The following is a 70,061-nucleotide window of genomic DNA, read 5'->3' as shown; positions in this document are numbered from 1 at the left end:
AGCAGTGAATGAGGGTCCTTTCTCTCTACACCTTCTCCTACACTTCTTATTACCTGTCTTGTTGATGATAGCCATTCTAAAAGGTGTGAGGTGGTATCTCATTGTGGTTTTGATTTGCATTTCCCTAATAACCAGTAAAGCTGAATATCTGTTCATGTATCTGTTGGGCCATTTGTTTGTCTTCTTGGAAAAAGGGTCAATTCAGCCAAAACCGGTTTGGCTCAGTGGATAGAGCGTCAGCCTGCGGACTGAAAGGTCCCAGGTTCGATTCCGGTCAAGGGCACATAACTTGGTTGCGGGCACATCCCCAGTAGGAGGTGTGCAAGAGGCAGCTGATCGATGTTTCTCTCTCATCGATGTTTCTAACTCTCTATCCCTCTTCCTTCCTCTCTGTAAAAAATCAATAAAATATATTTAAAAAAAAAAAAGAAAAAGAGTCAATTCAGGTCCTTTGCTCATTTTTTAATTGAGTTGTTTGTTTTTTGCTGTTGTTGAGTTAAATGAGTACTTTATATATTTCGGATAATAGTCCCTTATTATAGGTAAAAAGTTAATAATAGAGCTACCATATGACCCAGTAATCCCTCTTCTGAGTATCTACTCAAAAAATGTCAAAACAGCCTGGCCAGTGTGGCTCAGTGGTTGAGCATCGACCTATGAAATAGGAGGTCACGGTTCGATTCCTCGTCAGGTCACATGCCCCGGTTTCGTGCTTGATCCCCAGTGTGGGGCGTGCAGGAGGCAGCCAATCAATGACTCTCTGTCATCGTTGATGTTTCTCTCTTTCTCTCCCTCTCCCTTCCTCTCTGAAATCAATAAAAATATGTTTAAAAAATGTGAAAACACTTTTGTAAAGATACATGAACCCCTATATTCATTGCAGCATTATTCACAGTGGCCAAGACATGGAAATAACCTAAATGTCCATTGACCAATGATAGATAAAGAAGATGTGGTGCATCAAAATACTACTCAGCCATTTGAGACAACATGGATGGATCTTAAACGTATCATGCTAAGTGAAATAAGTCAGATAGGAAAGGACAAAAAATATATATAGTTTCACTCATATGTGGGATATCAGAAAGCAACCAATGAACCAAACTAAACCAACTCATTGACTCAGACAGCAGTATGGTGTTCACCAGAGGTGGCGGGGGGGGGTGATGAAGAGGTCCCCATCTGCCGGCAGCCCCGCTCCCACAGCTGCTGCTCCCACACGCTGATGGTGCCAGCTCCACTTGCACCCGCTGATGGCGCAGAGCGATTGGGACCGGTACCAGCAGCAGGTGGGAGCAGTGGCTGCTGCCCCAATCGCCCCTCAGGAGCAGGGGGAGGTGGAAAAGCCCTCAGTGCTTGGGAGCAAAGAATTTTCAGTAACCACCAGAGATTCGCCCTGATGACAGCGACCAGTGCCCTGCCTTGGTCTGGCACCCCCACTCACCTGCTCCACCATCCTGCCGCAGCTGATGCCCACCATGTTCTGTGCGTGCCCCCTGGTGTTCAGCACATGTCATAGTGACCAGTTGTTCGGTTTTTCCGCTGTTCCATCTATTTGCATATTATGGTTTTATATATATATATAGATGTTACTGTAATACATTTAATTTTTTTTAAAAAAGAGCAATAAATCAATAGGTGCAGGAAAATGTGCAGGTCTTCTTTTTTTGTTGTTTTTTTGTTAATCCTCCCCCAAAGATATATTTTTTCCATTGATTTTTTTTTTTTTTTTTGAGAGTGTGGAAGGGTGAGAGGGAGGGGAGGAGAGAGAGAGAGAAAGAGAGAGAGAGAGAGAGAGAGAGAACATCAATGTGGGAAAAACACATCAACCGGCTGCCTCCTGCACGCCCCCCAACTGGGGCTGGGTATCGAACCTGCAACCCAGGCACATGCCCTTGACCGGGAATTAAACCTGAGACCCTTTGGTGCATGGGCCAACCCTCTAACCACTGGGAAACACCTAATCACTAACCACTGGGGCTATTCAGCTCTTCTTGAGGGGCTGGATGGGGGAGTGTGTATGTGTATTGTGTGTGTGTATATGTGTGTGCATGCATGTGTATGGGTGTGTATATCTGTGTTTCTGTGTGTGTGTGTGTGTGTGTGTGTGTGTGTGTGTGTGTGTGTGAGTGTGTATGCACAGGAACACGCCAGGCTAGGCCACTAGGGGGCAGGCTGACTCCCTGCAGCAGAAACTTCCAGTGAGGACCCTTCCTCTTCCTGCCACAGGAGCCCTGCTCTGGAAGATTCCATCGTCTGAGGACACAGGTAGGTAATTAGTGTGTGGTCCTCCTCTCATCCTCAAGGGCCCATCCAGGTGCTAGTCTCCATCAGTGTGGCTGCTAGGAGTTCGTCTTCCCTGCAAAAAAGGAAGAAACGGCCCCCTGCATTGTCTTGAATGTATAGGTAACATCTCCCCTGTTTTTGAGGCTGAGGCCCTGCTGATTAGAGGGCACTGGAGGATCTGTGATACAGAGAGAGGGCAGGAAAGGCAGCAGTCCAGGACCAGAGACCATGCGTGCAGACATGCTCCTGCCAGTCCCTGTGCCCAGAGCCGGGAGACAGCAGGTATAGGGCAGGGGCCTACGGAGGAACCGGATCAGCGGCTTCTCAGAAACCAATCTCAGCATGGGCAGAGAGCAAGTGGGCCATAAGCCTGGGACTGGTGTGGTCTGTGCCCACCCCACAGTCCTGACATGCAGGCCCTGCTGCCTCAGCCACAGGTTCCCCTGGGCCTGCTGCCAGGCGGGTGAGGGCCGTCTTCTTCCCGCAGGCTCCTGGTTCCAATGCCACCCTCTTCGGGACGCACCCTCACAGACACACCCCGAAACAGTCTTTTGCCAGCCCAGTCAGGTTGACAGATAAGTTAGCCCAGCCTGTGGCAGGAGAAGACTTGCCGATGCCTCGCTGAGAGCTGAGCCCTCCACTTCAAACGATCTTCTGAGTTAACTTCTGGCTGTGTGCGTGTCAAGCCTTGCCTTCCTCGTCCACCCACACATAGTTCAGGTGCCAGCGCTGGAGGGCACCTTTGTGATGTGGTGTGGCCTCTGTCCCCACCCCTTTCCCAGGAGCACAGCATGGGGCTGGCAGGCCCACTGCTTCAAGCTCATCCTTGTCCCAGGGCTGCTGATGACAACTGACCTCCTCCCAGAAGTGACTATTGACCTCATAAATTTGTCCCAAGAGACCACAGGTGCCCATGGCACTGGACACGGGCAGCAGAGCAAAGACAAGGGGCTCAGCTGGTTGCCAGTAAAATAGCAGGGTTCAGTTTTTGTTTTTTGCAGATACTGCAAAACTCTGTGACTGTAGGAACACAGCCTTGGGTTTTCCGCGGCTTTAAGCAGGTTCTCACACGTGCCAGATGTATGTTGCTTGCCTTTTGGGGATCCGATCCAATGGTGACAGACCACGAGCATAGAAGACAGTTCAGAATGTGAGCTGTGAGAAACCAAGATGGTGGCATAGGTAAACACCTAAACTGCTGCCTCACACAACAATTTCAAAACTACAACTAAAAGACAAAACTGACATCATCCAGTACCACAGGAAGGCTGGCTGAGTGGAAATTCTACAACTAGAAGGAAAGACAAAAGCACACTGAGACTCACAGGAGCTGCGGAAGGCAGAGGTATGGAGGCGCGCGTGCAGAGAAGGCTGGCAACTGAGTACACAGCTGGCTTTCTCAATCTGGAGGGAGACAAAAGCTCCCGACTGCTCTGAACTCCAGTTCTGGGCAAGACTCTGGGGACCCTGACTCATTCGGGGAGAAACTGGACTGTCTGGCAGTGGGCGAAACTCGAGGGCGGCTTTCTCTCAGAGGTGCTTGCAGCGATTACCGCAGGACACTGAGACCCAGGGGCCTCTTAGGGCAGGGCTGACCGGAAGCCATCGCTGTTTGCTCCACCCTGAGACTCCGCCCCATCCAAGCTGAGCACAGAGGCTTTTGCAAGTCTTGTCTCATAAGGGTGTCTCCAGCACAGAAGTTCTCCCAGCGTAGACACAGCTGATCCTCACAGCCAATTGGCCTGGAGGTCAATTCCTCCCAGAGATACCAACAACAATCAAGGCTTAACTACAATAAGACTGTGCACACAGCCCACAAAGGGGTGCACCAAGAGTGTCCACCTCAACTGGGGAGGCTGAGCCACTGGACCCTATAGGACACCTAGCACACAAAGCCACTCTATCAACTCAGGGAAGCAGCCAAAATGTGAGACAAAGAAACAGGTCACAAATGACAGAAATGGAGGAAAGCAAAAGACTGGATATAGAGTTCAAAACCACGGTTATAAGGTTTTTCAAGAATTTTCTAGAAAAGGCTGATAAATTTAGCAAGACCCTCAAGGATATGAAAAAGGACCAACTAGAAATTAAGCATACACTGACTGAAATAAAAAATAATATACAGAGATCCAACAGCAGACTAGAAGATCACAAGAATCAAGTCAAAGATTTGAAATGCAAAGAAGCAAAAGAACAGCCAACCGGAAAAGCAAAAAGAAAAAAGAATCCAAAAATATGAAGATAGTATAAGGAGCCTCTGGGACAACTTCAAGCGTACCAACATCAGAATTATGGGGGTGCCAGAAGAAGAGAGAGAGCAAGATACTGAAAACCTATTTGAAGAAATAATGACCAAAAACTTCCCCCACCTGGTGAAAGAAATAGACTTACAAGTCCAGGAAGCGCAGAGAACCCCAAACAAAAGGAATCCAAAGAGGACCACACCAAGACACATCATAATTAAAATGCCAAGAGCAAAAGACAAAGAGAGAATATTAAAAGCAGCAAGAGAAAAACAGTTACCTACAAGGGAGCACCCATACGATTGTCAGCTGATTTCTCAACAGAAACTATGCAGGCCAGATGGGAGTGGCAAGAAATATTCAAAGTGATGAATAGCAAGAACCTACAACCAAGATTACTCTACCCAGCAAAGCTATCACTCAGAGTTGAAGGGCAGATAAAGAGCTTCACAGATAAGAAAAGCTAAAGGAGTCCATCACCACCAAACTAGTATTATATGAAATGCTGAAAGGTATTCTTTAAAAAGAGGAAGAAGAAAAAGGTAAAGATAAAAATTATGAACAACAAATACATATCTATCAACAAGTGAATTTAAAAATCAAGTGAATAAAAATCTGATGAACAGAATAAACTGGTGAATATAATAGAATCAGGGGCTTAGAAAGGGAGTGGACTGACAATTCTCGGGAGGAAAGGGGTGTGGGAGGTGCAGGAAGAGACTGGACAAAAATCGTACACCTATGGATGAGGACAGTGGGGGGCGGGTAAGGGAAGAGGGTGGGGTGGGAACCAGGTGGAGGGGAGCTATGGGAGGGGGGGAAAGAGGAACAATTGTAATAATCTGAACAATGAAGATTTATATTAAAAAATCAATTAAAAATTAAAAAAAAAAAGAATGCAAGCTGCACCGCTGCTCAGAAAGACAAGGTCCTAGAAACAACCAGTGCTCACCAGCTGCGAGTGCCGAGCAGGTGTGGCCTCATGCACACAAATGAACATGTCCCCAGGGGCATGTGATATTGGAGTCATTTGGGGTTGTCTTAACTTGGGGTGCTACTGGCATCTAGAGGGTGGAGGCCAGGACTGCTGCTGACCTTCCCACCATGCCTGGGCAGCCCCACCCGGAGCTCCTCACCCTATGTCCGCAGTGCCAAGGTTGAAACACACCCAGCTGCAGTCTTGCCAGCTGTTGGAAAGAACAGTGACTCTAACATAAGACCTGGCAGATGTCTGAAATGTAGCATCTGACGAGAAGGTGCAGTTGTGGGTGAATGTGTGGGGTCTGGGTCTGTCTCTGTAGCACGTGTAACAGTCACCGCACCCCACCTCCCCCCCTCCCCCCCTCCACCCTCACCCCTCACCCTTCTGTGCTGGCACGGCAGGAACCTGCGAGGGCTGTCCACACAGGCACTGACATTGAGGACTCGCTCCAAGAAGGAGACAGAGCGGCCGGCAGGGGTGTCATCTTCTTTCTTCTTTTTGCTTTAAAAGTATTTCTTTACTTGCAACGTGTGCCCATTATTTGGCCTCCTCATGGGGAGAGCGGCTGGCGTCTCCCTGGGAGGAGCCAGAGCTGAGCTTCTGCTCTGAAGGCGGCGGCTGCCTCTAGACATCCAAGGAGACAGATTTAGCGTGTGTTTCAAAAGGCATTTCCAGCCTTTAATTCCAAGATGCCATTCTCGGCCGCCTGGCCCCTGCTGGGTGCCAGCCTCCCGGCTCCCCAGTTCCTTTCTAGTCTCACAATACCTGCTCTTGGATGAACCATGAATCTAGGACAACCAGCTGGAAGTGGGACAGGCAACCTGCTCTTTATCAACATCAGGGAAGGAAGAACCAGAAAGTCAGAGGGAGGAGGCGAGTGACCACCGGAGAAGCAGGTGGTTGGTGCCTGACGCCCAGCAGGGACCCTCAGGCAGGAGAGCACAGGAGCCCCCAGGGTGGCGGGACAGGCCCTGTAGCCTGGCTGCTCGGCCAGGCTGAGAAACACGCTGAGTCCCAGTTCCCATAAATCCGGCTTTTATGCGGCAATGAATGAGCTGAACAATGGATCTGTCTCAGGCCGCAGAGAATAGGCCCCGCCTGGGTCTCCCTCCCGCCACTAGGAGCCTCAACAGGGTGGGTCCTGTGATCTCAGGGCCTGTAAGCCTCATGAAGACAGACGCCTCCTTGGGTGCCAGCGAGGACAGTCCTGGTCACCTGGGGTCTGTGGCTGGCCCGGCCTCTTCCCCAACCACAGGAGGAAGTGCTTTGGCGGGCCCAGCTGCCTGCTGGCCCCTTCATCCCATTGTGGTGGGCACGGAGTTGGCCCTTGGCCTTGGGTGGTATCTCCCAACTTTCCCCAGGATGGGAACCCCTCCACTGACCCCTCCCACACGGCGCCAGCCTCTTCACAAACTCTCCACCCTGCTGGAGCCCACCCTGCAGATGTCTCACAAGCTGCATCTGCTCCACCAGCCACCACCACTGCCTCACTCTGCTGTGGCCCTCAGCCCTCCCACACCCCTGAGTGGACGCAGTGTGCTGGGGGCGTGTGGAGCTAGTCGGCCTCTTCTCCTGGGCAGCACCCCTTGCAACACACACCATGGTCCAAAGGGCACAGATTCCCTCCCCCAGATAAGTGTCCCTGTAAAGCTCACGTTCTCCAGACTGTCATCACCATGGCCCCAGCCCTCCCCCAGATGAGGGCGGCAGAGGGACCTTAGCACCCACTGCCCTCACTCAGCTCAGGGCCTCTGGTTTATTTGCACCAAGCACCCATGGAGAGAAATGCTGCCAGCCTAATCCCCAGCTCCCGGCCTCACCTCCCAAGCAGCCACTCTCACTGCTACAGCTGGTCTGCTCCTACATATTTCCAAAGAATAGGTTTACACTCTGTGATGGTCAATTGTATGTGTCACCTTGGCCAGGCCATGATAACCAGCTGTTTGGTGAAACACCAGTCTAGATGTCCCTGTGAAGGTATCTTTTAGATGAATGTAGATGGCCTAGCATTATGTGGGTGGGCCTTGTCTAATCAGTTGAAATCTTTAAGAGAAAAGACAGGTTTCCCAAAGAAGAAAGAATTCTGCCTCCAGGCTGTCTTTGGACTCAAGACGGTACCATCAGCTCTACCCTAGGTTGACATCAACCTGCTCTGTAGATTTTGGGCTTCCCAGCCTCCCCAATCCCATGAACCAATTCCTTAAAGTCTCTCTCTCTCTCTCTCTCTCTCTCTCTCTCTCTCTCTCTCTCTCTCTCTCTCTCTCTCTCTCTCTCTCTCTGTACACACACATCCTGTTGGTTCTGTTTCTCTGGAGAACCTTGACTAATACACACTTTGTGATGAGCAGCCTCTGAAGTGGCCCCTGGGGCCATCCTGCCGTATCCCCCCCGCTTTCCCCAGCTTCACACACCGTCTCCCAAGCCTGCCTCAGACCACCCTCTTCTCCACCCACCCTGCCAACCCCCCTCTCCTAGCCACCGTTCAGTGTATCTGCTCCAAGCCAGCCCCGAGACTGAATTCCCAGGAAAGATCTTTTCCCTCCAGCCTTGCAGAGACCAGACCCCATGCCCCAGCCACTGCTGCAGAAGAGAGGGGTCCAACAGGGACGCTCAGAGACCAGGCAGGTCACCCACACTGGGAGCCTGGGAGCGCAGGATGGCAGCACAGAGGGGCCTGTGGGGAAGCTTGCCCACACAGAGCTTCCAAATGCAATGAAAACACACACTTTTGAGGACTAAACATCCCACGTGGACCCACCCTGAGGGCTGCCACTGAGCCTCTGCCCTGGCTTTGCTGCCTGGGAGAGAGAGACCGGGAGCTGGGCAGGGGCATCAGAGCTGGGCAGGAGGAGAGCACTTAGCCCATCTGACCCAGGACCTCGCTAGCCCCCCTCCTCCAGGGTGGGGAGGGCCTGACGCAGGCTGCCTCCTCTGTGGCCTAGAACCCATGGTTGGACAAATTAAACTTGAGTAACTGTCCAGTAAGCTGCTGTCCTTTTCTGGCTGCAGTCCATCTCAGCTGAACTGGGACCTGATCAGAAATTCTCACAAGTCAGATGAAGAAAGGGAAGATTTTTAAGAAGCATCATGAGGACTTCAGACATGTTGGCTTTGCAAACTGTATTGTACCTTCACTGTCTGGGCTTTGACCATCTAGTCTTCCCAAACTCCACCTTTGGAGCCCAGCTTCAGGGATTCTGGGGGAATGGCGCCCCCTGGAGCCCACTCCTGGGATGCACAGTCCCTGCTTTCAGGTTTGGGTTTCAAAGCCTGGATCTGAAAGATCTGAGGTCCAGATTCCTATGGCTTGGGTTGCAGCCCTTCAGAGTTGTCATACCTGCATCAAATGCGGCAGTAGTTCCTAGAAATGTTCACCTTGAGTGGGCCTCTCCAAGGCAATGTGGTTTTCATCCAAAAACTCTTCAAGTTCATCAGATTTCATGACATTTAATTAAATCCTTTCCTTAAAATGACAAGTACTGTTGGAAGTTGTGGCTTTGGGAACAAAATAGGTGACTGTGAGAGGTGTCCCCTCACCTGGTGGGAGCAAAGGGGCAGACCTGGGTGGGTCACAGGCTTTGTGGAGGGAGCAGAGGGTCCTGCCCGGATGCCCAGGGACAGCTGTGTGGGCAGCCCGAGGACTCGGCTCTCACACTAACTCGGTGAACCCGGTGAAACCCTGACCTGACCCCTGGGTTCAGTCCATCTGGTTCTCAGTGACCTCAGGTCCTCAGTGAACTCAACAAGAGGCGGTGCTGGGTGCTCCTGAACCAGGCAGCAGGGGGCGCCCCAGACCACCTAATTGGGAGCATTGCAATGCAGGCTGAGGACAGGCCCCAGGCCTCACCTGGTGTAGGTGAAGCAGCAGAGAAGGTAAGGGTCCCCAGGCAGTTGCCCTGGCTGGATCCCTTCCTGCACTGCTGCCGAGCTCTGCAGCCTGCCCTTCTGTCGGCCCAGTTAGCTTGGGAGGGAAGCAGACAGGGTGGCCTTTGTCCTCTCCATCCACCAAGACCAGAGCTTCTTCTCACCCCAGGCAGATGGGACCTTCAGAGGCCTCTGGTGCATCCTGTGCAGGTGGGGACAGGGGCTGGGGGAGCAGGGGAGCTGACCCGCCCCAGGCAGTGGTAGTCACCCAGGCTTCAGAGCAGAGTCACCTGGGAGATTTTATAAACACTAAGCTGGGCCCTGCTCAGACAGTTACAGTAAAATCCCACCTTAGGAGACTGGGGGCTGGAAATCCCCACTAGCTAAAAGATCGGCAGGTCGCCCCAAATGGGTAGCCAGGGTTAAGAACCTCTGCTTTGAAAGCCAGGCCCTGGACCTGCTCAGCGCCCTGGTAACCAGATAGAAATGCAGAGATCCAGCCCACCACTGAGCTCTTGAGTCAGGGCCCTGAGAGATGGGGGCCCAGCGCTCTCCATTCTAAGGTGTCCCCTACACGATTCTGACCCTGCCCAGGTTCAGAACCTGCCCATGCCTCGTTATCCTGGCTGCTCTGGGGCCAGCAGCAGAGGCATCTCCTGGGCTGGGATCTTGTTAGGAATGCAGAGTCCAACTTGCTGAATCAGAACCTGCATTTTAACAGGACCCCTGGGCAATCTGTGGCTCTAAGTTCCCCACTGAACAGGAACAATACAAGGCTGGTGTGCGAGCCCCTGGGGAGTGGCTGCTGAGTGAGGGGGCAAAGGAGTTGTCCTCCAGGGGGCGGAAAAGCAGGCCTCCAGGTGGGTCCTCCAGATGAGGCTCTCCAGGTGGGGCCCTCCAGGTAAGACCCTCCAGGTGCAGATCTGCAGGTGGGGCAAAGGAAGGTCTGCAGTCAGGCCAGTAAGGGAGAGTGGCTTGATGGGCTCAGGAAGAGAGAAAAAGCGTGGGGCGGGCATGGGTGGCAGTGGCTGTGGAAGACCTAGGAGGTCAACCCAGGATGGAAGGTCAGAATGCTAAGGGAGCTGTTGGTGGTGGTTTTGTGAATGTGTTTTTCCCTACATAAAAGTAATAAATTAAGGATAATATATATATACCCAGAAAGAGGAAACAACAGGTATACCCATAGCTCCACCCTCCCACACACCATCATTGCTCATCACTCATTTTTCAAGGTATAGTTTTCCACTGAATAGTTATAAAGATGCAGTACATGTAATTTTATTTTCATTTTTCACTTGAATAGGGACATGTGGGCAGACTCTGGTGAAGCTGGGGACCTGAACCTCTAAATTCTGCTGAACCTCCTTTGTCTGGAGAAGCCATCCTTCCTACCCATCTGGGACTCAGTCCCCCCTCACCTGAAGAACCTGCATAGTCTCCCCCGAAGTACTTGTCTTGCAAGGGGCTGCTGGTCCCCCTCGGCCCAGCCTACCGTGTCTCTGCTTGTAGATCTAAGACCAGATCCTGAGGTTTAGAATTGACCTAGAAGATGAGGGACCCAGAGTCACCACATGTGACCATTTATATCAACAGAAACCCAGGGAACAGATATGGGGGACCAGGGTGGAGGTGATATAATACTGCATGGACCTGAGGGTTGGCTTGGGTCCACTTGGCAGAGATTCTGGATTCCCTGGTGACAGGGAGTGGCTCGTTGACAAGGGGGCTGATGCAGAAGGAGGCTGAGAGGCCAGACTATTTGCCCCTGAAGGGGCAGGTGCCCAAAGGCTTGGGGAGCCCGGGTGTGTGCTGGACGGATCTATCACCTAGGACCTGCTTGCCACCCTTCCCCGCCTCCCCCAACGACGTGCCATGCACTGTGGCTGTGAAGAACACGTGGGTGAGGAAGCCCTCTGTGTGACTTGCACTGATGCTGGCGACTGCTGCCCTGACTTGCTCCTGGACTTAGTGGGCGATGGGACCCCCTCACGCAGGACCATGAGGCGTGGCTACCATCGTGGGTTTAATCAGAGCAGCTGGACCCACAGAGACCCTGGGACAGCTACCTTCCCAACACAGTTCAATCACTGCGCTTACATAAGCAGGAGGCGCCGGCCTGCAGATGCAAAGTTGGGCTGGACACCCCCACTTCCTGCCTGCGACTCTGCTCAGCCTGTTCTGAGGTGGGGGCCCCTGATCCAGGGCTCCCTGGGGGTCCCGTCCTGCCTCCTGGTCCCCAGGCCAGCTCTGTGATTACCCTGCTTCTGTGAGGGGGGGGGGGCGGTGTCAACCCCAATGTCAAACTCAGAACATCTTCCTCTCTTGGCACAGAGGGAGTGGATTTATGAGTGCCAGTGTTGAATTCATTCCTAAAACCCTCCAAAGGGGCCTGTCCAAGGATGTTTTTCTCCCAATTTCATCTTTGGATGAGACTGCAAAAGTGCCCCCGTGGGAGTCCACTGCCAGCAGGGTCACAGAAGCCCTCAGTCCTCTGGCAGGAGATGAAATAAATTTAGTTTGACTGTTCCCGTAGGTGACGTCTCCGTCCTTGTCCGGCCTTTTATAAAGAGGAGCCTGTGTGCTGGTGGCTGATGCCCATCGGGCTGTGGACTGAGGCTGAGGGACAGGAGCGGCCAGGTAACCTCGGACAGGCAGCTGATTGGGGGGCGGAGGGGCTGCAGTTTTTTAAGTTGTTAAAATTAAATAAGGCCAATGAAACATGGGTTAGCCTCAGAATAATGGCTGGAAGCCACTGAAATTGCTGTGAAAACACTGGGAACTTGTCTTTTCACTCGAGCTTTTTCCAGGAGCTGCCACTTTGGGGGTGGCGGGAAGAGCTGGGGGCCTGGGGGTGGGTGGCCCCACCTTTCTGGTTCCTCCTGCTGCAGGTGGACCTGACCCAGTCTGTTGGTCAGACGGTGGGGATGTGCCTGGGGAAGATGAAGACCTGCCTGCTGCCTGGGGTGGCCCTCTGCCTCTTGCTGGTGCCTCTGGTAGGTGAGTGGCTGCTTTGTCCCTCTTCGTGCCCCTCGGGGCAGCTGGTGCACGGCAGGGTCCTGCTCTGAGGCTCTCCTGGCTGACTGCTCTCCTCTTTCTTTGCAGGGGCCAAGCCTGTGCAGGATGAGGGAGGTATTGCATCTGCCTCCTGTTTCTTTTCTCCTGTTGGTGGGGGCAGGGGAGAAGAAGGGTTGGGTGGGCACTGCTTCTTATTCCGAGAAGATGAAGGGGAGCCCTGAGTCAGCTGGAGGTAAAGCCCTGTCCCCAGAGAGACTGGAGCCCCTTCCCCAGATGTGCCCTCCAGGCCTCTGGAGACACACCAGGAAGAAGGGAGCCAGACTCTGCATGGTGTTGCAACCTCCAAGCCCCTGAGGACGCAGACATTTCACCCTCAGTACAGTAGCATACAGACTCTGGGGATGGAATGGGGGTGGGGGTGGGGGGTGGTCTCCTTTGATATCCCACCAAGGGTCCCCCACGATCCCACCACAGTGACCCCTCCCTGCTCAGTATGTCCGGGACAGGGGCTAGGACCCCCCCCCCCCCCGCTTCCCCTACCCTCCTCACCAGGAGTCAGGGCAGGGCTAGCTCATCCCCCACCAGGAGGCCCCAGATGACCCAGGCTGTGCTCCCAGCTGGGAGGGTCCCTTCACTGCACTGGCCCTGCTGGGCACCTCCACCTGCCTGAGGCCCCCTGGAGGGCAACCTGGGAACAACAAGCTGTCATGTGTCTTTCAGACCCATATGCCGAGCTGCCCGCCATGCCCTACTGGCCCTTCTCCACCTCTGACTTCTGGAACTACGTGCAGTACTTCCAGACGCTGGGGGCCTACCCCCAGATCGAGGACATGGCCCGCACCTTCTTTGCTCACTTCCCCCTGGGAACCACCCTGGGCTTCCACGTCCCCTATCAGGAGGAGTGAGGGATCCCCAGCCTGGTGCCCTGGCCTCATCAATAAACTCCTGACTTAAAATGCATATCACATGCTGTGGCTTTTTTTCAAGACACAGCTGCACTCGGGACCCGTTTGCCTTCTCACCCCATCAGAAACCGATCTAACAAGCTGCAACTAGCTTTTCCACTGAAATGAAATAATAGAAAGGACTAGCTATTTAACTGTAGATACTAGTATTTGGACCAGCATCTAACTACAGAAATTATTACACCTAATCAGAAACATAGGGCTTTGTGAAACGTGTGTGTTATGTGTTATGTTGGGTGGGATGGGTGATGGAACGTGATTTCATGCTCTGAGAGGCATGGCAGGTGGTCCTTTAAGATCACTGCTGCAGCTGCTGCTCGGAGCCTCATGCAAGTTATCTCAAGAAGCAGGGAGATTATTGTGCTAGTTCTCACAGCTACAAAGGGCGGGGGTGGGAGGGGACTCTCCCAGGACCCAGGCATATGTTGTGAGGGACCTGGAAAGGGGGAGGTGGCATTGGGGCCCGGAGTGCAGGCCTGGTGCCTCCTGTGGCCACCCCACTGGCTCCATACCTCCACGAGGCTTCCTGCCCTCTCACCTTCACCTGTGGCTTCTCCCCCCACAGCCCAGGTTAAATTCTCCAGAGGAAGACTCTGTTGGCCGAGCTGATCCTGTTGGGAAAAGCTCATACATTCTTTGTCTCTCTTTCCCTCCCTTGAGCTAGTTTGAATTTGGTTTCTGTAAATTAACTGAATTTTTTTTTGAAGTCCTGATTCCTATGATAGCTGGACATGAGAATTGGTCTTAAATTCCTATTGGGGACAACTGGGCCTCAACAAAACATATCAGAAAAAAAGACACCCTGACAGGAGTGTCTCCATACCAATGACTTGCCTGTCAATTCGTGTGTGTGTGTGTGTGTGTGTGTGTGTGGACATTTATGTTCCACCCAAATTCTTGTATCCCCAGTTAGGATAAGCATTATGGAATGGAGTCCCCAGATGCCTCTCCATAGGCTGCCCTAATGACCGGGTGCCTTTCTAGGCAGACTCCACGGTGCCCTGGCCAGAACTATGTCCCCTATGGGGTGTCAGCAGCATCCCAGTTGCCCACAGCTGGGCTGCATTTATGGGTTGTGAAAAGCCTAGCAGACCCTTCTTTTCTCAGAGGAAAAAACCTCCAACCCCAGGTCACCCTCAGCAGATCCCTCCTTCCTCCCCTCCCTACCCCTGCCAATAAATAGCAGGCTGCTTACCGCACAGCCCCCTGGGATACCTCACTCTGGTGTTTAGGACTGAGATTTGGCTGTGACTCCCCCCTCACCCTATTTCTCATAACAGGTTCAGTTCCCATCTATGCAACCCACTCTTGGTTTCCCCTTTTAGTCAGATCCACCTCCTGCCCCATGTCCTCAGCCCCCTTCACCCCTCAACACTCCTCTTTGGAGTTATGCACACAAAAAGCATTAGCCACTGCCACCATCACTGGTACCTGATGGCCGTGGGGACCATAATCCATGGTGATGGTTACCTGAGCTGCTTCTATGTTTAAGCTATTGTGATTGATGCTGCTGTGGATATGGGTGTTCAAATTATCTCAAAACTCTGCTTTCAATACTTTTGAGTCTATACCCAGAAGTGGAATTGCTGGATCTCACGGTAACTCTGTGTTTAATTTCAGAGAACCTCCATACTGTTTTCCACCACTGCTGCGCCATGTAGGTTCCCACCAACAGTGCTCAGGGCTCCAGTTTCCCCACATCCTCCTGACTCTGTTATTTTCTGGGGTTTTGATAGCAGCCATCCTGATGGGTGAGGAGGTATCACTGTGGTTTGATTTGCATTCCCTGGTGATCAGTGCTGTTGAACATCTTTTCATGGGCTTTTGGCCATTCTTGTATCTTCTTTGGAGAAATGTCTATTCAGGTCCTTTACCCATTTTCAAAGGGGGTTATTTGTTGTTATTGTTGCATTTCAGTTCTCTGTACATCTGATATTAATTCTAACATCAGGTATATGATTGGCAAATCTTTTCTCCCATTCTGGGCTGCCTTTTGACTCTATTGACCATCCACATTCTTTAATGAGTATTTCCAGACCCTTTGGGCTGACATGTCTGTGCCCGTGGGCCACCTGGATGTCACTGAGCAGCTCCCCTTGTGCCCTGACAGGCAGGCAGGAAAGCCCATCCACTTCAGCGGGGACTCAGGGCCAGTCCTGTGGGTCCATAGGGAAACATAGAGTAGGTGGTCCTCCGACGTCTAGAAATACCAGATAAAGTGGAGAGAAAGGGAAGGGAGGGGGGGAAATACCATAGAGTCGGCGATCCTTCGGCGTCTAGACATGCCGCGGCACGCTGCGTACGGAAGAGGCGGTCAGATGGCCGGAAGTGGGCCAGGGACACCCGGAACGCCTTGCGGGAGATGAAGCCGGCGGTGGACGAGATGTTCCCCGAGGGCGCCGGGCCCTACGTGGACCTGGATGAGGTGAGGCGGTGGCTGCGGGGCGGAAGTAGGGCTGTGGGGCGAGAGAAGGCGACGGTCCAGGGAGAGGTGAGCGCCGAGCGTGTATGTGGGCCGGCGTCCCCGGACCCGACAGTGCCCTCCTTGCCGGGACCGCCGGTGCCTGCGGCCAGATGTCGGATCGCCCTGCATGACTACGGAGGCCGCATGCGCGGGGCCGCGGGGCACGCTAGGGGCGTCGGGGTAACGGAGGGTGGGGCTGTGCTGTCGGCAGATCTCGTCTGCAGGATGGGAAACTGGAGCGAGGCTGGTACCGCACGGGAGCTGGGGAAGGGCTGTTTGGCGTTAAGTGACTCTGCACTTTGATGGGACGGTCTGCTCCGTGACCCTCTCCTGCGATTATACGGGGTACGAAGCAGCCTTGCGCGCGTGTCACCCCATCGCGGTGATCTTGTCTGCTGCCCGGCGCAGCTCCCGGGGCCAGGCCCACCGCCGGAGGTCAGAGCCTCATTTTATGAAAGTGTAGGGGAAACACGCGCCCGCAGGTCATGGTAGCGTAGAGCGCTGATTGCAGATACTGGTGTGACCGCAGCGCCCTCTGCCCTCTGGGCCGTGCTGCGGTTGGCCAAGTGGAGGAGAGTTCAAAAAGGGGAGGCCTGGCTGGAGTGGGGTTCTGAAGGGGTCTGAGTGTAGTTTAACATCTTCAGGTGCCTGAGAGAGCTGGGAGGGAAGGGAGCTGGAGATGGTGTTTGGCTGGTCATGAGGCGCTACCAGCCCTGCTGGGGTGGGTTCCCTGCACCCACTCAAGGCACTTCCACTAACGTGGGCTGCTCAGGCCTGTGTTAAAGTCACTGCCCTGGACAGCATAGAACCACTGGGGGTATTGATAGGCTCCCATCTTGAGAGTTTAAGGGACAGGAGACTTGAAGGGCGTCTGAATGAAGATAATGCCTATGTGGTTCTCAACCTTTCTAATGCCGCGACCCTTTAATACAGTTCCTCATGTTGTGGTGACCCCCAACCATAAAATTATTTTCGTTGCTACTTCATAACTGTAGTTTTGCTACTGTTATGAACCGTAATGTAAATATCTGTGTTTTCCTAAGACCATCGGAAAACACAGATATTTACATTACGGTTCATAACAGTAACAGAACCGCTTCTGTAGACCCTAAGACCATCGGAAAACACAGATATTTACATTACGGTTCATAACAGGTTGAGAACCGCTGCTGTAGACCCTAAGACCATCGGAAAACACAGATATTTACATTACGGTTCATAACAGTAGCAAAACTACAGTTATGAAGTAGCAACAAAAATAATTTTATGGTTGGGGGTCACCACAACATGAGGAACTGTATTAAAGGGTCGCGGCATTAGAAAGGTTGAGAACCACTGCAGGGACAAGCCCCACACAGTACATAAGGGGGAGAGTCCACATGGCTTGTGATGATGGGGAAGGCAGGAGGTGGAGAATCCTGGAAATTTCTCCCTGCTACTGAGAGCAGGGTGTGGGGACACATGAGATGCCTGCCTACTGAGAGTCAGGAAAAGTGCAGTAGAAGCCCTGGGAATGTTGGGAATCCAGGCGCAGCAGGGACTGGGGGCCAAGGTACAGAATGCTGCCTTGGAGCTCTCTCCAGCCCTCACCCTGTGATGCTGAAGGAGACTGCTGATCCTACGCTTATCAGGTTGCCCAGCTCTGGTTGTGGCTTGGTTTTACTACCACCATAGAGTTCTGGCACTCGGGGGTTCTGAACCCCAGTTAGCAGGTTGGTTCCCCGGGGGAAATGGTTCAGTTCTCCGAAGGAGCAGGGAGCAGTCCAGAGCAGAGGAGTGCTCAGACTCAGCATTGTGGGTTTGTGGCCTCTGTGGCAACACCCAGTAGGATTTCAGAATCTCTGCTGGAGGTTTAGGGAGACGTGGTGCTTAGGGCAATGGCAGGACTCTGTCTGAAGGGCAAGGAGGAATTTAGGAATGTAGGCCCAGAGAAGACCAAAATCATTCACACCTCCCTCCATCCACATACACTTCCTTCACCTGGAACGGAATTTGGACTCCGACCTGGGCACTTCTCTGTTCCTCGCCTTCCTCCTGTGTGGGGTGGCACAGGCCCTGAAAGGCCGTTCTCTCCGAAAATGCTGCTGTCACACCTGATCTCTCCCTTCTGCAGGCCGGAGGCAGCACCGGGCTTCTGATGGACTTGGCAGCCAATGAAAAGGCAGTTCACTCGGACTTCTTTAATGGTAAGGTGCAGGATTGGGTGCCAGTTTTAATCAGGACATTTCTTCTGCAAGCTGTGCAGTGGAGCGACTTGGTGACACAAGTGATTTAGATCACGGAACAGTAAAACCCAGATCCTGTGCCATTCTCATAACAGCACAGTTTATATAAAATAACAGTGTGGCTGTTACCACTGGCAGCCAGCCCTGTTTTTCAGAAGAAAAAAAAAAATAGAATAAAATTGCTCCCAGTCTTACATTCCAGGCATTGAGTTTGAGCCATAGATACACTTTTGGACACACGACGGCATCCGGGTTTGGACAGTGACCTGAGTTTCAAGGCGCGAGGACCTGTCTGGCTTTCTCATCGCGCTATCTCCGGATGGCTGGTTTTCTCGCCTGTTTGCCACTGGTCCTATCCCTGCGCTGCCTTCACAGAGAAGCAGCCACTCTCCAGCCTCACCCACCCCACCCCCAACAACAGAGACCATTGGTATTTAGACCTTCGTAGCCAGGTATCACAAGCATGTGTGCAGTTTTATATGAGATCTTCATGCACGTTAGAGGAGCTGCTTTTCTTGGTCTCTTTGAGTGTTCCTAAGACCTTGTTCCTAAGGTTATGTTAACTCTTACTGAGGGTTCAAGTCATCAGGAGAAACGTAGTTACTTAGGGGGGTTGAGTGGTGTTTTCTCCCTTTGTCATGCTTTATCTCAAGGTGCCTGCTACTACAAAGAACTTTTGTCACTAGTTAGTGGCAGTTAGGGTGTTATCTTGTCTGTCACATTGGTTTTCAGGGTATCAAAGACCCTCTAAAGCCAGGCTATTTTTTCTGGCTCCTTTTGAGCCAGCCGTTGCCTAAAAGGAGAACTAGTCTGCCTAGTTAGGTACAGACTTCCCAGGGAGCCTGGCTGTTCCCCTGAAGCAACGTCCTGGCTGCCACCAACTCCCGTCAGAACTGGGGGAAGTGACACTTGAGCCAAGCCTTGAGAACAGAATAGCATTTGTCTCAATTCTCTAAGCAAGGGGAGGTGGGAAACAAATTGTGAAAGGGCGAGGCCTTTCCTGAGCAGCCTGTGCAAAAATGCCAGCTCACATAGCACGGCTTCGGAGGTCCCTAACCCTGGCCCCGCAGAAGTGTGACCTCTAACTCTTAACACCACTCATTCTGATGACCTTCAAAGCCTGATGCAACCTCCACCAGCTCATAGCTTTAAACACCATGATGTTTCAGTGTTCATGTGATTTACAAACATAGTTCTGATGAGAAAGCATCTGTGAAAGGGGCCCAAGCTGACTTGCCAAGTGAGCATTTATCAACAGCAATTTAGGGCCCTTACATCCTTGAGTCAGGTCAGAGAAGAACACAGAAGAGCTTGTGCCCATGTCAGAGGGCCCTCTGACTGTTCACAGGTGCACACTGCCTGTCAGCTTGTGAGCATCCCATGTTCAGAAGCCATCACTGTAAGAGGGCCCTGCGGGCTTTATTTGGGGCTTCTGAGTCCTTTCTGCTCGCTGACTGAGGTTCTGATGGCCGGTGTCCCACAGGCATTGGGGTTCTAACCATGGCTGAGGCTCATCCTCTTTATTCACTGTTTCACAAAACAGAGCAGCACCAGACGGGGCAGGTAGGGACAGTTTCATGACAAGAGCCCTGACAAGGGTGGACAGCATTGTTTCTAGGAGCTGACAACTGAGCAGAGGTTCGGAAGGTGTGAAGGTTAGGTAGGGTTGAGGATGCGAGTGCTCACAGCTGCAGGACTGCCCGCCAGGCCAGGCAGTGAGAGAATGCAGGCGTTGGTGAGACTGACTGTCATGGTGGCTGGAGAGGCATGAACGCAGGGTGAGGGGATGGGAGCGGGGCTGCTGTCGCCTGGCACCCCCGCCCACCCTCTCTAGCTCGTCACCACTGCATCTTTTCAGTGCATAGGCCACATGAGTGGGCTTTGTACAAATTTTTCCCGTTGCACAAGGATACATGTCTGCGGTAGAGAATTTAGAAGAAAATATATATAAAAGTAAACAAAAGGGGAAAACGATCGTGACTTTGTCCACCCATCGCAGTAAGTAATGTGCTGTGAAAGGGCGGCGTTTCTGCTGGTAGAACGGGGCTTAGACTATGTTTCTCGAGTTTGTCTATCAGTCTGACTCCTTTAAAGAGAGTCATTCTCACATGGCTCAGGCCTTCCACAACCTCCCCTCTACCCCATTTTCCTTCTCATGGAGAGCGGTGGGGGGCTTGTGCCCTTCAGCTGCCTGGCCTTACCTCCATGTCACCAGAGTGGGGCCTTGGCCGAGGTGCTCACAAATGGGTGCTGACATATCCTGGTGCTCAGTCATGGCTGGGAGATGGTCACCATGTCATCGGGAATACACCCTGATGCATTTCTTCAGCTTGTCATCTGAGTAGAAACACGACAGGTTGCGTTCTAGACAACACTGCCCTTGGGCTGCATCTGAGCCTGGTGGGTAGGATCGAGTCTGTCCTAGGAGAAGCCCTTTATGTTATTAGATTGTCCAGTGTTTTCTGTGTTTGAATGACCACATAATTCATTGTGAAGTCATCTTTCAGTCGTTTACCTTGTGTGCCCAACTGATGCGTGGTTCTGTTCATTTATGTAGATTTTGAAGATCTCTTTGATGATGATGACATCCAGTGAGGCACTGTCCCATGCTGCGTGTGGTCAAGCCTTTGCTGCGTGAGCATGTGGTGGAGCCCTCAGGACAGTCCCAGTGGTTCTGCAGAACGGTGGGAACACCTGAAATGAGGAGATGGTTAACTGAGAAAGGACGGTTTCAGCCATCTGGGTGAGGTCATTCCATCTCTGAATGTGACCAACTGTTGTCCTCACTTCAATAAAAAAAAGCAGTCATTACTACAGGGTGATTTTCATTCTCGCATATCTGAGTGAACATTGCAGTCCCTAAAGCTCCCTTTATGCATGTGAGTGCACGTGTGTGTTGACATGCTGAGAGGAACGCGACGGTGGCACAGAAATCAGTGCACTGCTTCCTGTGTGCAGTGCTGAGTAACTTGGATGGTTCTCAGAGAGGGAGTTAGTGTGAGACCCGTCAGCAATTTAGGGCATGCAGGGGTCCTAGTTGCACTGTTGGGACAGGCTCTGATCCCCCCCTGCTGCACAGTCCCCACCAGCGCTGGACATACACCCCGCCTGCTGCACAGTCCCCTACCAGTGCCGGACTCCTCCCCCCGCACCCCGCTGCACAGTCCCCCACCAGCGCGGACTTTGTGTTTTCCCACCTTCACATTAGAGCAGCTGCTGTCTCCAAACCTAAGGTCTGAAAAAATCAGGACAACTAGCTAATGACAGAAAGAGATACCTTCTACATGAGAAATGTGTACATTGGTCCATTACTAAGGAAAATGTAACATCTAAGGGGATTAAGTTTTTTAAAGTTTCTTATTGGTCCAGCTCAGCAATTCATAATGACTGTAAAAATTAAGATTGCTATTTCAAATCAATCTCAAAGACATTTCTTCGCTAGGAAATGCCTCTGCCACAGGACTTAGTAGTCAGTCCCCATGTTCAGAGTTAAGCAGAACCACTTAATAGGTGAGTCAGATACACCAACCTTTTCTATGAGAACGTGCTGATGGCATCACCCTGATGGCCTCTTGATGAGAGACATTCTCACTGGAGAGCAGGGGAGGTTTTACACAGGGAAGTGTTACCTCGGCCTCATTTGTGAATGCTGAGTGGGCTTCGGTCTGTCACTGTGACAGTGCACCTGTCCTGAGAGGGCGTAGCAGCCCCACACCCCGAGAATAGTCCAGTGTCCCTGGAGCAGTGCGGACTGTTGTGTCTGAAAACCCTTCACCTGAAGCTCACTTTGCCCTGCTTGGGTCGCAGTGGAGACTGCTCCTGTGTCGGTCTCACCATTCAGACCTCAGGCTGGAGTGTGCAGCCTGGTTTCAGAGAGCGGCGATTCTCAGCCGTGTCTTGAGGTTACTTCATAAGCAATTTTTACAGTTTCCTAACTGGGCTCCCAAAACAGGCCTAGAAGATCCGGTAGGGAAGCAAGTAGGTATTTGGGTAAATTCCTTAGTGACCATGATTACCCTATGGCAGCAATTTTCAACCTTTTTCATCTCATGGCACATAAACTAATGACAAATTCTGTTGCACATCAAAAATGTTCTTTGCTCATCTGACAAAAAAATGGGTATAATTTTGATTCATTCACACTGGAAGGCTATTGATTGTTGTGTTCGCTGTTGTCTTTTTTTTTACTTGGAAAGTAAAAGAGGTCAGTGCCCTGACTAAACAGTCAGGTATTGTAAAAATTCTTGCTGCACACCAGCTGAAAATCGCTGCTCTACGGTCATCGTTGGGAAATTGACGAGTCTGAGGGCCTTGCACTGCACTGTGAATACAGCTCAGACCTGCCAGTGGCCCCCAGTTTGTCCCTGTGAGGTCCTGGGGATCAACTCCCTTCCTGCTTGGGCCTCAGTTTCCTCATTAGTAAATGAAGCTCTTGGTCCCGGAGGTCCCTTCTAGTTCCTGGGTCTCTGGTCTACAGCAGGAAGAAGTGATCAAGGCCCTATGTTTACTGTCCCAAGACCAAGCACTCAACATTCTCACATCAGCCCCACTTGACCTCCTAGAGTCTGCCTTGGGATCATAGCATTGTGCAAACATGCCCCTCTTCTGGGGCTGCCACACACACACGATGCCTGCCACCACCCCAGGGACAGGGAACCTGACGGGTCCTTGATATGCTGCCTGATTGGGGACAGAGGTGCCAGACCCTGGTCCTTGGTCAAGAGCTGCATACCCTGTCCCCGGAGATCATAGTGCTGGGAGACAAATGGCAGACTTGGAAGGAACACAGGACACCTGGCTCACAGACAAAGGGCTGGGGTGTTCATAGTTACTGATGTGGAGAACTTAGAATGGCATGAACCAACCGACATGTGAGAAATGAATGGGCACAGGACACTGAAAAGATAGTTTACAGAGAACCAACCCCAAAGGCCAGTAACTACAGGGTGGGGTGTCGGTTTACCAGTACACTTGTGAGTACAAAAAACAGAGTTTATTCTTCATTTCCATGTGAACAACTGTAGACCTACTTTGCCAAATCCTTACATATGGCATGTGCAAGTATATGTACAACTCCACAAGCCTCCTAGATCCCACCTTAGCCCATAGACTGTGATGATACATGTGTGTATGTGATCATGTGTGTGAATTGTTTCACAAAAGTTCGGGCTCATAGTCCCATGGGCAGGACAGTAAATGAATAGCCTGTGCAATCGCAGTGTGCAAGTTGTGAGCAGGGAGCATAGACAGGCACCACCCGGAGGATGCCCTTGTAGGTGAGCTCCAAATGGCAGGAGGAGAAGAGGGAGAATTAAGAGAGGGAGAGAACAGCCCAGCTGTGTGCAAGGTTCGGGAGCAGGGGCAGGTGGGTGAGGGAGTCCCCAGCAGTGGTGAGGGGTGCTGGGTGGAGGGATGGCCTTTCTTCCTGTCTTCTGGGTCTGCCCCAGTTTGCAGCTGAAGCAGAGAAGGAAGGCCTACCTTCCAAGGTCAAGGGCCACTAACTCGGAACTCCAAAGCAGGGACTGGTTTCACAGCCGAGTCCCTGAGCTTGGATAGATTGTCAGCCAGGGTCTGGCAGACCCACAGATTGGGGTGCAGGTTTCCCTGAAGAAGGTGAGCTGGGCTCTTCCAGAGATGGTGCCTCTCTTCAGCTGGAATCAGCCCCGCAGGGCAGTGATTTCTGTGCAGCTGGAATTCACTTGCACTGTGGCAATAGAGATGAATTTGCACAATTTGAGAGTCATTTGTGAGTCGATAGATGGAAGCTTCCTACAGGAAGGGATCTGCGTGGGGACCCAGGGTGACTTGTTCCCACCACTGTCCTTGGATGGTGGAGTTGGTTTTGTTTTGTTTGTTTGTTCTCTTTTTCCTTTTGAATCAACTTGAAACATTATTTTGCTGAGACTTAATTTATCCTGTCACTTGGAAAGCTCACTCCATCCCCAACTGTGCCCAGTGCAATTAAGTCAGTGCTGAAATAACCTGCTGGAACTTTTGCTGAAACAGGAGAACCACTGAGCCTGCCATGATAACAACATTTAGAGAGTGAGCTGCATTTTTTCCTTAGCATCTTGCTGACGATTGTAATAATCTCTAAAGATCTGCTCACTGAAGGCCAACTTTGAGTCCAGCACTGTGTCCTCAGCACGTCTGGGGGTGGCGGGGGCGGGGTAGATAGTACACTCAATTTGCACATGAACCAACGACCTCACCGAGGACCGGGCAGAGGAGGACACTCAGGCGCAGGCCATGGTTCCACCCTCCAAGACGTGAGACCTGAAGGGAGTTACATAACTTTCCTGCCTCTGTTTTCTATCTACACAAATGAAGGTTACACTTAGCTCAAGAAAAAGATGAAAATTTCTGGTCAGCAAAAACTGTCATGGAGCCCTGGCCAGTTTGGCTCAGTAATTAGATCGTCGGCCCATGGACTGAAGGGTTGCGAGTTCAATTCTGGATCAAGGGCATGTATCTCAGTTGCAGACTCAATCCCCGGCCCAGTAGGGTGCTTGTGGGAGGCAACTAGTCAATGTGTCTCTCTTGCATAGGAGTTTCTCCCCCTTTCCCCTTCCCCTTCCCCTCCCCCTCTCTCTAAAGATCCATGGAAAAAGTATCCTTGGGTGAGGATTAACTTAAAAATAAAAGCTACTGTGGAGGAATCATCCAGCTGCATACTGAGGAGAAGGACAGTACCCATGGGTGCACCTTGCCCTGTGTACTGAGGAGAGTAGCCAGATGAGTGCAGGTCCTCTCCTATTTGTATGACATCCCAGTGCAGACAAAGCTCACCCTGGGGATGCAGGTCAGAGTGGTTGCTTTGAGTTAGTGGAGGTGGCAGGGGAAGAATTCACTGGAAATGTGGGAGGATTACATGGTTGTATTTAACTGTTAATACTCATCAAACCAAATGCTTGAGATCTGAGCATTTGCATACATGCACATTGTACATCAATAATTTTTTAAAAGAAAAGCGTATCAGTCAGCTCTGGCTGCCATCATGAAGTACCACAGACAGGGCGGCCTGAACAATGGACATTTATCTCTTCAATGTTCTAGGGGCTGAAAGTCCAAGAACAAGGTCCTGGCAGGGTTGGTTTCTGGTAAGATCTCTCTCCTTGGCTTATGGATGGCCACCTTTGTCCTGTGTCCTCTCATAGGCTTTTCTCTGTGCAGGTGGGCTCCTGGTGTCTCTTTTTCTTATAAGGACACCCAGTCCCATTGGATGAGGAGCCTACCTGAATGACATCATTTAGCTGTAATTCCCTCCTTAAAGGCCCCTTCTCTGAAACACAGTCACATTGGGGATTGGGGTTTCAACATATGAATTTGGGGGGAACATGATTCCATAACAAAAAGACTTTTATTTTTTAATTAATTAAATCTATTTTTATTGATTTCATGGAGAAAGTTGGGGATTTTAGGAAAAATAAAACAAATAGGTTTATAATTTCTCCCTGCTCTAGGTGTACATAGAACCTAAAGGAGAAAAGACGCTACTCCTGCTCTGTTCACAAGGCAGAAAACAAGAATTTTCAAGAGGTTATTTCCTGCCCAATCGGCATGGCTCAGTAGTTGAGCATCGACCTATGAACCAGAAGATCACAGATTGATTCCCAGTCAGGACACATGCTCGGGGAGGGAGATGGGGGCATGCAGGAGACAGACAATCAATGATTACCTTTCATCTTGATATTTCTATGTTTCTATCTCTCTCTTCCTCTCCCTGGCTCTCTGAAATCAATAAAATCCTATCTAATAAAAGAGTAATATGCAAATTAACCACCACTCTGCTACACCCACAAGCCGTGCCCAGTAGCCAATCAGGAGCGAGTATGCAAATTAACCCCAACCAAGATGGCTGCGGCCACGGAGAGAGCAGGAGGGAGGCTTGGGTTTCCCCAGCGATGGAGGAAGCCAAGCTTTCCGCACACCCTGGCCGGCCCAGGCCTCCGCTTAAGGCTACAAAGTTTCAATTATAGAAGATAAGAAAATTCCAGCAGAAATGGCTGCCGCCATGGAGCGAGCAGAAGGCTTGGCTCCGCTTAAGGCTACAAAGTTTTAATTGTAGAAGATAAATAAATGCCAGATACCAGGGCCTCCGCTTGGGTCGCCAGGGGGCGTGGCCAGCCTGCAAACCACCACAGGCCCCTCGCCCAGGCCACTCCACACCCCAAGGGAACACCCACCCTGATCCGGGACACCCTTCAGGGAAAACCAGCTGGCCCCCACCCATGCACCAGGCCTCTATGCTATCTAATAAAAGAGCAATATGCAGATTGATCATCACTCCAACACACAAGATGGCTGCCCCCATGTGGTCAAAGATCCTGCCCCCATGTGGACACAAGATGGCCACCACAAGATGGCCAGCAGGGGAGGGCAGTTAGGGGTGACCAGGCCTGCAGGGGAGGGCAGTTAGGCATCTATCAGGCTGGCAGGGGAGCAGTTAGGCATCAATCAGGCTGGCAGGGGAGTGGTTAGGGGGTGATCAGGCTGGCAGGCAGAAGCGGTTAGGGGCAATCAGGAAGGCAGGCAGGTGAGCAGTTGGGAGCCAGCAGTCCTGGATTGTGAGAGGGATGTCCAACTGCCCGTTTAGGGCCGATCCCACCAGGATCGGGCCTAAACAGGCAGTCGGACATCCCTTGAGGGGTCCCAGATTGGAGAGGGTGCAGGCTGGGCTGAGGGACACCCCCCCCCCCCCGTGCATGAATTTTGTGCACTGGGCCTCTAGTGTATATATATATTTAAAAAGAGGTTATTTCCTTGTCACTAACTTTATTGAGATGCAATTCACATGCAGTAAAATACACCCATTTTAAGTGTCAGGCAGTGTTTTGGCAAATGTTGGCATCCATCTAACTTCCGTCACATGGAAGACACAGGACATTTCCATCACTCCAAACCCAAGTGTTCTCTCTTTTGTAGTAAGAAACCTCTCCATCTGGCCCTGGCCAGGTGGCTCAGTTGGTTGGAGTGTCAACCTGTACACCAAAAGGTGGCGGGTTTGATCCCTGGTCAGAGTGTGCAGAAGGCAACTGATCGATATTTTTCTTTCTGTCTCTCCCTGAAAAATCAAATAAAAAATATCCTCAGGTGAGGATTAAAAAATAAACTGGTGATGGTAAACTATACCTTCTGAAAAAAAACCAAAAACGTGGATGCTGCTATCCTCTTGCTCAGTCAGAACTGTGGCCATCCTTGTCTAGTTGGGAGAAGTCACCCTACAGAAGGTGGGACAAATTAGAGGTCTCCCCCCAGTTTTTGAAAGATGACCAGAATAGCAACTCACAGCCCCTGGAAGAGGTGAACTGGGAGGTGTGAAGTATGGACGGTGTTGGCAGCTTTCTCTGCTGTATAGACAAAGACCATCTGAAGGAGAGATCAGCCTGAGCCCACAACACATCCAACAAATGACCAAGCCACTAAAAGGGTATCTCCACCAGAAGTGACTCTTCTCCAAGGAGCTTCCAGGTATCCCACTTAGAGCTGAATCTGCCTTTCCCACGTAATACATACGTTCTAGCTCATAATTGAGACAGCATTGCTTTCACCTGCAGCAGGATCTTTGGGTTTGGTGAAACACAGATGGCCAATAAGAAATCTGAATGGATGATGGAATGTTTGATCTTGGTTGTGGTCATACTGCCCAACTATATTCATTTGACAAAGCTCATAAAACTTTACATTTATAAATAAATAAATTATAACTCCATAAAGTTGTATCAGAAGGAACATTCCAATTAAGAAAAATCTACAGTAAACATATTTGGTAAGATATTAAAAACTTATCCCAAACACACATATTTACTCTAATTTTTTTAAATTTCCATTGTTCCAGGATTATTTGTCAAAAAGACTACCCTTTCTCCACCTTGACACTTTTCTCAAAGATTAATTTACCATTTATACATGGTCAATTTCTAGGTTATAGTACATTCTATTTATATATAGTTTATTCTGTTTATAGTATATACCAGTGGTCGGCAAACTGTGGCTCGCGAGCCACATGTGGCTCACGAGCCGCGGTTTGCCACTCTGTTGACTAATGAGTTTGCTGACCACTGGTATATACTATATATCTATCTTTATGCCAATCTCATGATAACTTGATGACTGTGAATTTACAGTAGTTCTTGAATTAGGTAGTAGATACCCTTCAAATTTAGTTTCTTTTTAAAAAATGGTTTTGACTCTCCTAGGACCTTTTCTTTCTATAAAAATCTTAGAGTAAGATTTTAAATTTCTAAAGCCTGCTGGGATTTTTATTGTGAATATTTGAAATTTATAAATAAATTTGGAGAGAATTAGCATCTTGACAACACTGAAAAATTTAATCCATGAACATGGTATATCTTTCCATTTAATTGTAGGCCTTTGTTATTTTCTTTTAACAATGTGTTATATTACTTAGTGTTTCTTTTATCAGTATTTTTCAGTCTTCAGGATGAGGCCTGCAAAGGGCCAGGGTCTTCTAGCTCAACCGTTGGATGGAACCCGAAGGCATATGCATGTGTGGGATAATGGCCAGAGGGTGGAGAAAAATCTTTTCTGGTGCTCCTGGATGTGAAAGCCCAATGCTGTGGTTCCATATCCCATTGGTAAAGTCAAAATGGGAGATACAGTTGGATGGGGAGACATGGAGCTGGACTGGAAGGCTGGGATTAAGGTGGAAGTTATAAAAACTGGAATGTTTGAATGCACTTCATTGGAGTGGCTGCATCTCCTCTGCATGAATGTATTATTGAGACAGATATTATGTCTGACTAGGGAGCATGTCCTTACCTAGTATTATAAAACAGCAGGCATGGATGTTCACCCTTTGGTCAGTATTAATTAGACATACTACGTGGGAGTCCATAGACTTGCCTGAGCCTGCACAGGTTGTTAATTTGAAACAGCATAGAATACCTACCTAGTGGACAAAAGGAGATTAGCACTTTAATAAGCAACATGTTAGAAGCTGGAATGCATGTAATCAGATTCTATGTGTAACAGTGCCGTGTGGCCTGTGGGAAAGGCAGAGGCTTGTGGAGACTGACAGCAGACTCCAGGCTTGAATCAGCAGTTCTCCTGTTAGCATCAGCAGTTATCACTGTGGCTTCAATAGTGCAAAACTTAGCACGCTAAAGGAGACTTGTATCATGGGCAGCTCTCCCAAATGCTTTTCCTCAGTCTCAGGAAGGAGCCAGCCGCAGCTTGCCTTCATGTGGGGAGGACCCCAATTCACATTTATCGAACAGCCACATAGTTCTCAGAACCCACCAGCTTACTGTCGTAAGTTGGTTAGAAGAGTTGGACTTGATGCAGGGTCTGAGTGTAATAAAACACTACGTTGATATCATGATAATATCAGAAACTGAAGAGCAGGTGGGGACTGAAGTCAATGCTGATACAGGTGACTAACAGAGTCTGCTTGATAAACCAGCAAAGATCCAAGGGCCCTCCCACTTGCTGAAATTCTTAGAAATAACACAAGCAGAAGTCACCCTCAACATCCCACAGGCAACTGAAAATAACTTCATCCATTGCCTCTCCCTGGAATAAGGAAGAACGGTGTGTTGCTGGGTTGTCTTGATTTTTGAGGTCGCACGTTTCACATCTGGGAATGTTGCCAGCTCCTACCCCTCCCCAACAGAAGGCCAAATTCGAGTGGTGGCCTGAACAACAGTAGGTTGTCTAAAGATCTCTATGGATGCCCTTGGCCCTGATGATCCCCAGCAGATGTGATCTGGAGGTACCAGCAACTCACACTCCTGCCGCTCTTGCTCAGCTAAAGCCCGTGAGTGCCACCTAGTGGCAACCATTGGATTTTGGACCAAAACATTTCCAGGTGCAGGAATATGATGATTGATCACTATTTGAGAGACAATTACTAGCTTGCTATTAGTCATTGATTGAAAGTGTCCCTAGGACTGAGGACAGAAAGTAATCTTGAAACCCAAAATAAGCATCATGTCTTGGGTGATGTTAGAGACACTATGATAAGGAGAGCAGTGCCCAGAAGGCGTGTGAGGGGTTTCTCTCTGGCTGACTTCAGAACCACTTGAGGGGCTGCCGGGTTCTGCTGCCACATGGGCAGTGTCCTATGATCAGCTCTTGATTGACCAATGAGATGAGGGTTCAAGGAGGAAGGACAGCTTGTTTGGAAGTTCAGCTACACTATGACCAATTGATGGAGAACCCTGATTGAGGAAGGTAGACACCAGCTAGCTCAGTGGGGCTGAATTGCATGCTGGTTTCCTTGCCATGATGGAAGAATTAAACAGTGGATATCCTGTGTGGGAGTGTTCACTCACTCTTGGGCAGTGGCCAATAACCCGGCTCTGTGACCAGGGAGGTGGGCAATGGAAAACTAGACTCTTACTAGCACACCCCCTCTTGGGGACTGAGCCCACAACCCGGGCATGTGCTCTTGACCAGAATTGAACCCGGGACCCTTCAGTCTGCAGGCTGATGCTCTATCCACTGAGCCAAACCAGCTATGGTAAAGGGATGACGGGATAGGGCATGGCCCTATGGAAATCTCTCTGAAATGTCACTTTTTATAACCAAATGCCTAGCCATCCACCCATCCATCCTCATCTCTTCTGGACTCCTTATTCTGTCCATTTGTCTGTCTGTCTATTTCTGCAGCAATGCTATGCTGTCGCAATTACTATAGCTTTTCATATATCTTGATATCTGGTAGTAAGTCCTCTGTCATTGTTCTTTTTCTTCACAATCAGGCTTGGTTATTTAGCACTTCCAAAGTAAGGGTGGGGTATGCATTTTAGAATCAGCTTGTCCATTTAAACAAAATAAAAATTAGTCGGATTTTTATTGAGATTGTACTGAATCTATAGACCTTCTTCACTGTCTTTACAATTCTGAGGAAAAGGCATATATCCCTCTATTCACTTAGGACGTGTAAGTCCATCACCACCAAGATACTGAACAGTTCCAATATCACAACGACTCTTCTGGCATTGGGGACTAGGAATCTGTACCGCGGGCCCCTGACTTCCCAATAGTGTGGAAGCGCTACGCATTCAGTAGAAGCCGTACTTGGAATTTTGATCTTTCCCAAGCTAGTGATATACGGTCCAGTGTTTGTGATGCTGGGCAGCCATATGATCAGGATCAACAACTAACATCGGATTGTGCTCTGTGTTCTGAGCACCTTTAAGGTGATTTAGGCGACGCTCAAATGTTCAGTGGGTTGGGTGTACTAAATGCATTTTTGACAATTACCGGGCTGTAACCCTATCGTAAGGTAAGGAGCATCCCTATTTGAGACAAGCAGGAATTTTCACATCAGAGAAACATCCATCGATAGCACCTCCGTTTGTACTTGCGGTGACTGGGCGGGAAGGTCCGTCCACCGCCCCTCGTTCCTGCGACTCAGGCGATCTGGTTCCCTCCCCGGGCAGTCCCAGGCCGCCTACCCAGCCTCGGTGGCCTCCGACCTGTAGGCACTTTCAAGGAGGTGATGCTGACGCCGGTTCTGAGGGGCCTGCAAGAGCGGGATCGTCCCATGTTCGCCAGCCAACACGGGGAGGGCGGGACGAGGCCGAGGCTAAGGGCATGAGGTCGCGCGGGGCAGAGGGCGGGCCGGCGCCCTGGACACGCTCTCCGCGCCTGCGCCCTGCTTGATGTTCCCAACAGGCACCTCGAGGGCACCCTTATCGTGACGTCACGACGGCGCGCCGGCCCCGAAAGAAGACCCCGCGCAACTGCGTCCCCCTCAGGTCCTTGAGCTGGTGCTGACGGCGGAGCTATGGCCTTGACACTGTTGAGGTTGGCTCCCGTGTCCGCGTCCGCGCGGGGCCTCGCGGCGGTGGCCCAGCGCTCGGTGAGGCGGCGGCGGGCGGGGGTCTGGCCTATTCTCCCGGTGCCACCCCTTCCCCTGTCCCCGGGCCTCTGGGCGGCGGCTCTCAGTGGAACTGTCAGGGGGCACGCTCCGCCCCCCCACGTCCCGAGTCGCGGACAGACCTCAGGGGCCGCGAACTTTTCTCGGCCACTTTATCCCAGGGGCACGGGGCGAATCGGCCGCTGCTGCCTCTGGGTGGGAGGCCGGTCTGCAAGCCCCATACCCTGGCAGGTGTGCGGTGCACGGACGTACGAGCAGGTGCGGTGAGCGCCAAAGAGCCTGGCACGCACTCCCTGCTGCACTGTGTCCTGTAGCAGCTCTGACAGCCAGCCCGGGTGGTGACCTGGCGTAGAGCAGAAGGCGTCTGGGTTGGATTTGGAAGGATTGAGGGAACTCCTGTGGTAGCGAACAGTGACGCATGACATTGTACGCGGAGGGTTCGGAGAAGCAGAACTGTGGCTGGAAACCTTAGGAATACATCACTGTGTGGCTGTGGCTTGCTGGTCACTTTTGCCTTTCGATTGTATTTCTGTGTGTGTGTGTGTGTGTGTGTGTGTGTGTGTGTACACGCGCGCGCGTGTTAGAGGGATTGTATGGCTTTAGTGCAAAAAATAGATTGGGGATATTGGAGACAGGAGATGAGGCAGGTGTTTGCATTGTAGGTGAGAGAGGTGAAGACATCTATGGATCCGTGGGATAGGAAGGTGACGTGCTCCAGAGAGATTTAAGACTCAGGATCAGTAGGATTTTGTGAGTGATTGTGGAGTTGGAGGAATGAGGAGAATATGAAAGATGACTCCATGCTTACACTGTTTTCCTTGGTTGGTAGTGGAAAGAGAGCTTGTGAGGGAGCAGAGTTGGGTATAGGGTGTGGATGTGAAATCTCAGTTTTAGGTCTGTTAGTTTTCAGGAATTATCAGGACACTTAGTGGAGCTGTTTGAAGACAGTGAGATAATCAGGACAGAAGACTAGACTAGAGAAATGTTCTTTATTTCCTTCCTACCTTTCTCCCCCCATCTCCCTACACTCTGCCTTACTTTCATCTATCCAATTTTTATTAAACATAGTATGCATAATCTGTTCAGATAATCCCCCTGTCCTTAAGAATTTACCTTGGGGGTGGGACAGGGAGACCTGTAATTAAACAAATAGGTAATAAAGTTGTAGATATTGGCATTTTTATAACCAACGACCTTCTTGACATTTTACCTAATAGCTGCTGGTGCCTGCAGCAGCCAGCATGCCCACATTTGCTGTTGTGTTTTTCAGGGAGGAATCCATACGAGTGTACAGGGCCAGAGGCAGTATGGCCCTTTGGCATTCATACTTGGTGACAAAACAACAAAAAAACTGACAAAATTCAGCAAAGTGATAACCGTCGATGGCAATATATGTTCTGGAAAAAGCAAGCTTGCAAAAACAATAGCAGAGAAACTAGGTATGAATCTGTGTCATGCAGAATGACAATATTTTCTCAGATGTATGGTTGCTTCCCTGAGGTTGATTTTACTTTAATATTGGCGAGGTAGAATTGGGCTAAGGTAGGTATTTTGCATTTAAAAATATTTATTAGAAAGCTGTTTTTAACTTTCATATTTGGAAAATTAAAAAATCCTTGCCATTCTCAAGTAATCCGAGCTGTCTTACTTGAGCTTTATAACAGCCTCTGAAATGGGGCATATAATGGCAGTCATCACAGATGGGTAAACTCAGTATGAAGCTGCCGGCACACAGCTGTTTAGAGCAAAGCCAGGTGCCAGCCCCCTTTCCTACTCCCATTGCGGGTGTTTGTCCTCCGTATCTTCCTGTGGTCCTTAACGAGCACCTGCCCGCTTGCATACGGGGCTCCCATAGTTGTGGGTGGAGTTCATGTGGGGTGGGGGTGCAGGGGGACCTGTTGCATTGAAACCTGTGAGCTGACATGCTTCTCTTACGCCTGTTTTAGATATGTCTTCAGTGTCTTTAGTGTTCCCTTGAGCACACCTGTGTCTGGTGTGCAGGTTACTGTCCCCAGGTCATCACCAGTGAGCCTCAGTGCTGGTGTTCAGATGGGCGTGGTTCCTGTTAGTGCATGCTGCTTGCTGATAGGGCGTGAAGCACCCACCTCTCTTTCCACGTGGTCTGTCTCTCCTCAGGCTTGAAGCACTTTCCTGAAGCAGGAATACACTATGCAGACAGCACTACGGGGGATGGAAAACCTCTGGACATACAGTTTAGTGGCAACTGCAGTTTGGAGAAGTTTTACGATGATCCCAAAAGTAATGACGGCAACAGTTACCGTCTGCAGTCCTGGTTATATGCCAATCGCCTCCTGCAGTACGCAGACGCCTTGGAACACTTGCTGAGCACAGGTACAGTATCCATGGCCAGGTAGCTGGTGAGCATGTTCTGCACTTGAACCCTGTTCTGGAACTCAACCACTTTAGATCGCCACTAGTGAGTTTTTCCTTAAGGGCATCTGATGAAGCAACTTCTCTCTTTCCATAAGATCATAAATTTCCCAAGACCCATGTGATCGTCGTTTTAGAATAAATTCACTTCATATTATTTCACTTTTGTGTACTGGAGTGAGATTTATGGATTATATGGAATTTCTCTGGCACATGTGTCAAAACAAAGGAGGGGAAAAAAGAACCTCCAAATGACTGGGAGGAAGTGGAATCACAGTAGTGGGAATGGGGCCATGTGTCAGACAGAGGTAGGGTTGCAACAAAATAGAGTTGTCACTGAAGCTCAGAGATGGGCTGGAATTCTCTGAGGGTGGAATCACTCCATCACTCCAGAGGGTGGAAGTTAACCATCTGGATGATGGCAGTGGTGGAGGAGATGGCATACATATCAAGGGGGTGTGCCCCTGGAAGTTACATGAAGCAGGCATGAAGTGGACAAGGGCTATGTACTGGGGCAGGCAAGATCCAGATTCTGGGGGGCAAGCACCAGGGATAAGGACACAGGAGATGGAGGGACTCAGGACAAATGGGGCAAGACCACAGTTGTTGGGAGTGCAGAATGAGGTTGGAATTCAGGTGAGGCTGCTTCATCCTCCCGGTAACTTGCACATGGGTGAGACTTGGTCCCCAGAACACTCTGAGACTCAGAAGATGGATGCAACACTGGTACGCAGCCACAGTCACACGCCCAAGCAGTCCTGCGTTCTCGCGCAGAAACAGATGCTGTGTGCGAGATGGGTGGTTTGTACCAGCTACTGTACTAGTACATAGTGGTTGCCACACCAGTTGACTGTCAGTTATCTGGTGAGCTTATTTACAAAGAGCCCAGCTGCCACCTAGAGGTTCTGCTTCATGGGGTCTGAGCGTGAGCACAGGTAACTGATGATGCTGGTTCAGAAGCCTGCATTTGAGAGACCCTGTCTATGTTCTGGCAGGTCCCACATACACAGATTGCACAACAAGATGCAGGATAATGCTCTTTATCTAAATGGTGTCAGAGGGCCTAGTTATTACCTTACTTTTCTAACATGTTATTTGTGATACTTTTTCTTCTATGAACGTAAGCCCTGATTTTGGTCAGCTCTGCTCCTGACCAAAAAAATGTGGCCTTGATGCTCTGTGCCAGGACCAGCTCACAGGAGCCACATGGAGCCTGCAGTCAGTAGTGACACTCAATTCACTCTAGGTTCTTCCTGAAGCATACTTCAGCCCTGCCTCAAGACTCCCCATTTCTTAAAAAGAAACCTTTTAAATGAAAACGTGTTTCCTTTTGTGCTATACTAATTTATTCATTAAATATTTAGGGAGTGCCAGCTGTGTTCTAGGAACTAGGGGCTACCACAGGAAGTCAGTCCCCACCCCTGGGGCTTACATTTTAGTAGGTGAGGGGCTTACATTTTAGTAGGTGAGACACGGAGTAAAAGGGAAAAATCGATGCCATGTCAGATAGTGTGTGGTAGGTGCAGAGAGGAAGGGGTTTGGAGCAGGGCTGGAGGCTACTCTTCCAGATGGGAAGGTCAGGGGAGGTCTTTGCCTAGCACTGCAGGGATGAGTGCAGGGAGATGGGCCAGGAGCCCCTGGGGACCAGCACTCTGACCATGGAGAGCCTCTGTGTGCTGTAGTGACAGTCAGGAGGCCATCATGTGGGAGCATAGTGAATGAGGCTGGGAGTTGAGGGGGATGAGGTCAGAGAAGTAGCCTGGGCGAGATGGTCAGTTGTTGGTTTTTCCCCTGAAGGAGAGGAGGCCATTGAGAGTTTGAGTGGAGGGGTGACAGGATCTGGCTACAGTTTGGGAGTGCCTCTGTGGGTGAGTGAGAGCAGCCTGAGGCTGAGGGGCAGGTGGGGACGGGAACTGAGCTGGAGACTGGCCTGGTCAGAGGTGAGGAGGCTTGTACTGGGATGGACACTGCAGGATTGGTGCTAAGTAGTTAGATAGGAATGACTTTAGGAGAAAGCTGGCAGTTAGCTGTGAGAGGGGTGTTGGCTGGAGGGGAGCTGAGGAGGAGCCTGGTCTCACCAAGGTTGGAGCAGATGCAGGATTGTGATGGGCATGGTGGGCGGGGAAACCTGTGGTTTAAACCAGAAACACTTTCTAGTAATCTGATGCTTTTGTTGCAGCTGACACAATGAAGCAGTATGTTCTCTTGCCCAAACCAAAAAAATATTACTTGTTTGAAAACCAGTTCCCACTTAGAAGTGTATCTATGTTCTTTTGAAAATATTTGGAATTGTAAATAACTTTTTTCCCCTTTCTAAAATGAAATTACACATTTCCGGTGCTGTAGTTATCATGTCTGATTTTTGGTGTCTGTTTCCCTCCTTGAAACAGGGCAGGGTGTCGTGTTGGAGCGCTCCATCTACAGCGACTTTGTGTTCCTGGAGGCGATGTACAAGCAGGGCTTCATCCGGAGGCAGTGTGAGTTCCATCTCGAGCCAGCTCCTGGGTTGTCAGGGCTGTGATATACCACCTTTAGCTGGTGTGCATTCTGGGAACATCTGCCATTATTTAGTAACTCCACAGGAAACAAATGGCTCCTCCACCCTCTCTCCCCTAGGGTTACATCTGTGAAAGTGGAGTGATGTCCTGGGCTGTGAGCACACAGCTGAATCCCCAGCTCCCACACGGCCTTCTCCAAGAAACCCCCTGGCTCTCTGCTCTGTCTAGCAGGACACCTAAGCTACTTTTCTTTGGTCAATAGATTTAATTTCCCTGAACTGTGCACTTTCTAGTGTATTATGTAATTAGGTGTCTTTCATCTCTCGTGCCTACACCTGGTGACAGCTGGTATTATCACCACCCTTTCTCTCCAATAGGGTGCTGCACTGAGGCTTTTAGGGACAGTAGCTCTGTGTGGGGTATTGCTCAGAGTCTGACAAGTGACATGTGAACAGGAATAAAGACCTGGGTAAAGGTCGTCTGACCACAAGAGGTGATAGAAGCTTGCCCTGTAGGGCCCGGTTATTGTACCCAGGAGTGTGCTGGGCGGGGTGGGCAGGGCAGGGTGGGGCCCGGAAAAGGCCATGTCAGTCTGCCTATGGACCTTTTCCTGTGTGCTCTGCCCGCTGGAGGGGGGGAGGGGGTGACTTATCTCTGGAGGGCAGAGTAAGCATTGTTGGTTAGTGAATGGGGGGCGGGCGGAGGCATACCAGTGATGAGTGAGGCCAGGCTGTCTGCTCCTGTGTGCCTACCTGCCCTGCTGTTGAGGGTGTCCACTGCATGCCTGTACAAGGATCAGCCAAAGCCCTGGCCTCTGACCATGGTACTGACCCCCGCTGGACATACTGAGTGGCAGTTATAGTCAGTCAGCAGCCTTCTGGAGGGCAGGCTGTGTGCAGGCTCTGTCTCAGGTGCCAGGGAGATGAAGATGTATCAGAGGCTCCCCTGTCCTGCAGTGGGGAGGCAGTGTTAAAGCAGCACAGGTGGCTGGTTGCAGTAAAATGCATGTGGGTCCTTGGTATTGTCCGGGTGCTGTGGTAGCATACAGGACGTCTAACCAGCTGGGACATGGTGTGTTGTGATGGCGTCCTTGGAGAGTGAACCCTGGTGAGCCCTGCGCAGTGCAGCAGGGTGAGTGAGGACGGTGCACGAGGAGGGGCTGCCCCTCAGCTAGGATGCTAGGACTTTTCCTGAAAGGACTGAGGAGCCCCTGTAGTGTTTTAGGCATGTGAGGGATGTGGTGAGATTTGAGTTCATGTATCTGGAGGGATGTCTGGTGAGAGGAAATTGGAGGAGGATGAGTGTATCGTAGGGTGAGGGCCACACGGGGCAGTAGGGCAGCCTGCTGAGGTGGGTGGATCTGAGACAAAGCAGGTGCACATGGCAAGCTTGGGGTCAGCTCTGTGTTCTTGGGCTCAGAACGTGGGGAGAGTAAAAGTGGACCTGCCTGGGAGGAGGACCCGCAAGGGCAGCAGCTGAACATGCCGAGTCAGATTCTTGTGAGAGAGCTGTGGCGATGTCTTCAAGGCAGCTGCGTGTCTGAGCTAAAGTCCTGAGCAGTGGTCTGGGCTAGAGATGAGATGGGTCAGCACTGCAGAGCCCAGAGCCCACAGAGTGAGAGGTGAAGCCTGAGACTGGAATCCTTCGGGGCTTTTAGGTTCCAGGAAGGAAGGCCAGTGCAGAATTGCGCCAGAATGGTCAGAAATACACATAGGGCCAGTAGGGTAGTGGGGGACAGTCAGTGCCACACTGCAAGAGTCATTGCAGTGCTGGGTTGGGGGAAAGAGATCACTTGCGGGTAGGTGGCATACAAGGAGGTGAGATTGCCTAAGAAATGGGAACATGAACAGGAATATAGAGGAAGCATCTGAAGGGAGCTCTAACCTGATGGTGGGAGGGATGGGCCTGGTTCCAGGGTGAGTGGATGGGAAGCAAACTCAGGCCGAGTGTTCTCTGCATGGACAAATGTTAGGTGGTTATGGTCAGGGGAGCAGCATCCACAGTGAGCCTTGGCCATTCACTGATTCCACCTCCTCACTAGTCTCTCGTGTTTCCCAGCTGCCTCGGACCAGCAGCCTGTCCTGAATTGCCTTGAATACCAGAGCTGCCAGGAGTGGTCACCTGAGTGTTTGCTTTACAGCAAGACAGTTTTCTTTCCATGCATCTTAGTGTGATCACAAAATTTGTCACTTCTGGACGTTTCCACCACATGACAGTGTGCAGACCATGCTTTCTTGACAGTGCTCCTGTGTGGGCAAGGGTGGTGGCTCCATTCCAGTGACCTGCAGTGTGCCCTTCGGTGGGTTTCTGCTACTGTCCAGCTGTGCTCTTCTTCATAGCAGCAGGCATATTCCTTAGCATCACAGTCCTAATAGGCTTGCTATCTTCAGTTTATTCTCTGCAATGACAACTAGGATGGGTAGCTCTGTATAGCTGAATAAATTTACTGAAACACACTGAGCCCGGAGAAATGTAGCGACGTTATTTCAGTTGAGTTATTTGAAAAACGAAGTATGTGAAGTATCTTTTACTCCTTAGAGAAGATCTGTTATGATGAAGAAATAAATACACATATAAGAGGTGTATATGACCCATCCCTGTTGCCTAGGAAGTAAAGGTGGACCCTTAACACATTGCAGACCAGTAGTTTTATTGCTAGCTTTACCCAATGGCCAGATAAGTTTCTATTGAACGAGTACAAAAAACGTTTTACATAAATGTTAAAGGCACGCTTTAAAAATAAATACCCCTTGCATTTTGAAGTTATTTATTACATGTTCTTACAAGCTAATATCTTTTTAAAATATGATACTTTGTAAAACACTGTGTAATATGAAGCGAGCATTCTGTGATCTGTCCGCAATGTGTTAAGTGTGTCCAAGACACATTTAAAAATCCTAAGGCTGTTAAAGTCAGGGTTTAAATGCCAGCATGATCTCTCTGGGCCTGGTACTTTAGGGATGTGGAAGTGCAGAGTTGCTGTGCTAGGGCCCCTGGCACCTGCAGAGCCATCCCAGGGCCGGTGTGCAGCTGCACTGATAGCTGACTGGCTCTGAGAAGTGCATATGCCTTTGTCCTTGTGTTTGAAGAAGAGTATGTTTTAGAAACCTCTACATTGGACTCTTAGATGAGAGATGGCGCCTCTCTTATGTGTGCCAGGTGTGGACCACTACAATGAGGTGAAGAAAGTGACCATCTGTGAGTACCTGCCTCCTCACCTGGTGATCTACATCGACATACCCGTTCCAGAGGTCCAAGCTCAGATTCAGAAGAAGGGAGATGTAAGTCAGCTTTTCATTGAGGCCTATCTCCGTTCTGCACCCTCCTTGTCTCTCACAGGGACATCTGCAGGAGGCAGAAATGACTGCTGGGGTTCACAGGGTGGGGCACACAAGGCCCCGAGAGAGCGGGCACTTTCACAAGGACTGAAGGGCCTCTGACCAGTTGCTGCTCTCCACCAGTGCCCTCCAGTCCCCAGTGCTAGCCCACTGTTGTCCCCTTTGTGTCTTCTAAACCATCAGTCACCAACCGGGGGTCCACGGACCACTGGTAGTCAGTGAGGTCTGAAAGACTGGCGACCGCTGGTTTAAGGAAACCTTTGGAGCAGTGGTCGCCATCAGGTGGTCCACGGACCACTGGTCGATGAGGTCCGAAAGGTTGGCGACCGTTTGTTTAAGGAAACCTTTGGAGCAGTGGTCGCCAACCAGTGGTCCACAGACTACTGGTGGTCCGAGTCTGAAAGGTTGGCGACCACTGTTGTAAACCATTCTGTAGGACAGAAGGTCTGCTAACAGGACTCCCCTCAGCCGCGTACCTTTTGCTCTCTAATGGGGATTTCATGCCTCTTATTTTCCTATGAATCAAAACTGATTTCTGTATCCCACTACTGTCTGTTTAACTCTTTTCCTGCTTACTGAAGAGTAGAACAGTCATCTCACACATATCCATTTACTCTCTGTGGCCTTGGTTGGGACTGGGTTAGTGGCGCTGGCTCTGCAGCATGATGGGGACAAGGGTAACTGATAAGGACCACGTGCCCTGGGACTGCTTCCTGTTTGGAAATGTCACTCCCACAGGGAACATTTTCCTGGGGAAGAAGGACCATATTTTTTTTAAATATATTTTTATTGATTTCATAGAGGAAGGGAGAGGGAGAGAGAGAGATAGAAACATCAGTGATGAGAGAGAATCATTGATTGGCTGCCTCCTGCACGCCTCCTATTGGGGATCGAGCCTGCAACCCGGACATGTGCCCTTGACTGGAACCGAACCGGGACCCTTCAGTCCGCAGGCCGACGCTCTAGCCCAGCCATGGGCAAACTACTGCCCGCGGGCCGGATCCGGCCCATTCGGCTGTTCTATCCGGCCTGCGGAGCCGAAAGAGCGGAGGGTTCTCTTCCTCTCCCCTCCGCTCCTTTACTTTGAATTTATATTAGTTCACACAAACACTCCATCCATGCTTTTGTTCCGGCCCTCCGGTCCAGTTTAAGAACCCATTGTGGCCCTCGAGTCAAAAAGTTTGCCCACCCCTGCTAGCCATTGAGCCAAACCAGCCAAGGAAGGACCTTCTCTTTGACATTGAGATGAATATGAGAGTAATCCTAACTGGTCCCAAGGCCGCTTCCTATCACCCAGAGTCCCTGCAGCGCCCAGCACGAGTTCTAAGAAAATGCTGGCCACTGATTGTGTCCACAGTTCATACCTGCACAGGTAAAGGCAGAGAAGGCTGAGCCTTCATACCTGCACTCTTCTGTTTGTTTAGCCACATGAGATGAAGATCACCTCTGCCTATCTTCAGGACATCGAGAATGCCTATAAGAAGACCTTCCTTCCTGAAATGAGGTGAGCCAAGGACGTGACTATCTATGGGACCACAGTCTTTCACACACAGGTCGTGACGCCCCGCTGCCCAGGGAGCTCTCTGTGTGCAGGAATGTTGTCTGGGTGTTTAATCTGCTGTTAAGCAAGAATGACAGCATACTTTCTGTGTGATCTGGCGGGGGTTTTGGTTGGTTGGTTTGTTTTTCGGTTTGCTTATTTTGTCAAAACATTTCTTGTCTTGTTATAGTTTTAGAATTTTTTTTATGCTTTAAGTAAACTGAAGCTCTATTTCATCACGGGTTTCAGCATGAGAAAACTCTCATGTTTTTACTTTAGGTGGCAACTACACATTCACACTGACCTAGGAGGGTTGCTTGGTGGTGTTCAGGGAACCAGTATAGACAAGCGTGAAGATAAGCAGTGTCACCCTAACCGGTTTGGCTCAGTGGATAGAGGGTCGGCCTGCGGACTGAAAAGTCCCAGGTTCGATTCCGGTCAAGGGCATGTACCTTGGTTGCGGGCGCATCCCCAGTGGGAGGTGTGCAGGAGGCAGCTGATCGATGTTTCTCTCTCATCGATGTTTCTGGCTCTCTGTCCCTCTCCCTTCCTCTCTGTAAAAAAGCAATAAAATATATTAAAAAAAAAAAGAAAAAGAAAAAAAGATAAGCAGTGTCTGTGGATACTTTAAATGGAATCTCAATCGGTGCTTGGGTTAAGTGGCTCCTGTAAATCCATATACCACGAGCTGCTGGGCAGAATCAACTTCATCCATGTGCAGACTGTCTGTTTAAACAACAGGGTCAGGAGGAGAAACGCATGCAGGAGGCAAGTATGGACAAGAGGGAGCATGAGCAGCAGTGTAAAATCTGTTACAGTGTGGTGTTCATCTGGAAAAGTTAGATCACACACACACCTATGCCTACAGCTAGTTCTTACAACACAGAAGTAAAACTGTGAATGAAACCAGCAGCCTGTTGACCATGGTCTGCAGAGGTGGTGATGTTTGGCACCATAGTAGCGGGTCTCATGTGGATCTCAGTTTGAGTATAGCTTGTGAATTCTTGAGGTTTTTATTCTATAGGTTACATCCCATGAATAGGATGGTGCTCTGGTGTAGGGACGCCTAAATGAGAAAATGTCCCTGTGTCTGCTGTGGATGATCTGTGGGAAACATAGTCTATCCTCAGCATTCTGCTGTCCCCTTCAGGAATGGGCTCTAAGGTGGCCTTGCAGGCCTCTGGCCAGATATGGCCTAGGGTCTCCATCTAGTTGGTCTGGAATGTAAGCAGGCAGCCTCCTTCACTGGTAAGGTATAGTCTTACCAGCTTGCAGCTTTCAGTCATCTCCTGGCTGGGTGAGCAGGTCTCTAACGGCCGTGTGGAGATGAAGTGGGCAGAGTAAATGGCACTCTGTTGTCCCCTTCTCTCTGGGATCCAACCATGGTTTTGCAGTGCCAAGGACAAAGGGAAGGGAGTTGCTGTCCTGTTGCATAGTTTGATTGAAACAGCTTATTTTGATGGTTCATTTGCCTCTGAAATTCTAGATTCCAGCAGCTCAGGTAATCTGTGTGTGTGTCCACCGTGACCACTGGGCTGCTGTCAGTGCACATGTCTCACTGAGGCCCTGGCCTCCTTTGTACTAGTGCAGGTGACTTGTGTGCCCTGCTCTCTGTAAACACAGGTGGCTCTGGTTTCTCACACTTGTGGGGTGGAAGCAGCAGGGAAGGCAGGAGCAGACCTGCTGTTGTCACTGTCCAGTCACAGGCACATTCCTACTTGTAACTTGTCCTCCTGACCCAGTCAGGCCATGGGCCAGTGCAGGCCCAGCCCAGCGCCCAGTTCAAGGATGTGACCTGTTCCTGTTTGTAGTGGCAACTTCAAGGTTAAGTGCTCGTTTGTACAGTAATACAAGCTTGGAAAATTTACACTGACTTTCCTCTTTTTCTACAGTGAAAAATGTGAAGTTTTACAGTACAGTGTAAGGGAAGCTCAAGATGAAGAAAAGGTAAGAAAATGACTGAAAAGTTTGTGATTATTAAATCCAATTCATGTATAAGCTTCTTGCAAATCAGATTATCAGTTCAGTTCTCAGTAGTCTGGGAAACAGCTGTGTTTTACAATCAAAGGGAATTCCACACCCATCACACTCTCTGGACATTATTTTCTTGTAAATAATTCTGCTTCTGTGATCTTAAAATGATGAAGTGGTGGATACAAAGAACTGTGAGTTACCTGTTCCAGATATATGATACAGAAGGTAACACTGAAACTTGATTTAGTTAACAAGGAAGATTTAGTATGTCAAGACACCGGCTTCCCCCAAATTAGTAGGTGCATTTTATAAAAATTCAAGTGAATCTCAGTATAATTAATGAGTAATAGCCAAAAAATTTTGAAAAAGAGTAATATAAGAACATTTGCCCTCCCAAATACAAAAGCATATTACAAAATTATGGCAATGAAAGCACTGTGGTACTAATACTAGAATAAATGAGTAGATGAATGGAACAGCACAGAGTCCAGAAACAGGTGCACGTGCGTGCTCACATGTGTGTGTGTGTGTATGTATTGAACCAAGAAGTCACCGGTTCAATTTCTGGTCAGGGCACATACCTGGGTTGTGGGCTTGATCCCTGGTAGGGGTGTGCAGGAGGCAGCCGACTGATGATGTTTCTCTCTCATCATTGTTGTTTCTGTCTCTCTAACCCTCTCCTTCCCTCTCTCTCTCAAAAAAATTAGTTAAGAACATGAAAAAAAAGCATAAATTACTAAAAAAGTTAAGAATTTTAGAAGAAGAAACAGATTTTGTGATCTGGGGTTGAGCTGCAGGTGGTGACATAGCGGAAGTATCACAGACCTGCCTGCTTCCCTATGAAACACCCTGAGCTGCCTTCTGGCTCGAAGGAGAGAGAGCAGGGCTCTCCTGTGGGAGGCCTGTGTTCAGCTGGCTCTGGGCCGGCTTGAGAGTTCCTTTTAGGTTTGATTTATTCTGCTCTTCCACTGATTCAGCCACATTTAATTCCTTCTCAGCCTTCTGTGTTTGTAGTGCTGACTTGTTTTAGGTTATTGTGAAATGTTTGACAGAATAGATGGCATGTGTTTGAGAAGAAGAGTGATGCATTTTAGCTCTAAGCTTGTCATCATTTGAGTTCTTATAGAATACTAGAGGCCCAGTGCATGAAATTCATGCACTCGGAGGCGGGGGGCAGTGTCCCTCAGCCCGGCCGTGCCCTCTCGCAGTCCAGGAACCCTTGGGGGATGTCCAACTGATGGCTTAGGCCCACTCCCCTGGGGAGCAAGTCTAAGCCAGCAGTCAGACATCCTGAGCGCTGCCACAGAGGCAGAAGAGGCTCCCACTGCTGCTGCGCTCGCCAGCCATGAGCCTGACTCAGGGCTTCTGGCTGAGTGGCACACCCCTGTGGGAGTGCACTGACCACCAGGGGGCAGCTCCTGCATTGAGCATCTGCCCCCGGTGGTCATTGCGCATCATAGCGACCAGTCATTCCACCATTTGGTTGATTTGCATATTAGCCTTTTATTATATAGGATATCCAAATTCTTGAGACTTAGATGACTTCTCCCAGTTGGGTGTGTTTGGGGAGAGTGCATCCTAAAGGTGCTCCTCTGGGAGGCCAGGCTGCTCCTGGCTGCAGGCTTTGGGCTGAGAATGTGGGTCATAGGACTTCGCAAAGGAATGCATTCACTTCCTTATTATTCTGTTGCTCCTGGAATGAAGTTGCTTGGGAGGAAGTGAGTAGTCTGTTACAAATGCAGGTCTCTGACCTAGTCTGACTCTTTCTTACCTGCCTCTTTTCCCCCAGACTATCAGGTAATGTCTCCTGTGTCAGCTGGGCAAGACGCCCACATTGAGGGGTCATCACTCAGTCCCCCTCCTCACTGAAGGCCATCTGTTTGGACTCCCTTTCTTTTTCATTTTTATGGTGTGATTCTTCCTGCCAAATATTTGTAGTTTATGGTGTATTAAAGTGTTGTGTCATTTAAAATGAGACTTTCCATTAAAATTGGAATTCCCACTGTCCAGGTGGTGGAGGACATTGAATACCTCACGTTTGACAAGGGGCCGTGGCTCGACCAGAGTGACAGCACCTTCCACCATCTGCGAATGCTGTGAGTATGGGGACATTGAGAACGGCCGGGATGCGGAGGGCTGGTGTTTGAGTTTGATATGTTGCCTGCTGCAGACATGGATTTGTGAAGTAATTATGTTTCAAGTTAGGTATTAACAGGCCACCCTGTACTGAGGCAGATTTCTTCTTTCTTTCCAAACTGGCTGTGATCTGATATTGAATTGATTGATTGTGTTATTAATTCAGCAGCTACTTTACCTTCACCATGTGCCAGGCACTGTTTCAGATGTAAAGGAATTAGTATCAAGTAAAACACCTCATCCCATCAAACATATATTTTGTGGGGGAGATAGAATACCCACATCAATAGAACTGTGTCGGTACTAAAGGCTGAAGGAAGGCAACCCTGGGTAACGGGACAGCAAGTGACTGAAAATGCTGTTGGGGAAGGTGTGAGAAAGGCCTGTTTTCTGAAGAGGCCCGAGTGACGCAGGGAGTGGTTCTGTGGTATCTGGGGGTGAGCATGGGACAGGGAGGCTGGGTCACGGATAGGTCCTGGGCTGGAGCTTGGTGGGAGAGTGTGCCCAGCAGCCCAGCCAGTGTGGCTGGAGTAGAGGAGAGTGGAGGAGTGAGTGGTTTAACCTGGTAAGGAGGGTGAGGGACACGGAAAAGATGGCAGATCAAGGGATCAGAGGTCAAAGTCACATCCACTCATAATGGAAAGCTGTGAAACTAAAGCCCATATTACAATGAAATCGCCTATGATTCTGCCACCACAGAAGCCAGTGCTAACAGTTTAATGCTGGTTCTTGCAATCTTTTTTTTTTTAATGTGTGTGCTTATATATTTCTAAATAAAAATTATCTTGCATATATCTTTGTTTTCTGTTTTTAGTATCATGAGCATGTCCCTAGTTTATTAAGTATTTAGAATTTTTATTTTTTATTTTTTTAAATTTTTATTAAGGTATTATATATGTACATATCTTACCATTGCCCCCCCCACCCCACTCCCATACATGCCCTCACCCCTCAATGCTTTGCATCCGTTGGTTATTCTTATATGCATGCATATAAGTCCTTCAGTTGATCTCTTATTTCCCCCACCTCTCCCTAACCTTCCCGCTGTAATTTGACAGTATGTTTGATGCTTTACAGCCTCTGTATCTATCTTTTTGTTCATCAGTTTATAATGTTTTTTATTATCCACAAATAAGTGAGATCATGTGGTATTTTTCTTTCATTGACTGGCTTATTTCACTTAGCATAATGTTCTCCAATTCCATCCAGATTGCTACAAATGGTAAGAATTCTTTCTTTTTTATGGCAGCATAGTATTCCATTGTGTAGATATACCATAGTTTTCTGATCCAGTCATCTGCTGACGGGCACCTAGGCTGTTTCCAAATCTTAGCTATGGTGAATTGTGCTGCTATGAACATGGGGTGTATATATCCTTTCTGATTGGTGTTTCTAGTTTCTTAGTATATATTCCTAGGAGTGGGATTACTGGGTCAGATGGGAGTTCCATTTTCAGTTTTTTGAGGAAACTCCATACTGTTGTCCACAGTGGCTGCACCAGTCTGTATTCCCACCAGCAGTGCACGAGGGTTCCTTTTTCTCCGCATCCTCGCCAACACTTGTCGTTTGTTGATTTGTTGATGATAGCCATTCTGACAGGTGTGAGATGGTACCGCATTGTCGTTTTGATTTGCATCTCTCGAATAATTAGTGACTTTGAGCATGTTTTCATATGTCTCTTGGCCTTCCTTCTGTCTTCTTTCGAAAAGATTCTATTTAGGTCCGTTTCCCATTTTTTTATTGGATCACTTATCTTCCTTTAATTAAGTTGTATAAGCTGCCTGTAGATGTTGGAGATTAAACCTTTATCAGTGATAACATTTGCAAATATGTTCTCCCATACAGTGGGGTTTCTTGTTGTTTTGTTGATGGTTTCTGTTGCTGTGAAAAAGCTTTTTATTTTGATGTAGTCCCATTTGTTTATTTTCTCTTTGGCTTCCATTGCCCTAGGGGCAGTGTCAGTGAAGAAGTTCTTTAGGCATATGTCTGAGATTTTGTTGCCTGTGGATTCCTCTAGTATTTTTATGGTTTCCCGTCTTATGTTTAAGTCCTATATCCATTTTGAGTTAATTTTTGTGTATGGTGTAAGTTGGTTATCTAGTTTCATTTTTTTGCATGTATCTGTCCAATTTTCCCAACACCATTTATTAAAGAGACTGTCTTGACTCCATTGTATGTTCATACCTCCTTTGTCAAATATTAATTGTGCATAGTGGTTTGGGTCGATACCTGGATTCTCTATTCTATTCCATTAATCTATATGTCTGTTCTTGTGCCAGAACCAGGCTGTTTTGAGGACAGTGGCTTTGTAGTACAGCTTGAAATCTGGTATTGAGATCTCACTACTTTGTTCTTCTTTCTCAGGATTGCTGTGGCTATTCAGGGTCTTTTGTTATTCCAGATGAATTTTTGGAGAGTTCTTTCTAGGTCTGTGAAATATGCCATTGGTATTTTAATGGGGAGTGCATTGGATCTATAGATTGCTTTGGGTAGTATGGACATTTTAATGATGTTGATTCTCCCAATCCATGAACATGGTATGTTCTTCCATCTGTTTACGTCTTCCTCTATCTCTTTTTTCAGTATCCTGTAGTTTTCCATGTATAGGTCTTTTACCTCCTTGGTTAAGTTTATTCCTAGGTATCTTTTATGGTGCGATGGTAAATGGGATTGCTTTTTTAAGCTCTCTTTCTGTAAGTTCACTATTGGTGTATAGAAATGCCATACATTTCTTGGTGTTAATTTTGTATCCTGTTACATTGCCGAATTCATTTATTAAGTCTGTTAGTTTTTTGATGGAGTCTTTCAGGTTTTTTATGTACAATATCATGTCATCTGCAAATAAGGACAGCTTTACTTCTTCTTTTCCAATTTGGATGCCTTTTATTTCTTCTTCTTGTCTAATTGCATTGGCTAATACTTCCAGTACTGTGTCAAACAGGAGTGGTGAGAGTGGGCATCCCTGTCTTGTTCCTGTTCTTAGGGGAAATGGTTTTAGTTTTTGCCCATTGAGTATGTTAGCTGTGGGTTTATCATATATAGCTTTTATTATGTTGAGGTATGATCCTTCTATTCCCACCTTGTTGAGAGTTTTTATCAAGAAAGGGTGTTGGATTTTGTCAAATGCTTTTTCTGCATCAATTGATATGACTATGTGATTTTTATCTCTCAATTTGTTTATGTGATGTATCATGTTAATTGATTTGCAGATATTGTACCATCCTTGCATTCCTGGGATAAATCCTACTAGGTCATGGCGTATGATCTTTCTGATGTACTGCTGGATCCAATTTGCTAGAATTTTGTTGAGGATTTTGGCATCTACGTTCATGAGGGATATTGGCCTGTAATTCTCTTTCATTGTGTTGTCTTTATCTGGCTTTGGTATTAGGGTGATGCTGGCTTCATAGAAGGAGCTTGGAAGTGTTCCTTCCTCTTGAATTTTTTGGAATAGTCTGAGGAGGATAGGTTTTAGTTCTTCCTTGAATGTTTGGTAAAACTCTCCTGTGAAGCCGTCTGGCTCCGGGCTTTTGTTTGCCGGAAGCTTTTTGATGACTGCTTCAATTTCTTCCATAGTTATTGGCCTACTGAGATGTTTAGAGTCTTCCTGATTGAGTTTTGGAAGGTTATATTTTTCTAGGAATATGTCCATTTCCTCCAGGTTGTCCAGTTTGTTGGAATAGAGTTGTTTGTAGTATTTTTTAACAATCCTTTGTATTTCTGTGGGGTCTGTTGTTATTTCTCCTCTTTCATTTCTGATTGTGTTTATTTGGGTCCTCTCTCTTTGCTTCTTGGTGAGCCTGGCTAGAGGTTCATCAATCTTGTTTATCCTTTCAAAGAACCAGCTCTTGGTTTTTTTGATCTTTTGTATTGTTTCTTTGGTCTCTATGTCATTTAACTCCGCTCTGACCTTTATTATTTCCTTCCTTCTGCTTACACTGGGCTTTTCTTGTGGCTCTTTTTCTAACTCTTTGAGTTGTAGGGTTAGGTAATTTATTACCGTTGTTTCTTGTTTTTTGCAGTATGCTTGTAGAGCTATGAACTTCCCTCTCAAGACTGCTTTCGCAGTGTCCCATAGATTTTGGATTGTTGTGTTTTCATTGTCATTTGTTGCCATGATGTTTTTTATTTCTTCCTTGATCTCTCTGATAACCCAGTCATTGTTTAATAGCATGCTGTTTAGTCTCCATGTGTTTGATTTTTTTGGATTGTTTTAATTGTAGTTGATTTCCAGCTTTATGCCACTGTGGTCTGAGAAGATGCTTGATATGATTTCTATCTTCTTGAATTTGAAGAGACTTTGCCTATGTCCCAACATATGGTCTATCTTTGAAAATGACCCATGTGCACTTGAGAAGAATGTATATTCTGTGGCTTTGTGGTGAAATGTTCTGAAGATGTCAATTAATTCCATCTGGTCTAGAGAGTCATTTAGGATTGATGTTTCTTTGCTGATTTTTTTGTTTAGAGGATTTGTCCAATGGTGATAATGGGGTATTAAAGTCTCCTACTATGATTGTATTGCTGTCAATCTCTCCCTTGATATCCTCCCGGAGATTTTTTATGTATTTGGGTGCTCCTGTATTGGGTGCATATATGTTTACCAGAGTTATTTCATCTTGTTGGATTGCTCCCTTTAGTATTATGAAGTGGCCTTCCTTATCTCTTGTTACGTCCTTCACTTTGAGATCTAATTTGTCAGATATAAGTATTGCTACCCCAGCTTTTTTTTTCCATTGCCATTCATCTGGAAGACCTTTTTCCATCCCTTCACCCTCAGTCTATGTGCGTCTTTTTTTCTGAGATGGGTTTCTTGTAGACAGTAGATATATGGGTCTTGTTTTCTTATCCAATCCATTACCCTATGTCTTTTGATTGGGGCATTTAATCTATTTACATTTAAAGTTATTATTGATAGGTGCTTATTTGTCACCATTTTTATTCTTTACCCCTGTGTTCCTTCTTCTCTTCCTATTTCTTTTTTTTTTTTACAGCAGACTCTTTAGCATTTCTTGCATTGCTGGTTTGGTGGTAATAAATTCCCTTAGTCCTTTTTTGTCTGTGATGCTCCTGATTTCACCTTCAATTTTTATTGATAGGCTTGCTGGGTACAGTATTCTTGGATTCAGACCCTTCCTTTGCATGACTTTGTATATTTCATTACACTCCCTTCTGGCCTGATGAGTTTCTGTTGAGAAATCAGTTGCTAGTCTGATGGGGGTTCCTTTGTATGTAACTTTCTGTCTCTCTCTTGCCGCTTTTAAGATTCTTATTGTGTCATTGGTGTTTGCCAATTTAATTATAATGTGCCTTGGCATCGGTCTTTTGGGGTTCATTTTGCTTGGGACTCTGTGAGCTTCTTGGATTTATGTGGGTTTTTTCTTCCCATATCAGGGAAGTTTTCTGTCATTATTTCTTCAAACAGGTTTTCTATTTCTTGCTCAGTTTCATTTCCTTCTGGAACCCCTTTATGTGGATGTTGTTTTGTTTCGTGTTGTCCCAAAGTTCCCTTAGGCTCTCCTCCTGTTTTTTAATTTTTTTTTCTAGAAGCTGCTCTACTTGGGTATTTTTTTCCCATCTTGTCTTCTAGCTCACTGATCCAGTCCTCTGCTTCTTCTAGTCTACTCTTGATGCTTTCTATTGAGTTCTTTACAGCAGCGATGTCATTTTTCATTTCTTCTTGGTTCTTCTTCATTTCTCTTGGTTCTTACTCATATTGTCGAATTTGTCTTCCATTTTTTTCAGCCACCTTATGACCATTTCTCTGAATTCTTTCTCTGGAAGGTTGCTTGCCTCCATTTCGTTTACTTCCTTTTCTGGTGATGCCCGCTTTTCTTTCATATGCGGGCTGTTTCTTTGTCTCCCCATGGTCTCTCTTCTCCAGATGTCTGGTTATGTAGTTCTCTCTCTCCTGCGTTGATATAAAGGCACAAAATACAACACAACCAGGTACAACACACAAGGCACTGAACAGAAATGTATTCACGATATTAATAACTTCCAATAAAGGTGACCACCAGAGAAAGGCAAATTAGGGGATAGGAGAGAAAGGAGAAGAGGAAAAAGAAAGAAAGAAAAGAAAAAAAAAGGAGTGTCAAAATGAAATTGGAAAAAGGAAAAAAAAAAGAGAGACAAGAAAGAGACTAAGAGAGAAAGGGGAACAAACTATATATGTGGGGAGAAAACTCCAATAGAACAACCACTAATCCCAGCAAATGCCAGCAACAAGTACCTCAGGATTAATACAAACTACTACACCAACTAATATCAAGTGAGGCAAGGGAAAACAGAAGTAAAAAACAAACAAAAACAAAACAAACAAAAAAATTCCCAACAAACAAAAAAAAAAGAATAAGCAAAACAATCTCACATAAAAGCATAAAAATTCGATATAATCAACATTCAAGTAAACAACAATAAAAGGACAGAGAGAAAAACAATTTTTTGGATAGTTAAGACAGTGAAGAGAGAGATGTGTATGGACTTGGAGCAGGGGATTGTAGATTAGATATATAAGTAGGGTGAAATTTTATCAGGGGGTAAACAGAAAGAATAGGAAAAATCTAAAGCAGGAAAGGGGTAAGAGAAACAGGACACCAAAAGGGGAAAGGTTAGGAAGAGAGTGATGGCATAAAGGTAGAGTTGAGATAGAGTAAAACAATGCTAAAGGAAAGATGAAACTAGCATGTAGAACACTAATCCCAAAGTAAAATAAAGAGAAAATAAAATGATACTTTTAAAAAAAAAAAGGTAAAATAGTAGTAGTAATGGTACTGATTGAAAATAAAAATGTAATAATTAAAAAGGTAAAATCAAGTGAGGAAAAAAGAAAAAAAATTAGTTTCTTGAGTAAAAGATGCAAAAAATGAAAATAAAAATATAAAAGTAAAAAATAAAAAAAAATAAAATGTGCAGTAGTGAAGGTCATTCACTTCCTCTATTGTTGTGTTTGGCATGCCTGTTTCTCAGTCCAGACAGTATGGCAGTTCCCTGCGTTCTACTGCTCCTCAGTGTTGTAAGCCAGTCCTGATTTTTAAGCAGGCGGTGTGTCTTAATTTCTCATATTCCTTTATTTTTGATTACACAAGAGTCAATTTGTGATTCAGCCCCTGGGTGGCAGTGTTTCTGGATTGACTTCTGGATCTCTTAGGCCTCTCTAGCCTGTATTTACATCCTTCTTTCCCTGTGGCACTCAATACCGGTTTGTGGAAGTGGGCTGCCTCAGAGCTGGCTCTCCGATGGTCACTCCCTGCTCCGATCATCAGGTTCCAGAAAAACAACTTTCCCCTGCAGTCTCCCAGGGTGTCCCCAACTGGGTGATCCTATGTATTGGGCTTAGTAATCAGAAGCAAGGATTTGAAGAGGAAAAAGCCCAAGTGTGCGAACAATGGGTCTGCGCGCAAGTCTAAGCAGCCGGCACACCTTTGAAATTCTTAGACTGTCCCTGCATGTCAGATCAAAATGGGTTGCTTTTTAGAGATTCCTTTTGTTAGCAGCTCTGAGGACCACCTTCCACATTCAGGGTTCACGCAAGCCCCAACAGCCACAGATTTTTCTAGGCACAGACTTCCCTGGTCCTCCAGCTTTTGCAAAACGCGTGTTCCTCTCTCCCGCCAGGACCAGAGACCTCACCTTATCCCAGGCGAAATCTGACCTTTCCATGGTGGAGTGTAGAGCTCCTCTGAATCCGCGTGTTTGCGCCAATTGGGGACTGGTGTTCTGGGGCTCGCAGCTGTTGAGTGGGTGCCGCAGTTGTGGATTTTCAGGCTTCTGATAAGCTCCACTTTCCCTTTCAAGATGGCGCAGTCTCCGTGTCCGAGCCTATAGCTCCGGGAGGGGACCCAGCCGCAGTGGGGGCTGCCTGGTCAGGGGAACCCCGTCTAGCAGTCCCCCACCTTCTCCTGGAGTTTAGCTGTCCCTTAACTTGCCAGCAAACACTCCTCATGCAACCCTCAGCTGTTCTTTCTTTCTGCTGTGGGACAAGGCTCGGAACACATCTGTCTATACCACCACCATTTTTTTCCCCCTTAGAATTTTTATTTTTAATGGCCCTTCGTGTCTGCTATTGAATTTATTGGCTGAGATAGAAATCAGGGGTAGCAAACCACAGCTTGGGGGCCAAATCCAGCCCTCAGCTGCACAGAGTGGTCCTCACATTTTTAAAGGATTGTAAGGAAAAAGGTATGCATGACAGCAACTATATATAGGCCTCAAAGCCTAAAGTTCTTACTGTCTGGCCCTTTACTGAGAGTTTGTCAGCCCTGAGATACACCATCTCTTAAATATTGATCTTTCCAGTCATTTCAATTTCTTCAAATCCATAGTACAGTAATGAGCATATTGTACACATTTTTGTCCCATTTCAGGTTACTCGCTTAAGGTATAAAAGTGGAGTTACTGGCTAGATAGTATGAATGCATTTTACAACTCCTGATATATTCTAAAATTATTCTCCAGAAAATGTGTGCCAGTTTGCAAGCTCATACCTGTCTTCTGAAAGTCCTTATGAAGACAGTATCTATATATATAAAAAGCCAGTGACCTGAATGCTGTAATGGAACTACCGGTCGCTATGATGCCCACTGGTTGCTATGATGTCCACTACGGCCAGCAAACGGGCTGATGAGGGTGGGGTCCGCCGGCCAACCTTCCATGGCCCCTCCCCCGGCCGTCCCCACCCCTGATGGGCCCACACCACCCTGATCGACCCACAGCCCCTCCCCCCTGGCCGGCCCCACCTCCCAACTGCCCCCCTTACCCCAGTAGGGGGCGGGGCCGGCTGGCCAACCACCTGTGGCCCCTCCCCTTGGATGGCCCCACTCCCGATTGGCCCCCCCATCCCATGGGCTCGCGGCCCCTCCCCCCAGCCAGCCCCGCCCCCAGTGGGCCCCCCTACTCCGATCAGGGGCAGGGCTGGCCAGCCAACCACCCGCTGCCCTTCCCCCCAGCTGACCCCATCCCTCATCGGCCCTCCCCACACACCAATCAGGAGTGGGGCCGGCCAGCCAACCATCCACGGCCCCTCCCCCCAGCCAGCCCCACCCCCCAATCAGTCCCCACCACCCCAATCGGCCCATGGCCCCTCCCCCAGCCTGCTCTACCCCCCGGTCAGCCCCCCCACCCCCCGTCCGATCAGGGGCAAGGCTGCAAGGCCGTCGTCTACCGCCTGCAGCCCCTCCCCCGATTGGTCCCCCCACTCCAATCAGGGTCAGGACCTGCCGGCCAATCGCCCGCAGTCCCTCCCCCCGGCTGGCCTGGCCCTGATTTGGCCCCGATTGGGGTGGGCCAGCCGGCCAGCCTACTGCTGTCTCCTCCCAACAGGCCCGGCCCCGATCCACCCCAATCAGGGCCGTGCCGGCTGGACTCTACCTGTGCATGAATTTGTGCACTGGGCCTCTAGTAGTTAAAATAAAAAGCAAACAAAATCTTGTGATTTTGATACCAGAGAAAATTATTTGCTTTATTTTGCATTTTACAAACTCTGAACTTCAAATAATTTATATTTTTATTGGCTATTTATTTGTCCTCTATAAATTTTGTCATATTTATTGATTTTTTAAAAGAATCTGCTTTTTGTTTGTTGATGTTCTTGATTATTTTTCTGTTTTCAATGTCATTGATACATACTCTAGAGTTTTTATTACTTCTTTTTCTTTAATCTGCTTCCTTTAGGTTTCAGTTACCCTTCTTGCTTTAGTTTTCTAAGGTAGAAGCTTAGAAGATTGATTTCAAGTCTTTTTCTAATATATACCTTTAGTGCTATAAATTTCTCTAGTTTCATTCCATTGTGATCTGAGAACTTGCTTTGTATGATTTCTACTCTGTTGTATTGGGTGAGATGTTCTGTGTGATCAGTGTTTTTTGATCTTGATTGATGTTCCAGTTGAACATGAGAAGGTGGATTCTGCTGTTATTGAATGGAATGTTTTATAAATGTGAGGTGGGCTGATGGACGGGTGTTCGGATCCCCTGTTTCCTCACTGCTTCCTGTCTGCTGGGTCTGTCAGACACTGAAGGAGAAGCATTTAGGTTTTCAGCTAACATATCAGGCTTGTCTTTTTCTCTTTTGAGTTTCTCTTTCTTTTTGTTCATTTTTGCCTCATGCATTTTGATGCCATGTTGTTAGGTGCATGGGTGTTTAGGGTTGTTATTTCTTCTTGGAGAATGAGCTCACTTATCATTACCTAATGCCCCTCTTTATCCCGGGTAATTTTTCTAGTTCTGAAGTCTGCTTTGTCTGAAATTGATAGAACTATTCCAGCCTTTGATTTGTGTAGGTAGGGTCTGTCCTCCTCCATCTCTTAACTTCCAACTGAGTCTTTGTATTTAAAGTGGGTTCTGGTGGACGACATGCAGGGCAAGAATGGTGGCTTTCAGGCACTTTACTTCTCAGAGCTGAAACTGGAAATCCTCTTAGTTTTCTAAAGCTCTTTGGTCAGCTTTCTCTTTTGTTTAGATGATTATATTAATTTTTTTGTCTAGATGTTTTTGTAAATGTCCCTAAATGATATTTTATACAGTACTAGAGGCCCGTTGCAGGAAGATTCCTGCAATAGGGCTTCCTGAGTTGGTCTGCTTCCCTCCCTTCTCTGCAGCCCTGCTTGCTTGCTTCTCTGCAGCTTCGCTCCCTTCAGCAACGCTTCGCTTTCTTCTTCTACGCTGTCTTCAGTCTTCGCTGTGCTCCTGGATATGCAAATTAACCGCCATATTGGTTGGGCTAATTTGCATACTTGCCCTAATTGGCTGGTGGGTGTGGCTGGTGGGCATGGCTTGTGGGTGTAGCGGAGTGATGGTTAATTTGCATATTACTCTTTTATTAGATAGGATTATTCTGAATCTTGCTTTAAAAATCTACATCTTTTCTTTAACTGCTGCATAGTGTTCCAGCTCTAGGTCTGATGTCTTGAGTTCTCAGCCTTAATCATAGTCACTCTTCTTGTCAACACTGTATCTGGAAGGTCTTTCAGAAACTCATGATTCCACAGCACTCTTGCCAGGTGGGGGCTCTCCTCATTTCACAGGTAGGGAAAACAGGTCTCAGAGCTCTGACAGGCCATGGTCATGTGACAGTGGTCTGGAAGGTGTGGTCTGGCTCTTGGCACCTCCCTGTGGTCTTGTGCATGATCATCTTACCCTCCCTCGAGGCTCTCATCAGCTCAGGCGTAAGTCCTGGTTGAATGTTGCCTCCTAGTTCAGCTGTCACTTGCCTGAACCCTGCTTTCATCTCCTGGTCTTGTTCCTTTCCTGAAATCCCACCCTAAAGTCATGTGTTTGTCTCCAGTGATTTTTTCCCCTTACATTCCTCTTTCATTACTTCTGCTGCTGTTGGGGTTTGATCCCCTCATTCGCCATCTGCAGTCCTCCAGTCAGTTACTCCTTCATCCCACTCATCCCCTGTGCACATGCCCATCAGGTCAATTTTCATCAGAATGTCATAGGGACACTTTTCTCCTTACACCAGGTCCTGAAGTGGCAGAGCTGTGTTTAGTCAGGGGGCCAAGTCTCACTTTCTAGGATTAATTCACAGTCCTAACCCTCTGGTCTGCCCATCAGGGTGCCTCACAAGTCTCCCTCCCCCACCAGGAAATATGTGAAAATCTGAGCTATCTTCTAAAACTGTAATCACCTTTGTTTTTCCTGGAAACCTCCCCTCAACTTTTCCAGGCTATTATTGTATGTGGATTTATATGTGATTCTTGTTAGTATCAGCTTCTGTTGGTCAAAATATGCGAAATCCTAGATAATAAAGAGGTGATATGCAAATTGACTGTCATGCCCTCACAAGATGGCTGCCTGCAACCAGGCCGGCAGGGGGGGTTAGTGTGGCACGACCAAATGACCGAACAAGCAGGCTGTGTGGGGTGACCAGGCCAGCAGGGGATTAGTGAGGAACAACCAAATGACTGAACAGCAGGCTGCGTGGGGCGACCAGGCCGGTGGGGGGCTGTGAGGGGTGACCAGGTTGGCAGGGGGCGCAGTTAGGGGCAACCAGACCGGCGGGGGGGGCAGTAAGGGGTGACCAGGCCAGCAGGGGTGGGGGCAGTTAGGAGTGACCAGGACGGTAGGGAGGGGACAGTTGGGGGCAACCTTGCCAGCAGCGGGGGGCAATTAGGGGTGACCAGGCCGGCGGCGGGGGGGCAGTTAGGGGTGATCAGGCTGGTACACAGAGGCAGTGAGGAGGGGCTATCAGGATGGCAGGGGGGGTCAGTTAGGGGCAACCAGGCAGACAGGCAGGTGAACAATTAGGAGCCAGTGGTCCAGGATTGTGAGAAGGATCCTGGATTGGAGAGTGTGCAGGCTGGGCTAAGGGACCCCCCCTCCCCCGCACAAATTTTGTGCATCGGGCCTCTAGTACAGTGGTCGGCAAACTCATCAGTCAACAGAGCAGCAAACCGCGGCTCGCGAGCCGCATGTGGCTCGCGAGCCGCGGTTTGCCGACCACTGCTCTAGTATCAAATAAGAGGTGACTCTCCTGACATTCTTTGGAGACTGGGCCATGTGCAATCACTTTTTGAGTCTTTCCATTGGTAATAGTGTCATTTTCTGAACACAGTCTGGAATCATTCTAGACTGTGTCCAAAATTCCTGTCTTATAATCATAATTTTAGTAATTACTTAGTTGTGTGGTTATCAGAGCATAAAGATCCTATAATTCCCGCAAAGCTCACAATTATAACATTCAATTGTTTCAGTTCATTTATTGCAAATGTTCTTGTTCTATCCTTCTCCCAGTTCGTGCTCCTCTGCCCTCTCCCCAAAAATATTTCATAACAGTTTACAGTTGTAGTGGTGTTTGTTTTCCTGTACCACTTCTTAATTTGGGGGACTCAAGTAAAAATTATGACCAATTTTCTGAGATAGTTACTGTAAACATGCCATTTACTAGTTATACTCATTTTGTCCAGAACTTGACCAAATTACTGGTTAAGAGCAATGTTGTACCGTCTCAGTTACCTGTGTCAGTGTGTAATTATGTTTGTGTGTGCTGATGCGGAGTGGTAACTGGTTTTCAACCTTGAGAGCACTCTGTGCTCATAGCTATGATCCATAACTTACTAGTGCCCATGCTGTCGGCTTCACTCTTGTGCTGAGTGGTTAGCAGCCGGGCCTCTGCCTTCTTGCTGCTCCCCCAGAGCCCTCCCTCTTTGAGTCCTGTGTTCCGTGGCTCCTGGAGGACGTCTTTCTGATGTGCATGTCCAGTGCTGCAGAACTGAGTTGTGAGTGTGGGATCAGAAATGTAGTGCTCCACACAGGACTTCACACTTCAGGAAAGACTAAAAAGATGCTTTGGATGTGTTTTAGGAGAAAGTATAGACATTCTGTTAACTGGGGAACAGTTGAGTCATAAAACATAATTTACTGTTGTTGTTTTTGTCTTTTCACATTTTGTTTTAAAATACGTGATCTAGCACCTCATATTATAAACCAAACTTGAGTACATTTAATCTCATTTAAATGCACTTTGGCTCATGATGTTAAGAGGCTATATTACTCTCAGCCAGTTTGAGTTCTCCTTAATCAGACTGAGTGCTCTGTGAACAGAATGTTTTGTTTCATTGCTTTGGCTTTCTGGGTCATAAAATTATGGCTTCCTGTTGTCCTCATTCCTTCCTTATCTTCAATCTGTCTATAGATGATTAGAGATAAAGACGTCTCCTGAGGTCACAATTCAGGCTCATAGTGAGGCACTTAAGGAGCAGTATAGCCAGTTTAAAAAAGTCTGAACAGTCACAGATACTTTTTTAATCTTCAAAAACAGTTTGAAGCGTGTTTGTCCAGGTCCATCCCTTTGGGGAGGTTATGTGAAAATATAGTTCTGCCAAATCAAACATAGATGGCGCTGTTGCTCTGTGCGTTCCTCTCAAGTTCCCAGGCCAAGCCAGCAAGTCCTTTCAAATTTTCCACAATTTTTTTTTAGGATTTTCAAGCTGTAGAGAAAACCAAATCTTACGGACCTTGGTATTTGTTAACATTTAAACATACGAACTTCATTTTCACTTGAAACTGTTTATTGTGAGATCACTTTAAAAAATTGTCCTTGTATAATAAGAATAAAATCTATTTGTGTTAAAAATAAAAAGATGTGTATTTTTACATTTTTGGTATATGCTTTGAAATGTATTCTAAAACCAAATACTCTTAGAAGAGAAAAATTCTGGTCTGAGTTGTGTGCACTACAGCCATGTGCATGGTAGGTGAAGTCCACGTCGGGATCCTAGGCAAGCAGTCAGTTATCCTGGCAGAATTTCCGGAGCGATATCTGGTTGGGGGATTATTCAGTCATTGCACGAGTGATGTGACTTTTACTGTGACACCTGGGTATGCCTTTACCTGCTGTCCACTCACCTACCGTGAGTTCTGGTGCTCTGTAGCTCTCTGTGGGAGAGGGACAGAGGATCACTGAGCCCTGGATCAGATCGGGCTATTCCAAATGCAGTGGGGCCTGCCCGTAGTGTGGGGACAGGCTTGGGTTTGCCTGGTAGGTCTGGACTTGCTCTCACCAAGTGGCTGAAAGCCAGAGACATTTAAAAAACTTCCATTTGGGCCATTACAAGCAGAAACATCTGCCATTATAACTCCTTAATGGAAAAGTGGCCATTTAAAATAATTATTTTCTTTGTTTTGAGCCCTTAAGAAAGGAGACTTTATTTTAATGTTTCTTTCTAAAAGCCCCAAAAATGCTTTTCATCTTCAAGTATAGTGGTTATATTCAGACTAAATTTAATTTAAGCAAATTACAGAAGTATAAATATTTTAGCATCCAGCAAAACAAAATGGAGAAACAAGGAGATGACCTTATGATTTGTATTTATCAGTGCCGAGAAAGGCAGAGGGCTAGACCTGTTATGAGCACTGGCACAACAGCCCGTCCTGTGTGGGAACACACCCCCACTCCCCACACCCTGAGTCTCAGAGCCCTGATCCTGCAAATCCTGCAGATGGTGTTGGCCTTTGGGAGAGTGGCAGGCATGATGCTGTGCTGTCAACCTGGCGGACCCACCTGATTCAAGGCTCTTTCTCTCAAAACTCATTCATTTTGCAAGTTTTGAATGAGGACACTGTACATGACATTGAAATATATGGTGTTTGTTACCTTTTTATTCCTGCTATGCCTATATTTAAAGCACACTATGGGCCCTGGCTGGTTTGGCTCAGTGGATAGAGTGTTAGCCTGCGAACTGAAGGGTCCCAGGTTCGATTCTGGCCAAGGGCACATGCCTGGGTTGTGGGCTTGATCCCCAGTACGGGATATGCAGGTGGCAGCCGATCAGTGATTCTCATCACTGATGTTTCTGTCTCTTTCCCTCTCTCTTCCTCTCTGAAATCAATAAAGAAGAATATTTTTTAAAAATAAATAAATAAAGCACACTGTGGCTCCTTTTTTATGTTTCCAATTTGTATCCATTCCCAAAGGTAGTCATCTGGCCACTGAGGCTTTTGAAAGACTCCACTCAGGCTGTGAAAGTCATTCCAAGAGCAGCGCCACAAAGAGCAGATGGTCTTTGGGGTGAAAGTTGTGCTTCAAGATGACTGCTTGGGAATGAGTGGCATTTACTTGAATGTATTAATTTTTTAATATGGATGTGTTTAAAAACCAGCCTTACAGCTTATTTCATTATGTTGATGGTTTAGTGTGATCCATGTTTGTCTTATTTCCTAGGGTTCAGGATAAGTTGAAGGTGCTGAATTACACGACCATTCCAATCTATCTCCCAGAAATCACGATTGGAGCTCACCAGAGTGCCCGAGTCTTCCACGAATTCTTAGAGGTGAGACCTTTGAAGCCAGAGAGCTGACCTGCTGTGGGTCTCAAACAACTGGGAACAACATCGCTTCTCTGAAAAATGATTCTGGTCGTTGTTTTGATTGGTTTCTTTTCAGTGAAAGAGCTTTCTTTTCATTGAAATGATTCTCCTTTTCTCCCTTTATCCTGGTCTGTAAAGCTGACATGGCTCCTCAGACGGCCAGGTCATGAAGAGGAAGATGTTCTGGGCAGTGTGTGTGCAAGCGACATTTCATCGTTAGCATGTTATCTTGGTGTAAAAATGTTCTGAGTTCCTTAGCTTTATCTCCATGTCATTAATACCAACTTCTGCTGTTGCCTTGCTCTTCATGGTCCATAAATAGTAGAGGGGTGGCCCAGGTGGACAGCAGTGAGGGCAGAGGTCAGGAGGGTCAGCTGCTTTATTGGTCTTATCTGATTTCCATACCTTTTTAGTGAATTATTTTCACAATGGTTTGGGGAGTCATTTCAGGCAAGATTCCATGAACTTAGAGAACATGCATCGGTTCTAGTTTGGAACCCAGTGGGTGAATGAGAGAGAGCCTTCTCTGGAATGCTGGTACCAGTGGAAGAGTCGGAACATGAGCCCTTTCTCCATCAGCTGTGGTTGGGGTTGTTAATGGCAAACATGTGAAATGATTGTATTTAAATTAGACAAGCTAAGCAGGCAGCATTCGGGTAAATAGTTAAATACTTTCGGACAACTATAATTCTTGGAGTTGAGGCTTGCAAATTGCTTGAAGTGATTGGGTGTCCCAGTATGTCCCACCACTTCCTTTCTTACTTGAGGTCCTTGGCATTTTCTTTTAAGTAAGTTCTTCTAGTTGTTTTGGAAGTGATTTTATTCAGTGTAGAAATTTTAGGAAACTCAGAGTTACCTACAGTGGGTATGTTTGCATGTTTCGTGCTGGCCTCTGGGTGTACTTGCAGAGTCTGCGTCTGTCTGAGGGGAGCTGTGCGGGTCTACGGTTTGGTCGTGGCAAGGCTAGCTGTGCCACCTCTGCCTCTTGCAAAGGCCAGGAAACCTGCTTGGCGATGTTCCCACTCACTCTGCATTTAATGGCTCACCAGGTCCTGTGGAGTCCATCTTACAAATGGCTTCGTTTTCTTCTGGCATCACACTTACGCCTCTGTGCAGCCTCCATGATCTTACTTCAGTTTGTCCTGAAGCTTCCTGCCTGGCCCAGCCTGGCCCTATAGCCCCTCTTCATAATATGCAGAGGCAGCTGACCACACAGCCCTTCCCGGACTCAGATCGAGTTCAGATCCTGTAATGTGCTAATCTGGCTCCTGCAGAGTCTGCTGTCATCACAGCCTGGAGGGCATCTGTGGTCGCTCAGTGCTGTCTGTTAGTCCAGACCACTGGGGCCTGGGGACTTAATGTGCTGTGCGGAGAGAGGATTTAAAAACATACATAAATTACTAGTGAGAAAGTTTTGCCCTTTAAATTAAAAAAATTATTCTGATTATATCTTTAGCATCTGGCTCACTTCTGATGGTCTCACTTTTATACAAAGGAACAAGGCAAGCTCAGGAATTTTGTAGTCATTGATGTGTGTGTGGAATTAGTAACTTAGCTTCATTTTTATAGGTTTTTTTCATGCTCTATTGTTTATGATGAGGGTACTGGCTTTCTACTTGTATTACTGGTGTGAAGTGTCCTTTAAAAATAAAATAAAAAAGCAGTGGCACATGGGTATGAAGCTGTGGACCCAGTGGGGAGGTGACTTTGGATGATGTCAGCAGCCACACTCTCCTGATGTCAGGTTCTGTAGACGCCAGGCTCTTCCATCTTGTTCTGTCACACATTTGTGCCATTTGTTCATTATCTCAGTTACTCGTTCCACTACATGTTTATTGAGTGAATACTAGTGTCAGACTATCTTAGACACGGGACAGCAGTGCCTAAGATGGGCATGATCCTGGCCCTTGCAGAGCTTACATCACAGTGGAAGGAAATAAAACAAAAAGTAAAACAAAACTGGTTGAACAGTGGTGACGAGTGCTGTGGACAAAAATTAAATTTCCAGCAGAGGTTAGGACAGAGCCACTGAGAGGGGAGCTGAACTTAAAGATCTTGGTTGTGGCCCAGGAAGGCCTCACAAGAAGGAGGAGTGTGGGCAGAGATGCAGGAGGTGGGAGTGGCTGGGGCACTGAGTGGGGAGCCCCAGATGCAGGGCTGAGGGGAGGCTTTTCCTGTACAATTCAGACACAGGAAGGAGGACTGTGCTAGAGCAGAGGGAGGGAAGGGACAAGTGGTAAGGGAGAGATGGCTTGTCCTGGGTAGGACATGGCAAGAAGGAGGACGTGTTTGACACACTATGTCTTGGGAATGTTCTGTCTCTAACTTGAGAGCAGATTGGCCAAGGGTGCAGGCGAAGTAGGGGGAGCATAAGGAGGCTGTTCACAGAGTACATGTCAGAGGGCAGAGTCATCGTACAACTTTGGAAAAGTCATATCGTGGGTAGAACCTCCAGGATCTGTTGAGATTTGGTGTTGGAAAGTGGGAGAGAGAAGTGAGCTGACTGCTGCATTAGGGCTCAGAAACTGGAACTCTTGGGGTGGGAATTGGCTGATACTGGACAACACAGAGGTACAGGCTTCAGGGAAAAATCAAGAATTCACTGTTGGACATGGTACGTTCGAGACACTTAGTATCCCCGTGAGGAGATGTTAACAGGTCTAATGGATTTGGAGTCTGCCAGTAAGTGAGAGTTGTAACTATGAATTTAGAAGTCATCAGCATGTGGTTGACATTTGAAGTCACGGTGCTGGTGACCTCTGTAAGCACAGAGGGAGTGGAAAGCCTAAGGTCGAGAAGTTGAGGAGACCCAGAGAACCAGATTAGTCATGTCTTCACGGAGCGTATGTTTCAGTGTGTGTGTGTTTCATTGATTATAACTGGGCGACAGCTCATGTCTACAGGAGTTTTCATTTCTTCTGTTAATAAGTGCCTATTAATAAAGTATAGATTGTATTTCTCTCTGTTTAGCAAGAAAGAGTGAGACAGATTACCCTTGGGAAAGTAGGCCTGGTACCCAGAGCAGGAGAGACTCTGTCTGGCGTGGTAATCATGTGGGGATGTTCCCAAGAGATGCAACAGACTGAAGAGCTGAAAAAGAGCCGATTATATAGATGATGCCCTTCATGTGTGACATTTCTAGGTGACCCTGCTCATAGTTGTAACGACGCTGCACAGAGTCAGGAAAGTTCCATGAACCAGCAGCCGGGCCATCATCTGACAACTGTGGCAAACACAGGATGTTTCAAATGTTAACTCTGTATGGAACATGGACATTCAAAAGTCCCATGATAGAAAAAGCAAAAGAAAAATACAAGCCGGCAAATAACAGTTTTATCTGTTAATCTCATTCACCCCTTTTACTTTCCTTGCCTGACTACCCTGGATAGACGTCTAGTTCATGCTGAGTAGAGGTTGTCACAGTGCCGTCCTGTCTTGTTTCTGAGCTCATGGGGAGAGTTTGCAGGGCCCACCAGTCAGTGTCTGCTCGCTGTAAGTTAGTTTTAGATACTCTTTCTCCGGTGAGGCAGTTCCCTTTTATCACTACTTTCCAAAGACTTTCTGTCAGTCTGGTACTGAGTTTACCACCCCTTCTCTGCCCTGGATGATCTTTCTCCTCTTTCTATAAATATGGTCAGTTATAGTGACTGATTTTCTGAGGTGAGGCCACACCTTGAATCCTGGGTAGGTCCCACCTGTGGGCACATCACCCTCTTCGTGTATAGCTGGATCTAATGCACACGTTTAATTTAGGGTTTTGCATCTGTGTTCCTGAGAGGCTAGATGGTAATTTATAACTGGGCGACAGCTCATGTCTATAGGAGTTTTCATTTCTTCTGTTAATAAGTGCCTATTAACGTGTATAGCAAGAAAGAGTGAGCCAGATTACCCTTGGCTCACTGCTTTCTCATAGTATCCTTGTCAGATTTACTATCATCATCCTGCCAGCATCAGACACTGAGCTGTCACTTTTATTCTCTGGAAAGTTGTGTAAGATGGGCGTGCTTCTTCCTGCCGTGTTTGCAAAGATTCACTAGTGGGCTCTGTTGGAATATTTTAAATTATCAATTCATTTTCTTTAATAGACACAGAATATTTAATGTTCAAGTTATATTTTTTAAGGAATTTGCCCCCATTTTGTTTAAATTTTCTGATTTCTTGGCATGAAGTTTTTGTCTTTTTTTATGTTTTTAACTTGGTCACGCCTGCGAATAGCCACTGTCCTACTCTCCCTCCCCCCTGGAGGGAGCTTATTGCCCAGGGAGCCAGCTTCTTGCTTGGTTTTATCTGCTGTACATCCGATTCACTGATCACTGCTCTTTTTCCTCTTTCATTTACTACTTTTCTAACTTCTTAAGGTAAAAGGTGGGTCGTTGATTTGGCTTGTTTTACTGTTTGTTATAAGCATTCAAAGCTGGACACATTGCCCTCAAAACAGCTTAGCTAGATTTCATAATGTTATCGTTGCATAATCATTCAATTTAAAGTATTTTCTAATTATAACCTCATTTCCTTTTTGACTAGTATGCTGATTTGAATTATTCTGGATAACTTAAAAGCAGTGGGGATCTTTCTAATTATCTTTCTGTTACTGATTTCTGGCTTAATTCCATTCTAGTCAGATCATACTTGTTGCACTTTCAGTCCTTGGGTGTGATTGAGGCTGACCTTCCCGCTCCGCATGTGGTTAATTTTGGTAACATTCCCTGGTCCTCAGGGAGAGGGTCTCCTTCCCACACTGTGTGCAGTTCAGTTGGTCTCATGGGGGTGAAGTCTGTTCACCACATTCTTTGCACTGTCTTCCTTCTCACTGGTCTTTTCTCTTCCATCAGCTTGTGGTCAGAGATGTGGAGATCTGCCTCTGTGTGGATGTGCCCTTCTCCGTCTGTCCAGTTCTGCTCTGTGTGGATTGAGAGGCTGTGTCATTAGAGGAAGACAGATTTAAATTGCTGTCAATTCTCAGTGGAGTTACCGTTTTATAGGTTCTGAACTTTTTCTCACTATCTTGTTTCTTACCTAAAGTTTACTTCATTCAATGCTTAGGCAGTATCTGCAGTCTTCTTTTGCTTAGTATTTGCATGGTAGAGTTGTTTTTCTCATCTTTTAATTTCAACCTTTTTGTATCTTCATATTTCCAGTGGGCACCTTGTAATCTGAAAACAGTTGTGTTTTTAGTTCTGTTCAGTCTGAAAGTTGGGAATATTTATCTGTTCACATTTAATGCAATTACAGGTACATTTATGTTTAAATAGTAGCTTACCCTACTGTATATTTTATATTGTTCTTACATGTTACATGTATTTTTTTCCTGTCTTCTTTTGGATTAAAATTTTTCACCCTATTTCCTTCCCCTCCCCCCCCCCATTTGTTTACTAGTTATCATTCTTTTTTCATGGGTTTTAGTGGCTAACATGGTGATTAAAATAGTCATCCTTGATTTATTAAAGTCTAGCACTAGTTAGTAGTTCTCTCATTCCAGAACAGTGTGGGATCTCAGGAGATTTTTCCTCCACTTACCCAGCTCTTGTCACTTGTGCTGTTTTGTCACATCGATTTCTCCGTATGTTTGAAGCCTGGAGACGCGGCCCCTGTTTGATGCGGCTGGTGCTCTTTCCTCCCCGGGCTCGTGCTTGCCCTTAGGGTCGGTCCTTGGCTGGAGGGTCCTGCTGACAGTCTCACACTATGTTTTCAGTGTTCTTCATATCTTCATTCTATCGATGTTTTATTTTGGAATGTTTCAAATTTACAAAAATAATAAGAATAGGAAAATAACTTCTCTGAACCTTTGTGATCAAGTGGTGCCAATTACCGGTAGCTTCAAACACTTTAAAGCTGAGGTTCTCAGGTGTGGCTCCTGCACAGCACCTCCTGGGCACCCAGGTCTCAGGTGTGGCTCCTGCACAGCACCTCCTGGGCACCCAGGTCTCAGGTGTGGCTCCTGCACAGCACCTCCTGGGCACCCAGGTCCCAGGTGTGGCTCCTGCACAGCACCTCCTGGGCACCCAGGTCTCAGGTGTGGCTCCTGCACAGCACCTCCTGGGCACCCAGGTCTCAGGTGTGTCTCCTGCACAGCACCTCCTGGGCACTCCTTAGGAAAGCCGGCCCTCAGGTCCCAGTGCCGGCCCAAGATCAGGTCCTCTTGGGTGGGCCAGTTGTCCACTGCTGTGATGTCTGACTCTTAAGGACAAGGACCTTCTCCTGCAGAGTTAGGGGACTGGTGTTGATATGTTGCTTCTGCTAATCCCAGACCCGGTTCCAGGGTGATCAGTCACCCCAGTAATGTTCTCCAGAGCAGAAGGCCCCCACCCTGGATAATGGATTGCATCTGATTGTCTAGTCTCTGTAGTCTCTTTGAATCTGATAGTTCCTCAAGCTTTCTGTGACATTTAAGACCTTGACACTTTTGAAGATCACAGGCAGGTATTTTTTAGTGTCCCTCCATCTGACTCTTCGCTCGCTGTTTCCCATGATCAGATTGAGGCTGCGTTTTATTTTTGTTGGCCTGTCACAGAACTCCTCGTATCTTGTCAGGTGGCACTGGTTCCCGTCTGTCCTGTCACGGGTTGTATTGACTTTGGTCCCTTGACTAAGATTGTGTCTTCACTCTTCGTAATTAGTAAATGTTTGAGGGGCATACTTTGAAACTGTCAATGTCCATTTCCTCCTCAAGCTTTCATTCTACCATTCATTGATTTTCTTGGCTAAATTATGAATAGGATGGTTGCCAAATTACACTTTTCCTGATTCTGTGAGTCCTGTATCATAAATTAGCATTCTGCTATGGGGACCTGCTTTCTCTTCTCCCTGCTGTGTCATCTACTAGTATTTATGTCACTGGGGAACCACCTGACCTTCCTCCCACACTGTTCCTGCCTTTCTGTGTCTCCCAGAACTTCCTGAGCCCTTGAGGCCCGTGGAAGCCAGATGCAGGTGTCAGTCACATGGACCCACAGGGAGCAGCCCTTCTGGCCCAGTGACCACCCTGTGGTAGCCAAAGTGCTTGTTGGAATCAGAGAGCTGAAATGCAGCTCCCTGACATCTTCCTGCCCGCCCTGGTCCTATAGCCCCAGCACCTGGTACGAGCCTTCCCTGCACAGGAGCGGGCCCTGCCTATCTGACCACCGTCACAGCATGGTCACTGTGCTCTCATGCAGGCTCTTCTGCCCGTAAGAACGCCTGGTAGTTGCTGTTCCAGGCCCACCTGCCTGTGCCCTGGGAGGCCGGACTCTGTGGACTGAGTCACAGGGCCCCCTTCTCCCCAGCTGCCACTAGCAGGAGAGGGCGTTGACCTGTCTGTCCTCCAGCATCATTGCTGCCGTGACAGCCCCTCCTGCCCTCCTGCAGCGGCAGCTCTGGGTCCTGGGCAGCTAACGGCTCCCACCGTGGCTCCTCCTTTGTTGGCTCCTTCACCCACCCGCACTGAGGCCTCGTGTTAAATGTAGCCCAGTGCTCCTACTGTGCTTCCTGCTGGACAGTGACCACTCACCTGAGACTTCATCAATGCGTTTTCATATGGTGCTGGGCAGAGCATAAGAAGGAACATGCTGTCGCCCTGATGTCTGCCTGGATCATTCCCATCCAGTTCTCACCCAGGTGTCCCCTCCATGGCCTCGTCACTCTCCTGACAGGATGGGGACACTTGGTTGGGTTGCATTTATAGGCCCCTGCCAGGACGGAAGCTCTTTCGGGCAGAGCTGTGCTGTGCCCGGTGCCTGCAGAGCCCGTCACTCACAGCAGGGTGTGGAGAATGCAGGGCAGTGGGCTGGGGGACCGACCTGCTTGTAAACCCATGGTGACCTTGCCTGCTTCCTCCCACAGCTGCCGGGCCGCAAGTACTGCCCCGGGTATAATGCGGATGTGGGCGACAAGTGGATCTGGCTGAAGTGACGGACCACTCTCTGCTAGAGCTGTATTGCAGTGATGAAGAAACTTCCAGTCTGCTGACTCTCGTGGCCTCCTCGTAGCTGTAAAATTTGGGGGGAAGTAAACTATCTGAAAATCGCACCGTGGGAGAAATGGCAGTCGTCCCTGCAGTGCAGTCAGGGTGGACAGGAGCATCGGGGCCTGCAGCTTTATGTTGTAGCGATTCGTAATTATCATGGGAGCAAAGGAAGTCTGCTGGGGGGGACCAGGCTTCACTAGAAAGGTTTCTTCTCCCACCTGTGTCCGTGTTGTGCAGGCTGGTATGTGGCTTCTTCAGACTCGAGAAATAAACTGCTTCTGTGGCACTTGTCTCCATTAGACTCTGCTCGCACACGGGTATGTCACACATGTGCCCACACTCACTTGCCATTCCGCTCACCGCTTACTGTGATGTGGTTTGCTTTAATTCATAAACATACTAAGATTTAACCATTTATCCTGCTTGTTCTAACAGTCTATTAGAGAAAAGTAAAAAAAGTAAAGAGGGAATACCAAAAAATGGAAGGAATTAGCATAGACTATAGAGCAGTGTGTTTGGGAATCGTGTGATGTGCAGCACCCC

General features: G+C 48.0%; 3 protein-coding genes across 4 annotated transcripts; all 3 read left to right on the top strand.

The window, feature by feature from the left end:
* Positions 1-11,741: 11,741 nt before the first annotated feature.
* Positions 11,742-13,379, top strand: OTOS (otospiralin). Of its 2 annotated transcripts, XM_080670461.1 has the most exons (4): positions 11,742-12,012; positions 12,264-12,372; positions 12,478-12,504; positions 13,111-13,379. In XM_080670461.1, the coding sequence occupies exons 2-4, from the start codon at positions 12,300-12,302 to the stop codon at positions 13,293-13,295; spliced, it is 285 nt and encodes a 94-aa protein (XP_080526587.1). In that variant the 5' UTR covers positions 11,742-12,012; positions 12,264-12,299; the 3' UTR covers positions 13,296-13,379. The 2 variants fall into 2 exon arrangements, with proteins under 2 accessions (XP_080526587.1, XP_080526586.1); XM_080670460.1 differs by having other exon boundaries at positions 11,742-12,372.
* A 2,250-nt stretch (positions 13,380-15,629) lies between these two features.
* Positions 15,630-20,855, top strand: COPS9 (COP9 signalosome subunit 9). Its single transcript, XM_080670459.1, has 3 exons — positions 15,630-15,780; positions 17,933-18,005; positions 20,602-20,855. Exons 1-3 carry the CDS (start codon positions 15,718-15,720, stop codon positions 20,637-20,639), a joined length of 174 nt encoding a protein of 57 aa, XP_080526585.1. The 5' UTR covers positions 15,630-15,717; the 3' UTR covers positions 20,640-20,855.
* A 10,846-nt stretch (positions 20,856-31,701) lies between these two features.
* On the top strand, positions 31,702-69,804 carry NDUFA10 (NADH:ubiquinone oxidoreductase subunit A10). Its single transcript, XM_080670458.1, has 10 exons — positions 31,702-31,875; positions 33,164-33,332; positions 34,030-34,245; positions 36,675-36,761; positions 39,942-40,063; positions 41,545-41,624; positions 43,553-43,607; positions 45,645-45,730; positions 61,432-61,540; positions 69,395-69,804. The coding sequence occupies exons 1-10, from the start codon at positions 31,801-31,803 to the stop codon at positions 69,461-69,463; spliced, it is 1,068 nt and encodes a 355-aa protein (XP_080526584.1). The 5' UTR covers positions 31,702-31,800; the 3' UTR covers positions 69,464-69,804.
* The last annotated feature ends 257 nt before the right edge of the window (positions 69,805-70,061 follow it).

This window comes from Plecotus auritus, assembly GCF_963455305.1.
Source record: "Plecotus auritus genome assembly, chromosome: 5".
Lineage (NCBI taxonomy): Eukaryota > Metazoa > Chordata > Mammalia > Chiroptera > Vespertilionidae > Plecotus > Plecotus auritus.
Note: the sequence above shows the minus strand (reverse complement) of the source record. Positions and strands in the feature narration are given on the sequence as shown.

Coding starts and splice junctions, on each gene's coding strand:
- OTOS (XM_080670461.1), top strand. CDS start 12,300: ATGTGCCTGGGGAAGATGAAGACCTGCCTGCTGCCTGGGGTGGCCCTC. Junction 12,373..12,477: donor CTTGCTGGTGCCTCTGGTAG/GTGAGTGGCTGC, acceptor CTTTCTTTGCAG/GGGCCAAGCCTGTGCAGGAT. Junction 12,505..13,110: donor GCCTGTGCAGGATGAGGGAG/GTATTGCATCTG, acceptor TGTGTCTTTCAG/ACCCATATGCCGAGCTGCCC.
- COPS9 (XM_080670459.1), top strand. CDS start 15,718: ATGAAGCCGGCGGTGGACGAGATGTTCCCCGAGGGCGCCGGGCCCTAC. Junction 15,781..17,932: donor CCTACGTGGACCTGGATGAG/GTGAGGCGGTGG, acceptor TCCCTTCTGCAG/GCCGGAGGCAGCACCGGGCT. Junction 18,006..20,601: donor TCACTCGGACTTCTTTAATG/GTAAGGTGCAGG, acceptor TCATTTATGTAG/ATTTTGAAGATCTCTTTGAT.
- NDUFA10 (XM_080670458.1), top strand. CDS start 31,801: ATGGCCTTGACACTGTTGAGGTTGGCTCCCGTGTCCGCGTCCGCGCGG. Junction 36,762..39,941: donor GGGCTTCATCCGGAGGCAGT/GTGAGTTCCATC, acceptor TATGTGTGCCAG/GTGTGGACCACTACAATGAG. Junction 40,064..41,544: donor AGATTCAGAAGAAGGGAGAT/GTAAGTCAGCTT, acceptor CTGTTTGTTTAG/CCACATGAGATGAAGATCAC.